Here is a 69885-nt window from a genome sequence, read left to right on the forward strand (position 1 = left end):
TCAATCTCTCTCTCTCTCTCTTTCTTTATTTATAGCTAACTAGAGATCCCCACGGATCACTAACGTTAACAAAAAGTATGTTAATCGACAATATGAGTGAATATACTCGTTCACCCTACGGGTGAACCTAAGAATTGTCCCCTCATTAAATAGTGTGAACAAATTGATCGAGCTGCGTGTGTCTCTTTGCTTCAGCCTTCAGCTAGTAAAGACGAGTGAGACGAACCTCCAACAATTGAATCACAATATAGCGTTAGTACACCTCATATGAAATCGATTTTTCTCTTCCATTGAGCTTGTGGCGATAGAACACATTGTATAGCTCTCAAATATCAACAATATTTTTGTTTTTGTGTGTGTATCAACCTAGCAATACATTTACTTGAAACACCTTGTAAAAACTATGTTAGCTAGTTACACCTTTTTTTTTTTTTTTTTTTGAATTATACTCCATGCATAAAAAATTGTATGGAGTTAGTTTAAGATGTACAAAGACTCTGAGGATTAATAGAAGGACGTTTGGTGTTTCAGATTGTTCATTTGAAAACAGTTTCTTTTTCAAGTTTATATAACACTTCGAAGCCTAAGTTTTTTTTTCACAAACTTTTCCCTGAGTATCTGCACTTTGAAATTAATTTCCATCCGAAGCTTTTCGAGTTCAGAATGGTCATATCTATCATTTAAGACCAGTGACTTTCAAATTTTGAAAATATACCTCTTAATTATTTAGTAGTACTCTCAGTAAGTTTGGATTAAGAAATCTAGAGATTTCAAAATGTAGACCCGATCGAATTGAGAAAAACATCACCTTGCTGAAGGGTTGAGCGGATAGGAGATCGATGATATTTTGGAAAGCAACATACGTGGTGAAAGAGAAGAGGGAGCCTCTTTTTCATTAGTACAATGAGAACAACAAAAATCAATCCCATGATTATTATCATAATTAACCAGCGAATAACTTCATTAATGTAAATTATATATCCACTCTCGATCGATCTCTATCTCTCTAGCTGATCCCTTATTTTTAGAGTTCATAACTCATGCAAGGCTGAAAATGATAACCAAAACAAAAACCATTCAAATTCAGTTACTGCTTTGTTCTTACGAATTTTATATGATTGTGTTGCTTATCTTTAATTTCAATTGTTGTCCTACACTCCTGCTAAGAGGTTCAAGATGCAAAGGAACCTTGATGGAGCTCCTCGCTCTGTGGCTTGGTCGACCATCATTTTCCACTGGACGCAACAACTTAATCAATTCACCGAATTTTATACGTTGTAGTCGAGGTTATATATTTTATCGGTTCTAGAAAAACAAGATATCAGTTTGGGACGACGAATGGGTATTTACAACACATCAAATAGTTGCTTTCTCTTCTTCTTTGTATGGAGAAGAAAATGGAGGATTGATGGTGACACTAGGTATCATGAGTACCCATTTGCCATCTCTAGATGAAATGTGTAAGAAGAGTTGCTTGCTAAAGGTGGATTGGTAAGAAAATTTCTACAAGTGAAAGTGATCAGTATTTAGAAGTCGAGCACTAGTCAAGTATCACATTTTTGCCCTTTTGGGGTCAAATTTGTGGCTTTTTGGTCATGTTATTTTTTTTTTCAATTTTATTAATCTTTCATCGATTCGATTGGTTTTCCTAACGTAAAATAACATTGTTTACTAGGGTTCCTTCCCGCCACCCCCTTCAACTTGGAGGATTTCGATCTATAAATTAAGCTCACTTCATTTTGATCGAGCAATCACAGAGTCTTCTAATTAATTACTCGAATGATTTTAGTATCCAGACGTCTTGACACTAAAGTTCTACGGTTTTAGTCTTCGTGTTTTGAAGAAGTGAGCTTCAATGCTTTTTCAGATGAACATAATCTGCAAATATTCTATCTAAACCGCAATAGGCACAATTTTTAATTAGGGTGGTCACTGAATGAAAGTCTAACCTCAAACCTCTCAACATTGACATCAAATTGACCAGTGTACATAATTAAGCCAAGTCCAAGCTCATCGATAACGTTACGCTGTCTCTCAATTGCCCTATTTTTTTTTTGGTAGAAAATGGGGATCAATTAAGCTGGCCCACAGCTAGCCCAATGGGCTGAAAATAGAACATACAATTAATCTGTTGGACAGGCCCAAATAGACATAAAGTAAAACGGATAATTAACTTCCCTCTGGGCTTCGAAAGAGCCAGTATCAGGAAATTATTCCTTAAAACAATAATATCTAAAACATAGGCCCAATAAGTGGCCCAACCCACTACTGAAACCCTAACTACTGCCGTCCAAACCGCTCCGCTGCCAGCCACGAACCTTCGCCGAAGTAACGCCGTAAACTGAACAACCAGAAAATCGGTAATGGTGAACCGATGCCATCCACCTCCCAATACACAAATCAAAAAACAAACAACAACCAAAGGGATGAAATCCCTCACAACAACATCAATTCCTCCACCATCAAAACGAAGAAGAAGCCATGCCTGCCGCACAAGATCAGAGATCCAAAGCATAGATCCAGAACAGGAACAGTAACAATGGCAATGGAGAATGGGGGGTAAAATACCCATGCGTGAGCACCCATACTCGCCAAGGAAAGTGACTTGCACTTTGAAATTGCAGCCATAGGAAACCTCCGAGAGTTTGAGGATGGAGAAAGGAGATTTGTTGTGGGGTTGATTGAGTTTGAAATCTCAGATCGGGTTTCTCTCTCTAGGTTTTAGAGTGAGGAAAGATGCTTTTTCTCTCAATTGCCCTATACATTCTATCTCTTAGCAGAAAGCAGACCCCTTTAGCATTGCAGTACTTGAAAGTTAACACACCATGTGCACTACTATTGCGACCTGTGACCAAATTTGCCATAATAATGGGTTATTGGCACAATGTCACTGTTGCTCGTCCTGTCGAATCACTATATATATTATCCTTCTTAATCAGCTGGCCTTTAATAGCTGGGCTGTTAGCGACAAATCTCTATCTATAATTCTATCCTATCCCACTCTGCCTAGCTAGCTCTAGCAAGTATATAATATACAAAGCAAATTAAGCGATGAGAATCAGTTTAGAGCAAGTGCACCCGTAGTCAAGAAATGTCAAAGTCGAGAAGTCAAGAAGAGAATCAGTTTAGAGCAAGTGCACCCGTAGTCAAGAAATGTCAAAGTCGAGAAGTCAAGAATTCGACCAGTCAAGCTACTATTCACTGCCACTGGACATGGGTTTGCACCCGTTGTTTTTCTTGCCCGGTCAACACTGTTCACTCCTTCACTGTTCACACTACTGTTCAACACTGTTACAAATATATATATATATATATATATATATATATATATATATATATATATATATATATATATATATATATACATTGCTTGTTGGCAGCCGTAGGATTGAAAGTTTGATTGAAATGAAGGGCAGGGATTGCTTGACCGTTAGGCCCATAATTCAAAATCCACCAACGGGTTAGTGCCAAGTGGCATGCCGTCCCCACCTCTGGCGCGCTGAGCTTTCTGTCCATGCCTGCGCCACGCGTCGATCACCCGTGCTCCACTCCCCGTGTAGGCGCGTCGAAGGCTTCTGATAACCTCATGATGTCAGCCACGTTCACTTGCTTTTCTTGTCTCTATATGGGCTTTGATCGGTCATGAAATAAGTCATGGAAATGACTTATTTCTTGGCTGTAGTCAAGAAGGAGTGCCTTTTGCCCAGTCAAAAAAACTCCGGTGGAAGCATGAATATCCATCTCAAGGTCATGTAGTCAGGTTTTTCTTGACTATGACTATGACTATGACCTCCGGTGGACTTGCTCTTATAGCAGGATGTAAGTAACCCTAAAATGAATCTATCTTAGTGACTTAGTTGGAGCTCAATCGGGTTAACCGTGAGAAATAAAGCTCATGCATAAGAATAACAGAATGCTAAAGAGCATATATACCAATGATCGAGAAGGGATTCTTCTTTTTCGACGTTCTTGGCTCCTTACGAGACTCATAACCTATCGGTCGTGAATTTATCACGGTAACAACCGATTGATGGTTGTAAGAGTTTTGGTGATTTTATGTACATGATACAATTTGTTTTTAAACCCACGTGGTATTCAAACTTTAGACCTCTCAAAAGCCAGCTAGATCATCGACCAGAATCTGTATCGATCCTTAGCTTGATTTGGCAGATATTAGCAGGTACGATTCGTTGACCTAAAGAACAGTAACAGTTAACACTGTTCTTTAATCTAATTAGTCATTTTGTATAAGAACCTGAAACTGCCAAAAAAAAAAAAAAACAATCACCTAGCTGGTACTCTGGTAGCACGTACGTCACCGCATGGCGTGAATAAATCGTACTTGCTTGCTTTGCAAAGTGCCATGCATATTTCGAAGAAGAAGTGTGATATGCATGCGTACTATATATGTATGGGAGAAGTCTCAAAAAATACTTTCTTAAAAGGGAAATTAAGAGGTGAAGGGTCTTCGCTGCTCCTAGCTTGATAGAAAAACTATGAAATTATCGAGGTATTTCATTATAGACATTGCCTCAAGGCAGTAATATTTGATGCAGCACGCAGCTAATTTCGGTCTCCATTATGAGTTACATATATACATAAGTAATTGTTGAAAATTGTTATACCGCCGTTTATTATCAATTACTTTGCCTAAAGTTATGAAACCCTTGGAAAAAGAGGATGAATCGAAATATAGCTGCTACATCAAAACTGGGTGCGAAAAACCAACCAGACTGACCTAAGTTGCAAATTTTATTGAATTTATTAAATATTCAAGTAGAAGATCGAAATGATACAGTCTATCCTGGAAAGTTTGTACGTTTTGTATTGCAATTTAAACTTGGTTCCCTTTTTTTTTTTTATGTGAAATTGCTATGTTTGTTTGCATACATGGCTTCCAACTCAAACGATCTCAGAGTCTCATTTACTTCACGAATGAGAGACTAATTAAATTGAAAGAAATATTTATTCCCCATCTTCAAGGTTAGGAACCTTCTAAAGAAGATCCGGTGATAAGCAATGGTACGTAATATGCTCACCTAATCAGCACTAATGGACTACCACACAACATTTGATCTTCTTTGCCCATCTGTCATGACTGAGGACACTAGTTTTGATAATTATCATATGTTAGATGCAGTAAGGAAAAAAAAAAAACTGCCCTTAATTTTGTGTATATAATTAAATAATTAGTAGTTGCTAATTGTTAATTCCAGCTAATTTGTAGGCCTCGCAATTTTACATCATGCATGATGCATGCACATATTTGGCAATAGCTACATATATATTGAGCTAGCTAGCAAAACAATAATAATTATATTCCTCCCTCTTTTAGTACGTAAGTTCTTTTTTCTTCTGACAAAAAAAAAAGTTCTTTTTTCTTGGACTGGCTGGCTCTTCTTTCTTTTATGCATTAGCTGGCCCTGACCTTAATCGGGGAAGTAAAATTCATTTTCAATTGTAGCATTAAGCATATAAGGCTAATTATAAACCATACCTACTTGCTTTAATATATTCATACCTGGAAATTAAGTGTAAAACTAACACCTATATATCAGATTCGAATAATTTTCCAGATCTTTTAAAAACATTACAGTAATTAAAGGGCTAGTTGACTCGATGTTTAAACTCATAGCAAAACAAGGAAAAGTCTTCAGTACATTAACATCATCGATAGACTAAATTATTGTGTGGTAGACAAGCGTGTGTTTTGGCCGGTAGACCAATTCTCTTTAATCTACCACTAAATTAAGTTGGTTTGTTATTATTTTAAGTAGTCTAATACTGATATATCGATGCATTAATATACCAAAATAGATACTACCAAAACAAATTAATTTATAAGGTTTTCACATGATCCTTTTAACTACATAAGACTAATACGGGTACGATTATTGGATATATGTTACAATGTTGTACCTAATCTTCACGCGGTTGTCATTTAAGGACTCTTTGAATCCATAAATGTTTCATCGAATGATTTTCACATGCTGTACAAATTAATTATTTTAAGACTTATCTCTAACCTATGAATCTCGGGTTCCAAGTTGCATGGATCTATGGATAATCTCATTATTATAATTTCTTCTGTACTTAAATGTGTATTATTATGTGGCTAGATAAAGGATTCACATGCCACATGTGAGCAGATTTTGGAGTTGGGAAAAAACAGAGGATAGATTGCATTTGGCAACTATAGCGCATTACACTCTAAACCCTCGATATCATTACGCTCTAATTACAATCATCACCCGTGAGAATATCAAATGTGCAAATCGTTATTAGGTTAGTTCAAGTATACAGAGAGAGTAAAAAATTATGTAGAATTAAGTTATATAAAATTTTGATCCTCTTTAACATATCAAAAAAGAATGCAAAGAAAGAGATTTTTAAAAAGTTCCAAATTTTTATGATTAATTTACTATTTTTTCAAGTGTTGCTTTCAAATTCTCTTTCATTAATTAGCCAAAGTCTGACGGTTGATATTGAGTTTGCGTTTACCTCTTTAAATCTTTGTGGTAGAAGCTTTGCGATTTATAATTTGGCTGATAATTTCTATAAGTAATCTAGTTATAAAGTACTAAATTTTAAATGGTGAATTGTTGAGATATGATTAAAAAGTGAGTCACATAATTAATCTCTTTAAATGGCCAAAAAAAAAAACGCTCACTTACTAGAAAAGCCCTATACATATGCATGGTGATTAATAATAAAAGTCCAGATTGTCGAAAGGGATGCAAAATTTATCAAGCTTCATCTTGATTCTTTCTCATTTTGCCGTACAAACACATACCATCCTTCTCAGTTCTCATATATATATATATATAAGTAAATTAAGATGCATTTTGTCCGAGTATGAGAAGAGTTCAATAGGTGTGAATAAGGTATGGTGTAACCAAAGTACAAAACATTTTTATTTTTTAAGGTTTGTGATGACGACTCTAGCTACTCCGAGTGAGTGGAAAACGACATCGCAGACTGGCAGTCAGACGTAATGGTTACAAGTACCATTCAATCCTTTCTGGTGATGCTTAACGACATCAACATTATATTCCAGAATCCAGATGGTACAGGCCAAAGGTCATAGCTGGCATTACAGACAGTAGTTCTTGTCCCAACTGCAAATGCTTAAAAGATAAAAGACAAGAAACAGAAAAGAGAAGCACCCTGAGATCTTTCCTGGTGAAGGTGATGTCCGTTTTCCTTTCACTTTTTGAAATACGTGTTCAATATGTGTTCCGTGAAGATATAATAAAACCCTAAAAAGCCCAGTTACCCACTACCCCCTCCCCCTCCAAAGAGGAAAGAGAAAAAAAGAAAGAAAGAAAAAAAGAAAGAAAGAAAGTTACGGGTCCTACATTTTGATTTCCTTTTATGAGACCAAGAAAGTCACATCTACAGTTGAAGGCACTGAGAAGGAAAGACAGAATCTTGGGTTCCCATTGGGAGTTGCAAGTATAAATCAGCAGTGGCTCACTCTCCCCTGTTTCAGTTTTGAAGGAGATCCATGCTAAATGTGGTAAAGGGGTTGTCTTTCATGGGGCTCTGATCTTGAAAACTGAGCAACAATGGTATGGGTCAAAAGGATTTTGAGGAAAAAGCTCTGCTTTTGGTCTCAAGGTTAGACAATACTTTCTGGGTTTTCTTTTGTGGGTGGAAAGTAGAAGAGTGAAGACAGCTTTTGGTGGCACTGAGAAGAACCCAGTTCAATTCTTCTCAGGCTGGGGCTCCAAGGAAGATCATTGAAGCAGAGAGGGTATTGTATTTGATTTCTAATTTTGGAAAATTTAAAGGGTTCTTGACAGACCCTTTTAGAGCTATAGTTTATAATCCACAGTTGTGATTTGCTGTCATTGAATTTGAGTTCAAATATTAGAAATGCAGAGTACCCATCTTATTTATTTTGATTGTGAGTATCTTGATGTGGTTGGATATTAGAAGATTAGGATTTTCTGTGCATATTATGTAGGATTTGGTTGGAGTGGATTTGGTGTGCTGTTGTATCCTGGTTCTGTTAAACAATCAAGGGGCAAGAGTTTCGACTCTTCCCTGGTTGGAGTCTTTTTACTGGCCTTAGACAAAGATACTTCGGCGTGCATTTGAAATTAAGATTTACAGTATCAGAGTAGTTCAGAATGGCCAAAGATGCACAAGAAATGCGATCTTTGGCCTTGACACCAACATGGTCTGTTGCTACTGTGTTGACAATTTTTGTGGCTGTTTCTCTGCTTGTGGAGCGCAGCATTCATCGGTTAAGCCATGTAAGTGATTCTCCTAGCAATCTTTCTTGAGCTTCTCCACATCACTGGTTCTTTTAACCTCTTATGGGATATTTAGGCGGATTTAGGGAGACTAGGTTGTGTCATTTAAGGATCAGATTAGAGTTAACAACTTAAAAGATTGGACCATTGTCTAATCTTCAGTATCAGCAGCATTTACAGCGGCATTTTGCTGTGTGGTTATGTTATATTCTTTTGTTTTTTCAGTGGTTGCGGAAAACTAATCGTAAGCCCTTGCTTGAAGCTGTGGAGAAAATGAAGGAAGGTATGTGGCCTGAATTCTTACAACCTTGTATATGCAAAAAACCCTTTTTGATGTGTTGCTGGAAAGTGACTTGAAAACATAATTTCATACTATATATCTCGTTTCTGAGCTTTCATTTCATGGTCTGTTGCCTTCAGAGTTGATGCTGCTTGGATTTATCTCTCTTCTTTTGACGGCTACCTCAAGCACGATAGCCAATATTTGCATTCCATCAAAATTCTATGATAGCAAGTTTTCTCCATGTACAAGAAAAGAGATTGATGAAGAAAATGAAACTAAGACGTCTGAGGAACGCAAACTATTGATGTTTACTGTTCTGCCTCATACGTTTAGGAGAATGTTAAATGGCTTGAATGCTAATACCTGCAAAAAGGTACCATGACTTATTTATTTGTACATTTAAAATTCTGTTAATTAGCTTTTACCTTTTCTTCTCTTTAAATCTTCTTTCATTTACTATATTGACTTGGTTCTTGGAATACAAACTGAAATGAAGTAGAACTATTGAAAATGGTTTAGATGTGGAAGGAAATTATTTTAGATTTCTTCTTCTCTTTCCCTCATACTTTCCATGAACTAAGTGGTGCCTTATGGAATGGTTTTGGCTAAAATAGAATTCGTTCGGTTTTGAACAGGGTTATGAGCCATTCGTTTCATATCAAGGTCTTGAGCAGTTGCACCGCTTCATCTTTGTCATGGCAATAACACATGTATCCTACAGCTGCTTAACGATGTTGCTGGCAATAGTGAAGGTCTGAATATCGTAGTCTCTGCATTTACTTCCTATTAAGAAAGCTTGGTTTTAGTTTATTCTCATCTGGCTGATTCTATAAGGAAATAGTGGTTTGAAAATCCAGGTCTTGCGATAACCAAATTGGTATTTCCTGGATACTGCAAATATGAACTACTTACTAATAGCCTAATTTTGGATGCCTTTTGGTGGCCAGTTTATGAAATTAAGTTTACGAAGTAAAAGTTTACTAGTGTCCTTGAGTGAGAAGTGAGAACATATATCATTTCACTATGATAACTCTGAAACAAAGGGCTTGCATATTTCACGATAAAAGCAGTAAAGGAAACATCAACCAATCAATAAGAAATACAGTGAAGTATAGGTCTATCTCTTTCCTTTATTGGTCTTTCTGTATTAGTTCCAAAGTTGAGATTTTATGACTACTTTCACCTAAAAATAGCCTGTTCCCGTTGTTCTATGTGCTTGGTCCTTTACACAATTAACGTCACTTGCCTCAACCTTAGACATGAACACGGTGCTGTATCTCCACCTAGTATTTAGAAGTATGGTATAGTATGGGTGGGTTTGTATGTATGTGGATATATTATCACTTCCCAGTACTGTACTGCTACGTTATATACTGAAATATGAGAGTAGAATATCCAATATTGCTTCCATTTTGGCTAAATGTTTGACGTTATATATAACTATATATATTATGAACAGATTCATGGTTGGAGAGCATGGGAGGATGCCGCTCACATGGACAGGCATGATTCATTGACTGGTAAGCTCTGAAATGGCATTAGGTTCTTGATCTAGCATCTTTCCCTTTGTGCAGGATCTGTGTATAGAATTTTAACAAGGTGAAACCTTAACAAAACCTTCTGTTGAAGGGCCTTATATCGATGAAACTAAGGACCTCTGTATAAGTGGTTCTGTGACTTTACGTACTAGGTATAAATGAATCAAATGTCACCAAACTGATACGATCTCGTTCATGAGCCTCAACAAGCTGAGGTTCAAGGTACTCATTTACCACTTGGCTCACTTGCAGCCAAAAATATCATCCACCTTATAATTCATACTCCAGGGAAAATTCTACGCCTTTTTTACTTTGTACTTATTATGAGTGTCAAAACTTTGATCTGATCCTCAAATTTACTTGCAAGAGATTGATTTTCTAAATCTAACCATACCTTCTTTTGTTTTTAGCCTTGTATCTGGAAAGCCCTCTTTGTATATACTTTGAAATGTAAACCGTGAGATAAATGTATCTACATCCAGCCAAGGAAATCTTTATACTTAAGCTGTGCTTATGACGACTAGATTTGTATATCATGTATTATTATCTGTATGTTTTACATAACTGTGAGGTGACTGTAGATATACTCTGTAACAGAAATCACACGGCAGATGACAATGCGAAGGCAGTCTACCTTTGTAAATACATCAAATCCACTGGCCAGGAATAGTTTTTTAATCTGGGTGGTAAGTAACTCCCTTTTTTTACTTGAATTACGCCAATACCTCCATTCTTTTTTAAGCTAGGATACATTTTTATACAAAACTAATTCCATCTCTTGTCTGCCCCCACCCTCCTAAACCCTAAATTTGATGAGACTTACACAAAAGTAATTAGGTCCCAGAAATTTCTATCTCTTGTCTGCCCCCACCCTCCTAAAATACAAAAGTAATTAAAAAAAATACAGCCGTCTTTCTCCATTTATTTTATTGATGATGCTCTGTGCACCATATAGAGGAAATATGGTAGGGGCATAACTGATGCATGAAAAAATTGACAGAAAACACAAGCTTGAAGGGCATAGATTTTCTAAAATATGGTTTGATTTGTCTGTGGAGCCTTGTTTAGGTTCTCCATAGGCTACATTAGTTATTACTCAACTTTCTTTATGTATCTTAGTATTTTCAATGAGCTGCATTCATTCAAAGCTTTAGTTGAATGTTTTGTCTTTCAGATATGCTTCTTCAGGCAATTCGGGCATTCAGTGGTTCGTGCTGACTACTTAACACTCCGCAAGGGTTTCATCATGGTATGCAATTCATCAGAACAAGTAGAATGGGTCTTTGCATATGGTTTTCTTTTCTTGATTCTTTCTTCAGCATAAACTTGCACTTCGGATTTACTGTTGTGTCCACATACCATCTATAGTACCACTGTAGCTTCCGGTAATTGGGAGCTGTTTTTCTTTATAAGAGGAAACAACATTAGACAAACTTGAATTTCATTATTAACTGAGAATTAAAGAGTTTTCTTACAATCTTTGGCTGCTGTTACTTTTGTATACTTCTTTATGATTGGGAAGCGATTTTCGCACTCCCCTTTTCTCCACTTGCGGTCCTCCATCTTTAAATGATCTCCATATCTTTTTATGATTTATTTTTCATTATCTTACCTTTAACATAATCTTATAATAGCTTTAAACACATAAAGATCATTAAAAAAAAAAGAAAAAAGAAAGAAAGAAAGAGGTGTAAAAAAATCAGTACCCTATAACTGATGACTTGCGTCTAAAAGATTGTCCAAAAGACTATCATTAGTATATGCAACACATTATAATTGGTCTATTGTTCTGCTTCCACTTATATTATGTATGCTTAGGTAGTATTACAATTTAAGTATCTTGCTCCTGATATGTGAGGAATGCCATTTTCCCCTACATGTTCAATGGATGTTTACTCACTCGGCTCTTATTCATGGCAGAATCACAACCTTCCACCAAAGTATGATTTTCACAGCTATATGATTCGATCTATGGAAGAGGAATTCCAAAGAATAGTTGGTGTGAGGTAAGCAATTAACATTATGAATGAAAAAAAAGAAAAAAAGAATGAAAAAAAGAAAAAAAGAAAAAAGAATAGTGTATTACTTTCCATTCCCATGATAACATCTGTTTGTTAGTATCTTCAAAAATGGTGGACTGTGACTTTTAATACTTGGCAATTGCGGAATTTTTAATGCAAACAAGAAAACTGTATTTGTCAGCCATGAATGTTTTCTGAATTTAGTGGTTACTGAAATGGGAGATGAAACTTCATTACTTTGTTGTTACAGCTAGTTATTCTACGAGCCCAAAACTCTTGTAGTAAGTTGCAATATTATAAGGCAAGTTCTCCATGCCTTCTCATTAAAGGCAGAGAGTGTTGAATAAATCACTTAGATCATTCAACATTCTTTTACAACTTAAATATGTGCTACCTTTTTTTTTTTCTAATTTTTTTTTGAAGTAAAAAAGACCATACTTGTTGATGAAGTCGATGTGAGAAAGAGAAAGCTTTGTTAAGAAGGAAACATTTTTCAATGTTGCAGTACAAATGAAAAAAAAAAACCATCATTTTCCATGTCAGCTCTTGATAATTCGTAGACATCCATAACTCTCGTTATGGTTGCAATGTGTTGGGAATCATCTTGTGTTTGGATGGCTATATATGTCTGTTAAGTGCACAATAGAAAATATTATGGTTGTTAGCAACTACAGTAACAGTAAGCGTCCAAGTTCAGTTTGGACCTAATTCAAGTTCTCCTCCTATTGGATGTTATTTCTGGTTTTGTAGTTGAAGTCCACTGTGAATGAATAACTAAAATGTCTCTTCTTGAATCTCCTGCAGCGCTCCACTCTGGGGATTTGTCGTTGCTTTCATGCTGTTTAATGTACAAGGTTAGCAGATGATTTTTTGCTGCAAGTGTTGACAGTTACAGTGTGAATATGCTGTAAATGATTTTATCTGTTTCAGTATTTGGTCTCAAGTGGATCTAGCTACAGGACATGTTCATCGCCGTTGTAACAGATATGGGTCTCATGTTTTGTTATGCATTCATTTAGTGCATGTGCTTGTACCTATGGATGATGACGTTTTTATTAATCTTGTAAACTCTAAACTGTGATTCTATGTCTGTAAACCATGGCAGGGTCTAATCTTTATTTCTGGATTGCAATCATTCCAATTACTGTAAGTTCAGATTTTACTTTTCTTGTTTTTACAATTAGTTTTCCACAGGTTTACTAAAATTGAATGATTTGTAAGATGCTAGCAAAATGTTGATTGGGAAACAGAAACTTCAATTGCATCTATTCTTTTTCGATCACTTACGAATTTGAGGGAGGGGATTTGAACTTGGGACCTCCTCTTTAGATAAAGCCTACCTACTGGGCTATTCCCCGACTACAAACATGTCACACTTTTATATTTAATATCCAGAGGGTCGAGCAACAATAGTGATGAATTTTTTATAAGCAAAATTCCGTCTCAAGTTTCTTAAATGATCATAAATTTCTCATGTTGATTGTATGTTTGTGCGCAGCTAGTCCTTCTTGTGGGAATGAAGTTGCAGCATGTTATTGCAACCCTTGCTTTGGAGAATGCTGGTATATCTGGATCCTATCCAGGAGCAAAGCTGAGGCCTCGAGACGATCTTTTCTGGTTCAAGAAGCCAGAACTTCTGTTGTCCTTGATACATTTTTGTTTGTTCCAGGTTTGCAATGGTGTTATTATGATGCCAGACATTTCTATTGGTGTACTGTGACTTTATGTCCTCTAATGTACTCACAATTATGATACGCATGTTCTTCATTTCTTAAATCTTCTTATGTTACTTTGCAGAATGCGTTTGAGTTGGCTTCATTCTTTTGGTTTTGGGTAATTCCTTATCTGTGGAATAGATTGTTATATATTCTACAGTATCTTCAATCTGTTATTTCAGTTCCTATCAATTAAGATCATAAACCACAAACAATTGAGATGGCAAAAAGGAACCCTTTTGATTCCAAATTTACTTGTTGAAAGTGTATATGATCTTTAAGGATTAACTAATTTCCTGATTAATTTGATTACAGTGGCAGTTTGGGTATAGTTCTTGCTTCATTCGGAATCATACACTTGTGTATTTGAGGCTGATTTTAGGGTATGCAAACAATTTGACCGGTTATGACAATCTACACTGTAGAGTGCATTGTCAATCATGCGTCTTATATTAGTGTAAACTGTCTTCCAGGTTTGCTGGGCAATTCCTGTGCAGCTACAGCACCTTGCCACTGTATGCCTTGGTTACTCAGGTACAAAAATATCTATATATATAATTGATACAGTTATATGTGTTTACATTTCTATATTCAAATGTGAGTGAGATAACATTGGGCCAGTGCTGGAAGGAAGAAACTGTTTGTGGGGCACTAGGCATATGAATTCTGCTGCAAGTTATGTCCATTTTGATGGGGGTTCTGCATGATGGGAGTTCTTTTGTCAATCAGTCTTTCCATTTTTTTATGTTGATAATTGTCAATTTAAATGTTTCCAAACTAGCTTCTGGTTGTCTTCAGTAAAACAGGAAGTCTAGATCTGGTTGTCCTTTGCTATTTCGCTCGGAATAATTTTCAACGCCATCTATTTATGGTGTTGATAATGTTGCTTAAAAATTGTTTGCTGTACAACCTGTCATGAATTTATTACTATTGTTTGTTTTCTGCCTTATGATCTATGTCCTTGACTGAAATTCTAACTTATCTGTTTGTATTTTTACACTGAATTTTCAGATGGGAACAAATTATAAGGCCGCACTAATCCCACAAAGGATAAGAGAAACCATACATGGGTGGAAAAAAGCAGCTAGGAGGAAAAGAAGGCTAGGCACATACAATGACGATTCAACCATACACACATGCACAGACACAAGCACAGTAGTGTCGGTTGAGGAAGATGATCGTGATTTTTTCGATGGCCCAGCAACTGATGCCAATACACATAATGGAGTTGAGTTGCAACCAGTTTCTAGTGTGATGACCAGTCCTTGCCCAGTTGCTAACGAAACATCAAGTAGGGCAGGTACACCCCTTCTTCGTCCATCGGCGTCTGTTTCTGCATCAGTAGTATTGAATTTTCAACCAGAAACTGTTCCAAGATCTGCATCAATGAAGTAGCAATGGAATGATGATGATGATGAAGAATAGTAGAATACTAGGAAGAGAAATGTGTAGATTTTACTCCCCGCTGTATGCAATTTGAAAAATAGTGATGAGGGTTAAAGACCATAGAATACCTACTGGATGGTAACGTGTTACACGATATTGCTGAACATAGAGTAGAAACATGTGATGTAATAGTTGACTAAATGTCAGAACACAAATACTACTGATCGATGTTGTGAATTAGTTTAATTACAGAGTATTAGAGCAGTGTGATTTAAAAAAAGAAGAAAAAGTTGGAAGAATTACCAAGCTAGTAGGTGGTTTTTTTTTTTTAATGATCAATCTCCCTTCTTTCCAACTCCATCAGATGATAAATGTTGAAAAAGAGGTTAGCAGGTGGTTTATGTTCAAATGTATTGGAGATGAGGTATTTTATTGATGTTACCATTAAGCTGACGAGTTTATAAAGCAAAATCAAATGGGTGGGTGGTCTTATACATGCTAGGGCTGGGCACGGGCCGGGACGGGCCGGTTATTGACTGATACCGAGCCCGGTATCGGAAATTTTATTCGGGACGGGACGGGACGGGACATCGGTTTTTCAAAGTTAGTACCGAGGGTACTGAAACCGATCGGGATTGGGTCGGGCCCGGGCCCGGGCCCAATTCGGGATACCCGATTCCTTCTTTTTTTTTTCACACTTAAGTTCTTTAACAGCTATCCAAAATTTTCAGATTTCAATCATTCTAAGATGCAGCTGTCCTCTTAGCACTGCAACTTATAAATCTACACAATCAACTTTGCCTTAAACCAAATCAAACAATGTAAAATACTAAAATGAATTGAAGAATTCTTGAAAAGAAGAAATGAACTAGTGAAGATATACAATATGTGCAAAACTGCAAATTGCAGATTGCAGATTATGAATTCAAAGTGCAAATTGCAGTAATGGCTGTAATGCAGATTGCAGATTGCAGATTGCAGTAATGGCTGTAATGCAGTAATGCAAATTGCAGATTATGACAGGAAACAAATGCAATGTGCAACACAGCAAATAACCAATTCAATAGACCAACAATAAGTTCAATAAATGAATAAACACAGAAACCAATTCATGAATTCAACAAAAAGTCTAGTAGGTCTTAAACAAGAAATTAAAGTCTGAAATAAGAAATTTAAAAGTCTACAAACCAGTACATGATAAAAACTAGTTAACTACAAGTCTTGAAGTATTAAACACATTTGAAAAAACCTTCATCAGTTCATCACACTCAGTCTCACAACCTCATAAACTCATTAGTCAACATTTACCACTGCAGCCTTTCCCTTCCCCTTTGCTTTCGGGATTGTTGAACGTGTATTTCTGCTGGAGGCAGTGCTCTCATGATCTAAGTAAGCATTTAAAGTCAGTAATAGAGAAACTACATGTAAGAAAACAGAAAACAAAAATTAAAATTGAACATTTGAAACTGATCAAGGTACCTTTCTCAACCTGCTCATAGAACTCTGTGTTCTCAATTGTAGGCTCCTCTACCTCTTGAGCAACAATATCATTTCCCAACAACCAATTCTGCATGCAGATTAAAGCCTCCACTGTTTTAGGAGTCAATGAACTCCTAAAAGCATCAATAACTCTCCCTCCAGTGCTAAATGCAGACTCCGATGCAACTGTGGATGTTTGAACAGCAAGTACATCTCTTGCTATTGCTGCCACCACGGGAAACTTGGGTCCGTTTATCTTCCACCAACACAAAATATCGAATCCATCTTCCTCCTCCTCAACAAACTCTAGGGGAGCATTTAGATATTGATCAACTTCATGTGCCATTACAACCTCTTCACTCTCTTGGACCACCTTTCTCCAAGAGTTTAGCAACTGACCCCGCACACCAACTCTCGTATTGCTGCTTCTACTCATGATTGTGCTGCCTGAACTTGTAGGGCTTTGATGTCTATGCATATGTCTCGCACCATCTACGATCGGTGCATACTATAAAAGCAAGAACATGCATAAACACATAAAATTAGTATTAATACTCATAAGATCAGAAAATCTAATATTCAAAAAACTGAAATAAAAAGAGTTGTACCTCATCATATAGCGCCATTAACAAAGATCTAATCTCATTGGTTCTACTTTGCACATCGACATCATCCATACCCTCTTCCTTAAAAAAATGTGTATAATTCCTAAGCTTGAATCTTGCATCTAGCACAAGTCCAACAATAACCAAGTGGTTCAGGTCTGTAAAGCCACCATAGTACTTCAAGAATTTGCTTCTCATATTTGCAGCCATATCAGTTAATACATTTTCAGTGTCGGAACCAGTTGCCATCTCGGGTGCAATGAAGAGGTTTTCTATGTTTCTCTCCATGGTAACAACATCATGGAATGTTGTATGCACAGTTGGATGCAAGCTTGCACTAACTCTAAGTGTCACATCATAAAATACTCGAAGCAAATCAACAAAAATCTCAGCCTTGTCCCAATCTGGTTCCTCCGGAGGCCCAACTCTGTTTATTTTGTTCTTACTAGGAACGACATTGCCTTCCTCATCATATTCCTCCTCTGGTTCCTTGAAATAACCTAGATAAAGCTCATCATCATCTTCCTCCATCCTTGCAAAAGCCTTCTTAAACTTCAAGGCTGCCTCCAACATTAGATAAGTTGAATTCCACCTAGTTGAGACATCTAAACAAACCAGCCCTGTAAGAGGAAGCTTTTCTTTCTCGACAGCTTTCCTAAAGCTGTCTAGTCTATTAGGTGAAGACCTAACATACTTGACAGCATTCCTAATGGCTAAAACACTCTTTTGCAGACTCTTCAAGCCATGTCCCACTATCAAATTGGTTATGTGAGCTGTGCACCTCACATGCATGTATTTACCACCTAAAACTGTTTTGTAAGATGAACACTTATTCATCTTTGATCTAAGCCACTCTAAAGCCGACTTATTTGCAGATGCATTATCAACAGTTATGGTCAACACCTTCTCAATCTCCCACTGCAGCAAACAAGACTCTATAAGTCTACCTATGGTTGCCCCTTGATGGTTTTAAATAACACAAAAATTTATAACCCTCTTGTGCATCTTCCAATCAACATCAATAAAATGGGCAGTCAGCACCGTATAATTGATGTTTTGGACACTAGTCCAAGTATCCGTTGTGAGACACACTCTATACTCCTTCATAATTTTGGATAGTTCTTTTTTTTGTGCATCATATATGCTTAGGAACCTTCTAACTAGTTTCCTACGAGAGAGTACTTTAAACAAAGGGCACACTCTACCACAAAACCGGTTAAAACCTTTTTTCTCAACAAAGCTAAAAGGCAACTCATCCATGACAATCATTTCGACTGTCGCATCTACATAGTCATCTTGATCATAAGCTACTGCAGTAAGTTTGTTTCCTAGAGATTTATCTCCCACAAGAACCCTCTGACTCTTACTAACATTTGGGGGATAATACCTGCATAATTGATTAATATGCCTAATCATCCCCGAAGTCCCATTTGTAGAACTATCCGCTGCAAAATCGCCTATTTTTCTTCTAGGACAGTGAATACAAATTGACGGAGTGATAAGAAGAAGTGACTGCAGATTTTAATGGAGAAACAGAGGAACAAGGTCATTGTCCAACAGCTGATCGGGCACTAAATGCCTCACCTGAACCAAAGCTTTAACATAGTCACAAAACATAGCTGACCAAAATGAAATGAATCGAATTGAGAAAGTGAAGTATGACGAACCATGAAACCGCTCATCAGCTTGTATAGGAGTAGACAATCTTTCATAAGAACCACAGGAATAAGGTAATTGTCGAACAAGTGACCTGTCAGTAAATGCGTCACCTGCACCAAAGTTTTAACATTATCAAAAAACACAGTTAACCAAACAATTCCTTTCAAATTCAGCAAAAGAACATATAAACTACCTTTCAAATTCGGGAAATTGGAAAGAAATTCGGGATCGGGAACAGATGAAGATCTGGAGAGTGGAGAAGAGAGCTTAGAACTAGGGTTAGTGAATTGGGGATCGGGGATTTAGATGAGGAACATAAGAAGATCTGGAGAGTGGAGAAGACTCGAAGAGAGCTTAGAACTAGGGTTAGTGAATTGGGGATCGACTAATAGAGGGGGGATCGGGGATTTAGATGAAGAACAGAAGAAGATCTGGAGAGTGGAGAAGACTCGAAGAGAGCTTAGAACTAGGGTTAGTGAATTGGGGATCGACTAATAGAGGGGGGATCGGGGATTTTGATGAAGAACAGAAGAAGATCTGGAGAGTGGAGAAGACTCGAAGAGAGCTTAGAACTAGGGTTAGTGAATTGGGGATCGACTGATCGAGGGGGATTGGGATTTAGATGAAGAACAGAAGAACATAAGCAGATCTGGAGAGTGGAGGGAGAAGAGAGCTTAGAAGTTAGAATTGGGGATGGACTGTCGAGTGTCGAGGTCTTCGTTAGTTCGTTGCGGCTTAGGGAGTTAGGGACTTAGGCCGTTTAGTTTAGGTCAAAATGCCTCGATCAGGTGTGGTCAATCTCTGTGTTCTCACATATACTACCCAATCAAAATCAACCAAGTAATATAAATAATTAATATTTAATTTAATTAATTTAAACGGGACGGGACGGGATCAACCGGGATCGACTGGGCTAGTACTGGTACCGGGCCCGTTTCTACGGGACGGGCCCAAATAGTAAATTTCAGATTTTGATCCCGGCCCGTACCGGTGGATTTCGGGATGGTTTCGAAACGGTACCGGGATTTCAGTTTTGGATGCCCAGCCCTAATACATGCCACTGTAGTTGTATGTTGCTTCAATTAGAAACAACTATATTTGATTGCCTCTTCATGTGCTTCTGTTGAGATAGGAGCAGGTATTTTTAGGTATTTGATTGCTGAGAACACTCGTGATCACAAGGATAGTTCCAGTAATGCCTGTAATCAAAGTCTAAATTATAAATAATATCTTCAATATTTTCTCGACACTTCCATTTTTAACAGGTTCCGATTGTTTTAGTTCATTCTTGACTTTGGATCCTCGCTGCTTATAGACTTTCCGATTGTAAATAATTTTTACAATTGCTCTTGAATTTTTTTTTCCCCCTCTTTTTAATAAAAGATGATCTTTTTAATAAAAGAGGATCAAATGATTTCACTCATACCCCCATGGTGACTCAAACCCATGACTAACCACTGAGCTAGGTAGTGGGTGCTCTAACCACTGAGCTAACCACAATTGCTCTTGAACTTGAACTAGTGTTTTTTCGATTTCCGGTATATGAATGAGAGAGTAGAAAGGTAAAATGGTCATTAATTTCTTGTAAGATGGCCATATTGGGGTATGATTGTTAAATGTCTACCTTACGTTATATGTTCTGTCTAGCACACCCCATTTTGTCAAGTAGCACTTGAGATTCTCTTTCATGGCCATACACCATGCACTACTCCAGCCCTTGATTTGGTTTTGCCAATAGGTTATATGTTTCTTCTAGGTTGAGATTCCTGATGATATATGGCTGGTGGCTTGATTGTACTGTGTGAAATTTTTTTGGATCAATTTGTTTTTTGAAGATAACTATTAGCCAAGTCATTTATTTGTGCATGATAATGCATAGCGGATATTAGGAGCATACATTGTAACTATTTCTTGATGCCCGGGATCATACATGATGACATCAATCTGCGGCTAGCTTAATTATCTATGCATATGTTTTATCCACAATTCAATTTTCCTCTTGTGAAGAAATATATTGATACATTTGCAATACATAATTCTTCAATTCATCTGGTCAGCACTGAATTTTTTTTATTTTTTTTTTCTCTATTGCATTTTGTCACAGATCGCGAACTTATGGAATAAACCAATATTAATGGGGAGCACTGCCGGAGCCAGACCTGGTTTCAGGGAATGTTTGATTTATTGCAAGTATGATGACAGCAAGCACTGGACTGAGGACTACCCCGTGTTGGCGGCTAATGGCGATCGCAAATTTTGTAGGAATTGTTGGTCGCTGGGTGCATCACTTGACCGATGCTTGCTGCAAGTTATTTGTTCAGACAGTTATATTTTGTTCGTGCTGTGAGACCAGGGGTGACCACTTGACTGAAGATTGCCCTAGGGAAGCTAATGATGGTCGCAAGTACTGTGCAATTTGTGATTGGCTGGGTGACCACTTGACTGAACATTGCCCGTTGGCAGAATCGGAAGCTACTGCTAGTCGCAGTTTCACTCCGTCGAAAATGTGATGGCAACTCTGATCATGGGAGCTTGAGTTTGAACTTTTCTGGCCTTAATTGGCTGACTAATGGAGTTGGTTCAAAACCATTTCTGCTGGATTAGAACTATAGAAGTTACTGTTATATGTTGTTGCTGGCTGGATATGTGGAGTCTACTTTTGAGCAGTTCTGTTCTTGTTAATGTTTGGTGTGCTGTGTTTGTTTCAAAAGCTATTAGTGTCGCAGACTAATTACCAATGGTAACACATGATTTTCATGAGCATTATCCACTAACCTTTTTACTAGCTTGTTGCATTCTTTTCTTTTATTGTACCAAAATGTTGACAATTAGGAGGTAATGACCGAAACAACGTGCTTCAGAACATGGATAATGCTTCAGAATCTCCATATGGAGGCCTCTAATCCAGCTTTTGAGCCGAGGTTTAGATTCACTGATCGGTCTTATAGTGAAATGAAAAATAGTTGTTTGTTGCTGTAGTTTCTTCTGTTGGATCTGAGTTTAGAGGTTACGTATGTACAACAACAATGTGGCATTGAAACATAACATCACCATGTTGGAGGCCTTAAAACATTACAGCACTATGGAGAATGTATATTCTTACTCCCATTAGGTTTTCACCGTTTTCTTAATTTGGAAAGGACCAATCGTCTTCTCACCAAAAATCTCCAGTCCTATTATTTTTTTTTTGGATTCATAGTGCAAGGTCGATATCTTCACCCAACAGATCGAAATCATCGAATCATGGCTGCAAGATGGCGAAGATCTTTCTATGTTTATGCTTCCATTATGCAACGCAATGAAAATGTGTAAAAACTAGTAACTATGAATTATAATGAGGAAGTAGAGTTTAACAAAAATGAAGCGATTAAGAGCCTTGCTAAATTCCAGTATTGAGGCTGAGCAAGTATATGGAAAAGATCGAATAAGAGTCTTACTATGTTCTGGTGTTTAAGTTGGCACGTAAAATATGACATTCTTAGAGAGCATTTGCCATTACAGCTATATATATATAGATGCCCGTCAAATAGTCAGACCCCTGAGATTAATTTTCTAAAAGAAAAACGAAAGAAAAGTTTAGATTGTGCGTAATAAGTATCTGTAGCTAGTCCTTATTGTAGGAATAAAGCTGCAGCACGTTATTGCAACCTGGGGAATGCTGATAAAACTGGATCTCCTATCCTATCCAGGAGCAAAGCTGAGGCCTAGGGGTGATCTTTCGTTCTTTCTGGTTCAAGAAGCCGGAACTTCCTTTAGTTTGTTCCAGGTTTGGAATCGAGTTGTTACCATTTCTTGTTCAAGCTCAAACAACAGTAATGACCCTTCTTACAGACAACGGTTATGCAAACTGCAAACCAACAATAACAATGAAAATTTGGCAACAAAGCGAAGAAGTGTTTTTGCAATTCAAGCAAAATATAACATCACATGAGAAAGACTCATAATTGAACATGTACTCCCCTGCAGAGATCAATCTCTACAGCCTCTTATACATTCTTATCCTCATCAGTTATTGAATTCTGGTCAACGGGGAACCCCCTGATCTCGATTCTGAAAACAAAACTTTTTACATAATCCATACAATGGTCAAAATGTTAAAAAGGAGAGCTTGGGAAATCTGAAAGTTCTAAAATAGTTAATGCCTATAATATCAACAATCAAGCATCTGCAGCATTGTGTGATTCTTCCTCCATGGCCTTTAAACTTTCAGCTAACATCCGTTCCCTGTTCTGTGCTTGCCTTTCAGCAGCAACAAAATACAGGCCTAAGAACAAAATCAGTACAACCATTAGCAAGATAAGACGGCACCAAGCAATTGAAACAAGGAAAACTCTATGAAACAGTAACTAGATGAAGCCCGGTGCTAGACTAATGAAATTCAGACTCATGTGACAAGCAACGGTCCTGAAAGAATTACTAACGAAATACCACATCTAGAAGCCCATTTACTCCGCAATTTAGACAAAAATGGAATTGTGAGGCTGGGATCCTGGGTAAAGACGGGTGATATTCTTAATTTGGATTGAAAATCTATTAATTAATATATCTGTATATATTTCGAAATAAAAAATTATAAAAAATTTCGGATTAGAACTATTCCTTCAGATAAAGTCTATTGGAGAACCGGGCACTCAATTAACATTAAGAACTTTTCATACCGGTGGAGTATTCACAGGGGGCAAACTTTTACCATGTCTAGACTGGTATTCTTGTGTTGGAAACTCATCAGTTAAAAGATATTTTATCCAATCCAGTTACATTTGGTTTTTAAAGGGTTTAGGATCGGCGTTGGGTGAATCGGACTAAACTTGTCAGTTCAGATTGAACACTTCAATCATAGTAAATTTATATAGCAACACAGCATGCTTGGCAATCTACAGAGGTGAAATGGGATTGTTATGACTGCAACAAATACAATCTAGTGTCCGGTTCTTAAACCAAAAGCATTGTAAAGACTAGACCAAGCATTTTCCAGATAAAACATCAACTTGAAAATCAAAATCCTATATGAGGCATGAACATATATAAATGGACAGGTCAAGAAGTCATACTTATAGCACTTCCAATTGCACAGGCCCAGAGAACCCTCATGGACCATTTATCAGTGATAACTCCTCTGGCTCCCATACCTTGCTTGCTGCCAAAACCAGTTAAGACTGCTTCAGAATACAACATTCTAGACTCTTAAACTTCATTTCATTGCTCATCACATAATCTAGTGCAAGAATTTCAAAATGCAAAACTGAAAGATTGGCATCACAAATAATAATCATTGATGATAAATAGTAAGTTCTATCTATCGATTCACAAGTCATTCTCAATCACCAAGTGGAATCCTAGTATCAAACCCATCAGGCACAACATGTTTAAAATCAAAAACCCATTTACAAGATTGATCAAACGGCACGACCCAATTTGAAAAGGAAGAGCATAGAGACGGAAAGTTTACTGCTTTGAAGGAGAGAGACCCCTGCGTTCGGTGACGGTAGCAAAGAGAGAGAGTGAGAAATGAGAGTGGAACGACCTTAATGTTGCCACACGCGCCTCGCTGGGTTTTGGGTTTGGATCATCCAAGACCCAAAAGAGAGGGTCTCGATCGTCGATCTTAATGAGATAACAACGTAAACCCAAAATGGTGTTATTGACAGTAAGCCCATGTGAATCTGCAGCCCAAGATTCCCGAACAAGTTCCTATATAGTATATATGGCAATGGCAAAACGTTTTTGTTTTTTTGGGCAAATTACTAAGAGTTTTTGGTAAAGTTGCTAGACTTGAAACGATATGAGAAATCAATAGAAATGTGACCGAGAACTCTTGTCCTACTTTAGTGTTTCATAGAAGTGCATTGTGTATTTCGAATTTGGAAGTCGGACTCATAAACGAGGTAAGACCTATGATAGGTCAAAAGTTTGGTTTTCTCTAATTTACAAGAAAGATGATAGCTGAAATATCATTTATATGGTTAAGAAATATAGTAAGAATTATATAATGTCGTTACCAATCACTGTCCAAAGAGATGATTTTTCCAAATAAAATCCTATTATTTTAAATGAGAGATGTGTGGAACAAGATGGTGCATCACGCAAGACAATTGTGTAAGCTTTAGTCTCTATAGTGGTGCTTGGGATTGACTAGGCCTTAGGACACCCCCTAGTTTCTAGTTTTATCGCATATGACCCCGGCGGATCCCTCATTGATTGATTTCCTAATATCACTCATCATATTTTTGAATGCGGTTTAAATTATTTTTCTATTTTTGCCTCTCCGGTTATAAATACATAAATAGCCACACCCTTTGTCACCCTACCATATGCTCAATTCACCACACATCCAAATTTTGTCACCCAAACTTCCAATGCTACCCTCAGTTACAAAAAACTAAAACTAAAATTTGACAAAAAAAAAAAAAAAAAAGAAGAAGAAGAAGAAGAAGAAGTAGAAGATGCAAACGCTGTAAAGAATCAATCACCAATCACCAATCACCATGCAACACCATTCTATTGGCAATCTCATCGAATATGCCGCCACTAATTGAATCCCTTGTGTCTTTCAACGGTTGGTCTAGAGATTAAAGTTATGAGTTTTTATGTATTGCTCTCATGGGTTGTAGGGATTCTCTCATATTAAGAGAATTCATGTTCTCTTACAACCCGGCGATTAATGGAAGAGAATGATGGCATTTGAGTTGGGTGCCGATGGAGGTGGCAATAGATGAGGCAAAGATTGCCGAGGGATGTGCAAATTTGATCTTCAATATTGTTTTTTGTTCGTTTATTTTATTTTATTTCATTTTGGTTGAGGGTTGTACATGAATATTTGACTAATTTTTTTCATGTAGGGTGAACAGAGTGTATGATTGGGTGACAATACTCACAATAGTCACATCCAAAATACATGCAATTTCATCGGATATCTTTCATGTACGAGTCGGACTTCCAAATTCAAAATATTTTTCATGCCTGTTTAAAATTACGCTACATTTATTAATTCATTTGGTTTAATCTTAAATCTATCTTGCGTGAGTGGAATGTCTAAATTTGGTTTGTCTAATAAGGAAAAAAAAAATGAAACAGATGTATCTTTCATTTGCTACATTGTAATGACCAAATCAGCCATGAAATTTGAAAAGAAATTCAAACAATGGGCCAACGTCTAAACAAGAAGAAGACGCAGTTTCTTGACATATCGCGTGGACACTAATCTCTCTCAAACTATGCCTTCCTTGGGAAGGTAAGCGCCTTCTTCATCTTATATGCCTTCCTTGAGAAGCTAAGCGCCTTCTTCATCTTCACAGAGAAAGACTGAAAGAGAAAGTGAAGCTCTCAAGGCCTCAGTCATCTTCTCTTCTCCAGGTAAAAAATCAAACCTCTCTTTCAGTCTTTCTATTCATTTCGAATCGGTTTTCTTTCAGTCACTATTATCTCTGCTACCTCTCTTTACTCAATGTGGGTTGGTTTGTAGGTCTCTGTTTGTAACATGTGTATGAATATATACGTAAAGTTTTGATCTTTAACTCTCTCTCATGAGGTTTACATTCATGTTCACGACCCATTGCTGAGCATTGCTTATCTTATGACTGTCATAATATGTATAATGCACAAAATGTTTAGAATTGAGAGCTTAATGAGACTTTTGGTGGATATATTATATTTAACTTGATGATCTGAAAGTGCCAACCAGCTGTTAATGAAGTCCATATATTGAAATTTAGGTAGAAGCTCTTACCTGAACTTGAAAACATGTGTATCCCCTCTTTTTGTTCTCTATTTTCATGTCATTTTTTTTTCCTCAGATTATGTACTTTTTGAGATATAGGTAACTTCCTGCCAAGAAGAAAATAGAAATGAAATTGTTTTTGTAATATCATCTGAAAAGCTAGTTTTTTGAAAAATATATATGGAAACTGGAAAGATTGTGATGCCTAATGGAGGCACGCAGAACACGTTTTTTGTGTTTATGTGGAAACGTAGCAGCACAAAAAGTAAAACTTTCTAATTGTGCATCGAAGTTCCAAGTTTTGTCTTCTTTTTTTTCTTCAAAGTTTCGATATTTCCAATGCCCTTTTTTAAGGAAGCTCCATAGACACATTTTGGTAGACACTGTTGCTCACTGCAGTTTATATCAGTGAAAAAGGTGATGGTATCTCTGTTCTGTTGCATTTTGAGCTTTCAATCCTGTCAAGGCGATCAAGCTCTTACTGTGATCATAAGAGCTTATACATTCTCTTATTATTCTGATTAATGGCAATGTGATGGTTCAATATTTCCTAGGCTACTTGCATTCCTCTCTCATGCTGAACATTTGATCTTATTTCCTTTGGTATTGTTTTGTTCTTAAGTATGGAAGACTCCAGGTGTTCTGTTTGCTGTCTTTTGTTTCTTTTCTGATCATGTATAAGTTTTACAGTCTGCGAGAAGTCAAAAGTAAAGGGAAATACAGAAGGATTGTAATGTATAAAGAATGTATATATTTTCTTTCTGCTGTTTCTGATGTTGAAGCATCTCAAAGTGAGTTTTACAATTTTTTTTTTGGTTGTTGATAGATCAAGTAGAAGGACCTAATTAAATAGCACTTTGATAATCTTCTTCTCTTTCTTAATAAATGAATTTAGGAAAATAAATTTTGGTTTTCTTCTAATGCAGAACACATAAAAATGCAAGCATCTACCTTACCTGATGCAGGCCATGATAAAGAGCAAAAGGACTTGACATATTTGCTTGATGTGTTTAGCTCTAGTTGTTCTCTTGAGGACATTGCCTCTGCTTATGTCAAGGCTAGGCACAATGTAGAAATGGCTGGTGAAATTCTTTGCGCATCACATTTATGTTCCTCAGATGGTGCTAGTTCATCAAAGCCTATATTTGAGGGTGCAAGTGAGACATTTTCAGATGGCCTGTCACCTCAAGTGCAGTGTACAAGCGAAGTTCCTGCAGCACAGTCATCTGACAGCATTCTTCAAAAGACCTCTAATGGAGTTGGCAATAACAGAGCATCAAAGTCAAAAAGACCTCCTCTATCAGTGGGTACCGTTTCTGGTGTGATAGGAAAAGACTACAGTAGGCAGAAGACATCAACAAATGAATCTGCTGAAATGCAGAAACCATTAAAATTAGAATCGGAAGAAATGCCTTTCTCTGATTTATCAAGTGAAGAAGTCCAATCAAGCATGACAGCTAACAACAGTAAGATGCACGCCGATATTGAAGAATTTCTGTTTGAAATGCTTGGAGATGGCTTTAAACTTAATATGAATGTGATCAAAGAAGTTCTCAGTAAGTCTTTCATCTCCAGAAATTCCATTTCTTCAATAGCGTACGTACTAGTTAGTAAGGGTTGATTTTGTATGATTTTCTTGGTCCAAAAAGAAAAAAATCTCCTGTCAAACGGAGTCTTAGTTCGTTATGCATTTACTTTACTCAAATATAATATTGTAATCTTTTACTTTGCATAACGTGTCAAGTGCAAGTATCACATTTAATCCAAATCAACAGTTCCTCAAGTATTTTGTAGACATTCAACTATTTTGATTTGAAAAGAGAAAGAGGTGGCAGTGCTATCACTGAATTTAGACAATCGGAACCAAAATTATATGCCTTCATGATGTTCCTCCAGATTTAGGTTTGTTGATTCTTCTGTTATGCATTACCTTTCAGGATAGTTGTAGAAGCCTGAGATTCCTTTTTTATAAGCAACCAGCACAATTGATTGCCTAAGCTAAGGTTCATTAAACCTCTTATCCCTAGGGTCTCATTGTACTTGGAGTCATCATGAGACTTTTCATTGTTGTATAATCTTTAAAGTAATAGCCATTGCCAGATGTAAGGCTGAAAATAATTTCTGCTTAACGATTCATCTAAGTGATGTGGGGTCTTAAAATTGTATTTAACATTTCCCCAATATGAATGTGGAATGTGAAGAAAACATGTGGTGAAGTGGTTCTGCTTTTAAAAGATGAGATAAACCATTGGCTATGGTAACTGATACCTGGTATTATTTCCTATATCCATGCATTGCTGCAAATTTGCATTGGCACGCCAAAGGAGTCACTTATTTTCATACTTGTGCACTTTGGTATCATGTGATTGTTATATATAACATGTACGATAAACACAGTTCTACCAGTTGATACTTAGTTATATATGTTATAGATACTACTCTCCTGGTTGATGTCGAAGTATATAAATTTTTTCTGATGTATTTTTACAATTGAGCGAGAATGGTGGTTAGTCTGGATTCTCTAGCTGCTAGTTCTGTGTCTGACTTGTGTTGCATTTAAAATGTGAAAGAAGTTAGATGTCCTATGGTTGAAGGTGATATATATATGCCTTCTTATTATAGAATTTTTGTTCTTTCCTGATGAGATTCTTGAGGTTTATAACCTGTTTAACTGGAAAATTTCCTTGGATGCAGGCTTTTGTGGATATGATAGGGAAAAGGTATAGTGCATTCTTAAGTTGCTTCATTTTCTCATTTGATGTAAATATGTTGTACTCTAATATGCTAAAAGAAATTATGCATTAAATATCAGTGCTATGGTTTTTCTGTCAACTTTTCCAAACATATGGCTTTTTCCATAGTTGAGTGCACTAATTCCAATTGCTTGCTCTTAAATTAAGTGAAAACTTGGCTGTTATTTTCTATGGATGGAAACAGATACAAAATGTGATAAAGACATGCAACCAATGCATAATGATGCTCCGTTTACAGTTAGAAAACAGTAAAAAAACAAAATGCATATAAACATTCAACTAACTGATCTTTCTAGATATAAAGTGCTCATCCTTTAAGAAACATAAGCCCAGAGCAGATGGAGAAGAAAAGGTTGGTGATTTGGAGATTCAATTTTTGATGAGTAATGTTGGGGGAGTTTTTTGTTGAGATATAAATCTGAGATTGCCTTTTAAAAATGTTTCATTTTCTTCCATCTACTCTGTAGCATTTCAATCTATGTTATCACCTTTTAAGAACTTATATTTTGATTATGCAGAGCATGGAGAAACTTCTTTTTATGTCAGCATCAACCTTGGAAAATTCTGATGATCTTGTTAGTTTAGAAAGTTCAAAGGTAAGATTTTGCTTTGATGCATTCCCTTACCATTTACAAAAGTATAGTTAACAAAGGAGTGGGGTAGTCAAGATATAGTTACTTGAAAATACGAAGAGAATTTCTGAATTGGAGAAGTGAGCAACAAAAACAGAAGTGTGAGAAATGCAAGTGGGAAGTTTTAGGTCAAAATCACTTAGAAACTTTGACCTTACTTAGTGGCATTGTGTTAAATCCGGCTTTATGAGAACGAGCCATAATGAGAAGAGGAGAAAAGCCATCAAGTTGTAGGCATTACCTTGGTAACATGTAGGCAATCTAAAGCAGGAGAAAAGGCCAGGATAATGAGAACAAGAGCCATGGAGCATGATTGAAAAGAAGCAATAGGCCGCATGGAGAAAGGACTTGTCAAGATAATGACTGATACTTGTGATTAGCTTATGAATGTTGTAGATCCTGTTTTTTTAATGATAAAATATGTTCACCATTGTACTGTGTTTCACAAAGTTAGAAATCTAGTTACAACATGATATAACCATAAATTTTTAAGTTCTTCCATTCATTTTTTTTTTCTGTAACAGTCTACAGAGAAGTGTTCAGATCAACATTCTGCTCATAGGTATGCTCATCTAGTTCACTTTAGTGGAGTTCTGCTATTTCTTGGACTTTAAATGAACTAATCATTTTAGTCATAGCTTTCACTATGCTCAGGATTTAAAATTTAATTGTTTTTTGTTTACCATTCCTGCAGTAATGGATCTAGAAATGCAAGAAATCCAATAGAAGGTGGGTCTACTGACTCTGCTCTTGAGAAAGAGTTATTTGAAGCATTGATTTGTGTTCCTGAAAGATCGGAAGAAGCACCTAAAGTAAATCTCCCATCAAGGGGACTGAAGAGAAATGGATATAGGGGATTTCATGGTAATTTGGTGATTGAACCTTTTAGAGACACAATTATAGAAAACAAAATTGCGACATTGGTACGACGAGAAGTCACCAGGGCAGGTACAAACTTGAATTGTTTGCATTACCATGAAAACATAAGTCAGCAATTATTTTTTATTTTTCCTATTGCTTTCTGTATAAAGTTTTCTAAATCTTTCACTTTGTGGTACTCTGGCTTCTTCAAACAGAATCTGAGGATGTTGAGAATAGCTATGAGGTTCTACGTAATTCTGTGAAGGAATATTGGATTACAATGAAGGAGTATTACAAAACTGTAAGATCCCCATTATGTAAACATATTGAAATTTACATGCAGAATTCTGTTTGGGAAAATTATCATATAGCCCTCTACAAGAATGTTGGTATCTTTCTCTTGATAACAGGGAGATATGATAGCCATATTATTACTTTCTCTTTAAGCTTCTGCTTCTATATCCTTTATGATTACATGTTATTTTGAGGTTGCAATTTTGTCTCCAGCTAAATACATCAGTATTGTTGTTTTTCATATGTAAGTAGTAACCCTCCTACTTGCTCTGCAGGCTTTAGATGCATTTTCTGAGGGTGATCAAGTACGTGCAGATAAATTTTTTGAGAAGGTAGTGTCCTTATTTTACTCTAGTGAATGAATCATTGAAGATGAAAAGAACAGCTTTCAGTTTCCTAATAATCTAAACTTTAATTGGAATTTCTGTTCAACCTTGATGTTCTTTCTGTTAGAATATCTTTTCATACTGGTATTCCTTCACTGTGGATGAAGCCATGAACACTAAGTTTGATAACTATGAAAATCTTGACTTTCGCATGTCACATGGCTTTTCTTGTGACTGCTATTCCCAACTGTTTTGCATGCTTGTTCCTTATGGTTCTTTAACGTAATTGATGTTTGATGATACACTTATTAGCATACACAATAGGTCAAATTCATGGACTGATTGGATTGTGGTTTTGGGGGGTGAACGCTGTGTTCTTCCTTGTCAGTGGCCTATAGAGATTAAAATAATAAAAAAAAAAATTAAAATTAAAATTAAAAAAGATGACAAGTACACAGATGATAGTTTGAAAAAGAAAAAAAAAGGTTCCAGTAGATTTTGAAAATTATTGTGCCTACTCTCTATTTAGTGGCTATTAGTATTTAACTATTTATTGTTTTCTCTTTGGAATGTATAGGGCCATTTCTTTTGCAGAAAGGCACGGGAAGCAGATGACAAATCCACTGAAAAACTTCTTCAGACTAGGTGGGAAATGCAAACCATTCTTGAGCCATCATTTATGTGTACTACCTCATAAGATGACATCGTTGTAAATTTGATTGCAGAGATGATGGTGATTCTGTGTCTCTTGACTTGCATGATCATGAACCCAAGGAAGCTATACGTACTCTAAGGTTTCAATTAACCTATCTCTCTGGCATGCCAGGTTGGTCACCATGATCCTCAATTTTCTTGAAATCAAATCCACAAGATGATTTTAATTTTGGGTGGTGACTTATCTATTAAGAAAGAATTAAGGACACGGATTTGCATCATGCTTTTTTTCAGCTTTCAAGTACCTTAGGATCATAGTGGGAAGCAATGATGAAGACACCACTCGAGGAGCGCGGAGAAGACTGGTATGATATATCATCATGCTAGTTCTCTTCAAATTTTCTTTCCGATTAGACTTTCTTTTTATTTGTTTTTGGGTCTTTTGCCTACAACAGTTTCATTTTCATTTGAGCTTCTGCTTGTGGATTACAACTCTGCTAAGCTATAATTTATCCTACTAGTGATTCTTAGCCTCATTCTGTGTAAATATAACATGGTCTACCTACTGATCATATTTTTCTTTTCTTTTTCAAAGTCGTTCATTTATTGCTGTTTAGTTTACATGGAATATCTCCATGGTTTCAACTTTTGAGTATAATTCTTTAAGGAAATATATAAAAAAACAAAATATATAAGAGTAGATGAAGACTTTAATCTTACACAGAGATGACAGGGGACAAAAGAATTCGCTTGCTAGAGCTTTTCTTAATGCATTATTATGACCCCATATGCGTTTATATCCCTCTTAAACTTCATGATTTCAAACCATGTTTTGAAAGGGTATTGTACTTGCAGATTATAAAGCAACTGGAGAAGGAATCGATCAAATGGACTGAGGAGGAGAATGGGCAGATAATATTGATCCGACTCGATGTGATTGACCCGAGACGCTTGAGCTTCTCAAAAAAATCGAATGAAAGAATCCAGAGCTCACCTTCATTTGGGCTGTGAAAGGAACTTTCTCTTTGTGGGAAGTTGATATAGAATCCTTGGCAGGTGAAAAAGAAATCCTAGCTTTTGCAGGGCTGGAAACGGCTTATGTTTGCACTAGTATGAGTTGTCAGCTTGAACATACTAGAGCTACTTTGGTACTACTAAGAGAGAGATTTCAGAACAGTGAATTTTCTAGTTGTGTTGAATTGCTGATATTTACAGTGTGACATATTCTTTCAGATCCCATGAGCTCAAGTTAAACTTTATATTACTCTTCTTTGATCTCATTTAGATTAAAGCATAGTGGCGGGCAACGTTGCATGTGTTAAGAAATCCATGAGTGAACGTAGACACAAATGAAGAACAAGATGGTAAGGTGTAGAATTTTAGGGGTTTAGCTTAGACCCAAGAGTCACAAAATTCACACGACACTTCTTGTTGATACTTGATATAGTTTATGTCAGATTCTAGTAATACGATCACTGATACAACGAAATGCATTCCACAATTGATTGAGGATAACCAATCAAATTCCTACCCAATTTGATTGAGGATCCATTCTATTTCAATTCGCAATTCTTATTTCCATTACACCAACAGAACATCACCTTGCAAATTGCAGCCATGTATAAAAATGCCTTACCACTCAAATGACCATTTGTAATTACTTTACGCAGAAGCAAGCTCAAGACTCCATGCCGAAATTCTAAATCAATTCCATTCCATTAAAGAGCATTTTCATATCGATGAACATTCAAATCTTTCTATAGAGGCAACCTTTTCCCTAGCCTAACACTTGAACATATACAGGTAAAAACAAAATTTCAAGGATAGGGCAAGTAAAGTACTGGGAGGCAGGATTACAGAACCTTACAAAAAGGCTTCTAAATTTTCCATTTAAGCTATAATATGACCGGAAGGAAAATGCACATCTAAGGTATATCATTGGATCCTTGGGTAAGTCTCTGCATCTCATTTTCGTCATTTAGAGTTTCGATGAGAAGTGGAGGGGCATACTGCGCAGTCCCTTGGTGCTCTTCGGAATCCTGGCAGAATGAAAGAATGATCGTATCGATTGACATCTCCACCACAGCAAAGAAAAGTGTAGCAACCACATAACCAAGGGCCCAGCAAACCTGCATGAACATAAACAGCAGATTTAATTAAGCAAACCCTCATCAGAAATGCTTTCATCACAATACATCAACATCATTACTAGAATTAAATTCTTTAAATCCTAAACATACCAACACTGGAAACAGTGGAGAAGAGATCTTGTTATGCGCAGATTTGTATCTGTGGGTATCCAACATAAGAAAAGCAAAAAGGGCAGTTGATAGGCTGACACACAATTTGCCAAGGAATAGTATCACATCTCCAATCACGTTCACCCTCCCTATCCGAAGGATGTTACTGATGATCAGATCTGTAGCAACTGCAGAAGACTTGCAGAAGCTTTTGCCTGTTATAGCAATCTGAAAGAGTAACAAACATGTTTTCAATAACCCAGATTCTGGCTTTATTTTATAAAGACCGAAAGGTTTTCAACTCCTGATACATTCCTGCACCATCCCCAGCCCAAAATAAATAAAATTCTACAGTACATACATAGAGGAAAAGAAGGGATCACTGTAGTGTTTTGCAGTCATGCAGCATTGTAGGTCATAACAAAAACAAGTAAACTTGCAAGATTTGTGCCCACCCCCTTTCTATTCTTTGAAGCTTTCAAGCTTTTCAGAGATCTTACTTCATTCTAGTGCTCTCACTACAGGTCACCAAGTCCCAAAGTTAACCCACATGAGTTTCAAGAAAGCATACAACTCATGCCATAATCAAAGTATTGCATACTCAAAACAATAAGGTTTAAATTTTGGATGGTACTGTTTTCAGGTGTGGATTTTCTTAGTAATGTAGGAATCACTTTTAGCATGGTGGTCAAAGAGGAAATTGGTCATACCAACAAATAAGTTCTCCTATGTGCAGTCATCATACAAAGAAATGAAATTGAACAAAAACAGACAAACATTTGCAAATTTGATCAATACTAGTTATGTTGGAATTACCATAATGTAGGCATTGCGATTAACCGACTTGATTGTCCACTCAATACAGCTCAGGCAAAACCTAGCAGTAGAGAATGCAGCCTTTCCGAACCAGTTATTAGGCGTGGTACCAGAAACTTTTAATCGGCGACGAATTGACTCGAGCATAAACCTTATTGATTCCACAAATGACACAATCAGGGAGCCAAGAGCCACAGACCCAAGGCTATAGCGCATCAGCCGTTTCATAGAGGAAAAGACCGGAAGAAATGGTATTTCACCCTGCATTACAAAAAATAATGAGTAAGATAAAAATGGCACATAACCAAATAAAACTTGTTCCTCGAAAAGAAAATCTCGGGTCACTTGGTTTGAAGTTACTAAAGATAACGAGCCCAAAATTCTTTTTTTCAGAATCCAGCAGATATTGCCCATGTATGGGGGAGAGCTCCCCCACCTAAATTCAGTTTACAACAAATGTGCCAGCAGACACTGACATGCATTTAGCACATGCAAATGCTGGAATGCATGTCCACACATCTAGACACTGATATGCATGTGAACACGTATCTACTCTTAGTCTAAGATGGATATTGCATATGTTCAATATTACTATGCAACGAAATATGCCCAACAGTCGACTGTAAAAATGCCATAACAGACCACTATTATCTGTGGCTAAAACAGTAAGAATCACATTTCAGACTGAGAGAAACAGGTTTATTACCTCTAGAGGAACTATAAATGAAAAGTAAGTTGAAACAGTTCTAGACATAATACCATGCCATGCCGAAATTAAAATATTTAATGCTATGCCAATTTCAAGATATGCCAGCCTAAGCACTGAACACCGTCATGTTAACGACAGTATACATACATATATAGATTATTTTGGCATTCTTGTAACAAAGATAAAAGCCGGACCTATGAAATAAACCTACAAGCCAACTTTGTTGTAAACATCTAAGCATACAAGCTTAGTAACTTACTGATGTTTCACCACGAGCCCAATAGTAAGAGGCCACAGAACCAGCAATAACAGTTGAAGAGGCTGCTTTGAAAAACTGTGTAGCCCAATAACACCCAAATAGGTGGAAAAGGATAGCAATTCCAATATGAGGAGTGTAATGAATGCTATAACCGCAACAATGATCACAGTTAACTTGTTTTGATGCAAGATCATAGGCACAGCAGTTCGAGTTGCAGCTATTCTGGACTACTTGACCAGAACTGAACAGGTGAAAAGCAGCTGAAAACCAGATCATGTAAAAAACTCCAAGGATGGTATATGGAATTATTGGAAATATTATGAGCGCTTGAGCTTCTCCTATGACCTTGGCAGCAACCTGCATATGAATCAATGAGATTATTCCTTGCATAGTTGTATGCACTACAGAAATTGAGGATTCACTTCGGTCAAAGTTTAATAATCTCAGTATAAATGGTAGTACTGAACAAGACAGTTCCTAGGTTTGGCCATGATCATGTGCCACACCTTTAAGAGCTACGGATTTCTTCATGACTTTTTTTTTTTTTTTGAAACATGATGAAACAACAGTATTTTTATATTTTCCCTAGCTTTACTACTGTTGACCTTCTTTTCTTATCATATCTTTTTATTTCTGTCTTTGAACTTCCGGTTTTAGTATCTTTGTGCAATTCCAGATGTGGACTCAAAAGAGAAATCCATAAGAAAATTTTATTATGTCTAAACACTTTCTGATTACATTCTAACCAAGTCTATTCTTCATGTTTCTTATATCTTTCTCTACTATCCTGCATGTTTCTTCTCAGCCATAATACTGAAATCTTAAGAGGAAAACAGAAATTAAGTTGAGGGTTAATTTCTAATAAATCCTACATCATCATTCTACTTTTCGAGAAATATTTGCGGAAAGTCTTGTTTTATTTTTATTTTCATGATTATCATTATTCAAGGGGGAGCACTTAGGATGCTTCCAACAAATGGAAGAGAAATACCACTAGATTACAAGCTAGTTGATAGCTCTAGCTTTCAAACATTTATATATCTACAACTTTGGCAACTCAAACTAATTGGAGTATTTACTTCTTTAGATGGAGAAAGTGGGAGAAATCAAGAGGTCTCTATATCTTTATGCATCATCAAAATTCCCATTATATGTTTTTACAATTTCAAAGAATTAATGAGATATCATACTTGCCTTAAGGACAGATGTTGCCATAAGGATGCGGCGAACTATAGCAATTGATGTAAGAACAGAAACAACCATAATAAAGGTCATGAGAACTGCAACAGCACGGAGATGATGTAACTCCTGAAAGATTGGAACTGTTTAGTTAGTAAAAGATACAAACTAACTAAAACAAAGGCACAGTGCTATCAACTAGCTTTGAAGTTTGGAGAATTTTGTTAATGAAGGTACACACCCTTCCAATTATGCGAATGTACGGATCGTGCTCACCAATGATTGGGGAGATGGCATCATTTCCTATCCATCCAGCTATAACCAAGCAAGAAAAAAAAATCAGAACTGCATGTTGTTGAATATTGTTAACATACACAAGTAGACGACTGGAATGTGCGAAGCATCACACTTGAGTCTCAAACACTCCCCCCCCTCTTCCTGCTGTCTCTCTTCCCTTTGGGGGACAAGTAATATAGGATCTACTGTCAGAAGATGATCAAATATGTATGAAGTAGAAGTGAAGGGCTAATGGCCTCAGATAAAACAACTTTAGATGCCTAAACAAGCTTTATCAGTAATATTAACAAACTACCAATTGAATCATGGATATGGTGAATACAAAAAAAGCTCCTGACCTTTCAAGTAGTAAAACATTGTGACTGATATTATGAGAATATTAAAGAGGGCCACTGTTATCCAAGGCATTGCAGCAACAAAATGACGAATCAGAAGCAGCCAAATCAATGACAAAGCCAGTGGCACGATTCCTCCACAAACAAGCAGCACTCGCCATGACTTTCCAATATCGGCCATGTATCTCTGCAAATACGATGTAAGCAATGAAAATTAGAACTCTAGGAAATGCAACAAGCATAGGTACTATATCCATAAAGCAGTAAAAAGAAGGGGCAAACACATCCATATAGGGTCATAGTTCTGGCAGCATGTGAAGACTAATGCAGAGATCTATTTGTCAAATAACTGCCCGCAGTTTCAGCAAGCATCCACTTACAAATTCGGCCTTTGTAGAAAATGAAGACTGGCGAAGAACTCTTGTTGCCCGGTTGATTCAATTGGCTGGGAACTAGGTTCTCTGAATGAGGAAATATTACTAAATAGTTTTGAGATTGGATATTCACTAATAGCCAGACAAACTTAATAACTTAATAGGAAAATGATAGGCTCTATTGAGTTTTTAAAGCAGGCTTAGACTAAGGCGACTCATCTCGTCTCTATGAGTGATGACACTCTATAGTAATCAAAAATTATTCTGGCCCATAAATTATGTTTTTCTCTGAAATGAGTAGCTCATTGTTAAGAAAATCAAATGCAAAAAGTGATGAAGACAAGAAAAAGTTACAATTTTCACAAATTCCACAAGCATACTTGCTGTAAAGAAGTAAAAACTAGAAAGAAAACACTACTCAACCTTTAAGACAGCTGACCGAGAATTGATGGAACTGTGAATAGATTTGTCTATAATAATGTCCTCATTAATATTCACTCCACCCATTTGCTGCCAATGCTTCAACGAACTGTTTGATGGACGAGCAATAAATTGGCAGCTCCAATAGACTGCAAAAAGGAACAGGTTCAGTAATGTTATGAGGTAAAATAGAAGAAATATTTGATAATGAAACCATACAGGGACTACATTTAAACCTCAGCCATCTTCCAGTGACAGACATATATATACACACAACAAACATCACCTGTGTAAATAGAACATATTTGTACTCGAATGCAATTAGGAACAGAAATATGATACAATTCAATAACCTTTAGCAAAACTGAGTTTACTCACCGTTTACACTAGGAAATATGACAGGGTAACAAGGACCCCGAAGTTGAAGAGAGGCATTTCGCATTTCAGGAGTAAGGAACTCAAAATAATCATAATTCCTGTCAATCCAATCATTCATTGTGAGACGGATCTCTCCTTCTGGGTAATCACACACCCAATTCAGTGTATCTTCAGAAGGGGCAGGGCAATCCAATAGGCATATACTCCGGGCATCGGCCAACTCGAACTGATTGTCTTTTAGACCACTCAGGTAAACCTGGTTTGGATTTAACCAATATTTGAGTTCGAGTTCCCGAAGACCAGGTTTTGCATGCTTGTCGCCACAAACATTTCCTTTGTAGTCCAGTCCATAAGTGAGCCTGATGAAACCAGCAGTTTTAATTACAATGATGAACAAAGTTATCACACAGAAGAACTAAACGGAAACCACACCGAACGCAGTAACCGTTACCGTAATTGCTAACAAAATATACAAAAAGGAAAACAGAAGCGAATGACCATGTAACAATAAGCTTTTCTATAAACAAATCACAAAGGACATAAACCTAATATATCAATTTCAGGTCTTTACGAAATTTCTCAGGCAACCATAAAAGAACACAAAACCCCATTGAAAAAAAAGGCCCTTTTGTTCTGAATATATTTCAACAGAAGAGTATCAATAGTGCTGTATATGGAACTAAACCCAAAAATAATAAAAAGAATATAGATTGTTAATACCAAACACAAATGAGCTAAAAAGGTAAACCCATTTGAGAGACAGCGATTCTTACCTTAAAAACTAAAAAGAACCAAAATTGACCCAAAAGAATAGGTATGGCGAAGATTGTGTTACCTTAATGGGTTTCCTTGATTGAATCCAAAGCTTGAGTTGACAATCATAGCAACCCAGAAGGCTATAAAGATGACCAGGAACACAAGGTCCTTGCATTTCCTGTTGTGCCTGATGATTGAGCTCATTTGGTCACTCCCATCACTTGATGGGTACCTCCCTATCACTGCCCCCAAAGGACCCCTCATTTCTCTACCAAACCACACACACCACCAGTTTCCTCTTCTTCTTCTTCTTCTTCTTCTTCTTCTTCAACAATGAGGGGCAGAGAGTGAGAGAGAGTAGCAGAGGTAGGAGAGTGTGAAAAGGGCGTTTAGATTTGGAATATTTTCTAGTGTAGCTCACTTCACTCTCTCTTTCCGCCTTTATTAAGACAAAGATATCACTAAACCCTGAGCAGCTGATTTAGTATTCTGGTCGGGCGGCTTGGCTCGGCGCATCGGCTTCCTCTTTTTTCCTTACCAAACAAACACGTGTGTGCGGATGAAAATAACAAAAGCTTTTTCTTATTTTCTTTTGAATTAGAAAATTTAACCTAAGCTTTATATCGAGCATTGTTTCTTAATTTAAGGAAGAGTAATCAAATCAAATGATTCAGATTAGGAAATGATTGACAAACTGAGAAAATTAAATAATTTGTTCTTACAACATCTAACAAGCTAAGAAAATTAAATTATATATTCTTACAACATCTAACAAGCTAGAACTAAATAAGAAACCACATAATAAAAATGTTATAGTAAAGTACATATAATTGAGTTCAAATCGTCTTCATTCAAAGTCTAATATTTCTTCTAATTTTTTTTTTTGGTACATATGGGGCCATCAGCCCAGAAAAAAACAAAGAAGAAACAACAAGCCAGCACAGCTGGCCATAAAACCTCTAGCTCTAGGAGCCTCAGCAATATCGTCCAACAAATATTCAGTAATCAAGGCAGGAGGGTTATACAAAATGCAGATTCCTCTGGCATGAAGGATACTGTTCTTAGCCAGAATGTTTGCAACCAGATTACACTCACGATGAATGTGCTTAATCTGATTGAATATTTCTTCTAATCTTGTTTCTAATTTATTCATCTAATGTTTGGAAATATGACGGGGTATCAAGATTTAGTTATTTACTAACCTTCCCATATAAAAACAAAGAAAACAAATCATAATTCTTACCAATGCGGCGATGCCGAGTGGAAACATGAAAAGCAAGTGTTTAGCTTAGCTAGCCGGCTCCATAAAAGAAGCCGGAAAAATAAGACAAGCAATTATGGGGGTAATAGAATTGATTAGAGTATTTAAACCCAGTAAAATTCGGTGCTTAGTTGATTAACAAAAGTAAGGCCAAAAGAAGAGGAAAAAGCTGGAGAATCAAGCGTCAAAATTGTCAGAGTGACAGGGATGACAGTGCCATACTGCCTTTGCTTATGTTACTTTCCCACTCTGCCAACCGTTCATTTTGTTGAAACTTAGTTCGGCCGTACATCTTAGCCGTCCAGAACTGTAGGCTGTTAACCTGCAGATCTAAATGAGCTCAAGAGGGAATTTTTCATGAACCCATCCAAAGAATGTGATGAACAGCAAAACAAAAACAATTCACTTCCCTCAGACCTACCATTTTAATGTGTGATTCTGGCTTCTTTCTTTAACTTTTGAGGATTAGGATTTTGGAATGTTAAATATTCGAATTTCGAAGCTGTCAAAGTGATCAGGCATTGTGCTGCAATGCACATTTGGAGCATTTCACATGCGCCGAATGAGTTTATCTTGAGCCTAAGAAGCCTTTGAAAATGAGTTTATCTTGAGCCTAGGAAGTCTTTGGGTTCCACTTGACAAAGTCAAAAAAATAATTAAGGATTGTCTTGAACTAATTTTAGCTTCTCATTTATCCAAATGTATACATCATTAGAAAGCATAAGAAACCAAACTAATATTGGTGTTATGCTATTTATTACCCACAACAAATGCCTTATTGAGCTCCGAGTCAAGAATTATGTACTAAAATCAGTTAAAATATAAATAAATCAATCTTTTTTATTATTTTAAAAAAAAAATCATATTCATTAATGAAATTCACCATATAATACAAATTAATCCACTCCCCCAGTGACACCGTCAGAAAAAGTTGTCACTTACAGTTACCCACATTTTTTTTATTTTATTAAGCCTACATTACAAATAAATACCTCAAAACCCCAAACCAAAATAAAATTTATACCGAACTCCCGATATCTTTCATGACAAGATAAACCATAGCATCCTTGATCATCACTCCCAACAAGTTTTTCTTTTCTAAGGCCAGTTTTGTGAACTTTTCACGCCGCTCAATATTTTAATGATTCGTAGATTATGAGTAACATTCGCACCGTCTACGAGATTATTACTGCGTATAGCCATAAAAGTAAAACATTGAATACCCCAGGGTGGTAAATTTTATAAAAATATTAACCTGGAATTAACCTTGACCGTCCCACCTTTGACGCACACGATCAACACGTCACACTGACTCATATCTCGCCCTCCTTTCAAAAAAGCAGCGATTCCCATTCGGACCCCACACACACTGCGACAGTGACAGCGTGATCATCCATGGCGCTAGAGTTCAGGTCCCACAACGACGACGCCTGGTACGACGCCCGCCTATTCACGGAGGACACCGGCGCCGGTCTCCGCCTCAGAATCACCTTCGCCAACTTCTCCGACGCCCACGACGAGTTCGTCCCCGCCAACGACCTCGCCGCCCTCCCAGACCTCGACGCATTGCGCTCCCGCGTCCGCCGCCTCTCCCTCCAGCTCCAGGACTCCGAGTGCTCCTCCGTCGACAGAGGCCTCCTCGTCTGCGCCGCCCGCTCCGTCCACCCCGACGACCGCCGCTTCTTCGACGCCTTCGTCGACGGGGTCAGTTCAGTCATTTCCACTCTCTCTCTCTCTCTCTCTCTCTGCACGCTTTGTGTTTGTGAAAATGCCTCTGTGGGATTTCTGACTGTGGATGATGATTAGGTTGTGCATAAGGAGCATGGGCAGGAGGAGTGCACATGCAGCTTTGTTCTGGAGTGGATTCACGGCCCGCAAGTTGGGACTCTCAGTGTGGTGGCGCTTGAGAATATTTGCAGAGTCCGGCTGCCGGCGGTGGACGAAGAGATTGACCCGGCGTTGACCTCTTTTGTTAACGCGGTCAAGGAGAAGATGATTGAGAATTCTGGGGAGAAAGGTGGTGGTGGTGATTGTGACAATGAGTCTAGTAGTAGGCACAGGAAGAGGCACAAGGGAAGCTCTTCTCAGCTGAACAAGGCAAGTTTTAATATTTTGGAAATTTAAATTGATTTTTTTTTTTTTTTTGAATATCTGTGTTGGTCTGTGAATGAACACTGCATTATATAACTGCTTGGTGGAATTGAATTTAGACTATGTCTCGAGTTTTATTTGGGCACAAGCTCAGTTTCGTTTTTTCGGTTTTTCTTATAGTGTGTAGCATTGAAACAGGAGAGTTTGGATTCTCTAATAGTCTTTCTAATAGCAGGTTTGCCGCCTTTTGGATTATAAATTGATTTGTTTGAATTATAGTCCCTTGCCTACTCCTTATTGTTTTTTTTTTTTTTTTTTGGGGAGAATATTTTATTTGGGTTCAGTTCTGTTTCTTATTCTGGGTTTATTTCCTAGATTGAATAGCATTGATACAGGAAAGTTTGTCTTTCTCTGATCAAGTTTTATGATGTGCTCAAAGAGTGTGCATGATTGTAAAATAAAAAATAAAAACAATTTTTATAGAGTGAATTAAAGACAATTGAGAGTTTAGAGTTTGAGTATGTTGGACTCATTGTGAGGCTGACATAGACAGTTAGAAGTAGTTGACCACAGTAATATCCACTGAATATTGAGTGTTTTGTCTGTTTCTCTGTCCTTTACTTGCTCTTTTAAGAACTTCCGTTCTGTGTTCTTTTCTTTTTTCAGTATAGTAGTAATGCTTGCTTGTTTGTTTGTTTGTAGGATACAAGCCGTGTCAGGCAATCCTTAACTCCAAGCTCGTCTTCCAAAGGTTTGTACAGATTTTCATGGAGTTTTGTAGAAATGCATTAGTTTTGTTCTCTGAATCTTTTACTATTTTCTAAAGCAGAGATAATGGACAATATTTCTGCAAGGGATGGACATGACATGGATATTGGAGGGCTTCCCCATATGATCTTTGTTGAGAATCTTGAGAAGGGGATCTCATCATTTACAATTATGGAATTCATATACCAGCGACTTTCAATATCATGTCAAGCATTTGTTTCTCCAAGTAAGCAATCAGAGGTTTATACAAGAGGAACCATCATGTTGAACAGCAAAAAGAACCTCGACAAGTTATCTGAATTTTTGGGAAGTCCAGATCGCATCATCATCTCGTCAACAGGAAGGTATGTCTTGTGTCAAATGTTTTGTTTATTCTGTTAATGTGAACTCAAATGGGTCAGTATAGAATCGGTTTTATCACTTCTGTGATCTGACATCTCCCTATAGTTAAAAAAAAAAAAGAGGGAAAAAAAAAAAAAAGAAGAAGAGGAAACTAATGTAGTTTTAGGATTCTGAACCTTTACCTTTATTATTGATTTCTAATGTTCATCAGTTTTAATTCTATGTAGGCCTTGGGTTCTGACTGAGAAAATTCCCATGGATGGCACAATAAGGGCATCGATTGAAACCTTTAAGCGTACATCTCAGGTTCGTTTCCTATAATTGTTCCTGTCAGTGTGACTGTAAGGGTCAATCACCATGCTCTGTCTTTGAGCTGTCCTGTGATTTGTAGTTATGTAAGATACTGTTTGAGCATGATTATTGCTTGTTTCTGCATTGGCCACCGATTGTGCCATGACAAATAGTTAGTGTTTTTCAACACCTCTCTTTGCCCTCCCTGCGAAAGAGAGGCAGAAGCCAAGTTAAAATATTTTAGAATGAAAAATAACTATTATAAAGCATCAATTGGCCATTAAAAAGTACAATCCTTATTGATTTACAGGCAACATTAGAGTGTAAAACTCTAAGTAGGAATGAGGTGAAGGTTGTAATGTCTGGGACTCCAGAATACACTAAAGCAAAGCAGCTGAAGGATTTGTTCGAGGAGTTTACTAATCATCAGTGTGGACTTCATCAGAGGTTACTCCAGGAAGAGGGAAAAATCATATGCGGCTAGCTATGTAATGGATTGTGGAGGTGGATGGCTAAAGTTTTGAGTTACTTGTGCATAGGTCTGAGTCAAGATAGATTGTGTTGGTTGTCAAACAATTGGTGTCTGAATTTTGATGTATCTTGATAGCAGATTTTGTAATGTGCTGGTGTTGTATCAGTTCTTGCATATATGCTTGAGAATCAGAGTGAAGATGTCATGTTAATAGTATCATGTTGGTATTAGTATCCTTCTTTTTGTGACAAGGCCACTATTTGCATTCTATGTCTTCCTTTTCCATATCTTAAAGTCAGTCGTATCTACTTCAATGCATCAATAAAAATATATGAAAGCAAATCATAATGGAGATGCAGGAAGGTGGCGTTTTATTTTAGAAAATGGCCCCTAGCAGAGGCATTTTGATCCCAATATTACATTGGTTGGGGAAGTTTATGGGACGCATAGTAAAATCAGCTATGTATTGTTGCTTGTCGATTCTTTGATGCAAAAGCAACAGATTCTCAGTATTGCTCCTGTGGGAGATTATTCAATAAGATTGAGCCCTGGGATTTCATGCAGCATGGATAATTGGAAGCACTAGTAGTCATGGTACTGTGGGGTATATTACTATATTTAACACGGGATTGAGCTTGAGCGTAGAAGTTCAACAAGATTGAGCTTGAGATTTTGCGTGTAATGACGCATGCAAAAAGAGGTTTTCGGTGGTTCTAAAGGAACGCGCCTCACGCGCCTAGGAAAAAAAAAAGGAAAAACCCGGCGGATTGTGTTCCTCTCCCGGCCGAACACGGCAGGCGTTCTCGCCTCTGCGTTCCGGTCCGGGAGAGGATTGAGGGTTCAGAGGTGTAGTGAGCGTTCGAGGCAGCGGTGTGGTCCAGGGAGAGTGGAGGTCTCTCCGTTTTCGGGCAGCACGGATCGTTCTCGATCTGTTCTTCTCGGATCCGGGGCGGAGGCAGTGATGCAGCAGCGACGTTCTTTGGTTTTCCGGTGGTGGCTTCTGGCGGCACCGATCTTACATGGGTTGGGGCGGTGGCGATTCAGATCGGATCGAGGCTGTGGTGATCTCGAAATAGATCTGCCTCCGATTGGGTCTGGTTTCGTCTTGTGGGTGGCTGTCTGGTGTAGGGGCTGGCTATGGCGTGACATGGTTGTGCTGCGACGAATGGCTTCGGCGCGGCGGCTTGTTGCTGAGTGGCGGCGGTTTGGTGGCGATGGAACTTGCCGGAGGCGGGTGTGGCTGCTTGCAGCGCGTGGCTTTTGCGGGGGGTGGGGGGAATGGGCCTTGGACTGGGCTAATGTTCTTGGGCCTCGTTGCATTTTTGTAGTTTTCAATTTGGTTTGTTACTGTTTTTTTCTAGTGGTTGCTTGGTTAAAAATAAGTCCCCCCTCTGTTGGGCGGGGGTGTGGGTGTGTCCGGGTTGAGTCGATGCCATTGTTATGGTGTCATGGTCGTTTTGTAGTTCCATCTCTATGGCTTGGTCTGTTGACTATGCTGCCTGTTTTTCAACGTGACGAGGAATTACCCTTACACGTGGTCTGCTTATTTTGGGACACGGTGTCGGAAAAGGGTGATGCGATTCTTCGTCAGGTTGGTTGCAGGGTTGTATCTTTACACTAGAGTTTGGTTGCTGCTCTCTGTAGCCCGCTTGTATGGGCGTAAATGGTGGTCGGGGTTTGGACTTGTTTGGTTCATGAAGGTCATTTCATATGACCTCCTTGTCACCTATGGTGTTTCTGAGGTTGTGCGCGACTCATCAATCATTCGACCTGTGGATGAGGGTGGAGTTGCAGCTTGTCACATCCGTGCTTTGTAGTCTGTTTGCTTGGTGTTTGAATAAAGGACTATATTTTGTTTCTCAAAAAAAAAGATTGAGCTTGAGATTTCACACGGGATTTGATATGTCAGCTAAAATTTACAAAGGAGAAGATCGATGGGACAGTTTTTGGCCTGTTTGGCTCTGTTTGGTTTGTGGAAAGGAAAGGAATCATTTTCCTTTCCATTGGGAAAGTGGATCCTGGGGTGGGTTGGGGGAAATCATTTTCCACCTCTTTTTCCTTTCCATTGGGAAGCATTTTCCCTTCCATTGTCACTCCCAAACACAGGAAATGAATGACATTCCTTTCCTAATGCCCAAAATCTGTGAAACAAACATAGCCTTTCTGTTGGCAATAGATCTTACCAGGCTACCAGTAGCTGTACCCATACAGTAAACACTAATTCACTGAGGCTTCTCCAACCCACACCCATAAAAGGCTAAAGGGCTATATTTTAGCCCAAATCATGTCCAACCCACCAAACTAAGAGCTAAAGGGCCAAATGTTAAAGCTAAAGGGCAACCCAAATGGGTAAATATAGCCCCATGAATAGCCTTTTAGCCATTTTGAAAAAAAAAAAAAAAATCAGAAAGGGGAGGCCCACGTTTGGATGTGGGTTGTGACCTATGCATGACGTCAGCAACGGCTAATTGCTGACGTTATCTACCCGTTGGGTTATTTTTTTAGGGGTTTTGTCAATTTACCTCATTTCTAGGGATTTTTTTCCCCCTTACCCCATTAAGTTTTTTTAATTCCCTCTTACCCAATGCACTCTAAGGGAGTCTTCCCTAATACCCCATTAAGATTTTTTTTTGTTTTTAATTTTTTTTAATACCATTTTACCCGTCACCCTTTTGTTACTTAGAGAGAGAGAAAATGGAAGAGAGAGAAACCATAGGAGCCTGTCACCGGCCGCCGGAATCCGGTCACCGGATTCCGGCCAACTTTCGCCGGATTCTGCCCAACTTTCGCCGGAATCCGATCACCGATCGCTGGATGTCGCCCACCGGAATTTGCTGAAAATCTCACCGGAAAGTTTTGTTGCCCCCAATAGACGTCTATTGCCCCTCAATAGACGTCTATTGCCCCAATAGTCTATTGCCCCCTAATAGACGTCTATTGGCCCCCAATAGACGACTATCAGCCATGTATTGCCCCCCAGTAGACGTCTATTGCCCCCCAATAGACGTTTAGATTACCAAAATGGTAATTAATCTTCCTAAAACTACACAAATAAAACTTTGATTAAAGAAAAAAAACGAGGAGATTACATCAATTGAAAACGTCTATTGCCCTCCAATAGACGTATATTGCCCCTCAATAAACGTTTCAGTTACCGAAATGAAAACTAATCTTCCTAAAATTACACAAATAGAACTTTGATTAAAGAAAAAAAATCAGAGATTGTATCAATTTAAAGCGTCTATTGCCTCCCAATAGACATGTATTGTCCTCCAATAGACTTTTATCAGACGTCTATTGGGGGGCAATACACGTCTATTGCCCACCAATAAAACTTTTTTTTTCTTTTTTCTTTCCTTCTGGGCCTTCTGCCATCATGAAACTGGCCTCCATCTCATCAACTCTCTTCCCAAGGACCCCTTGTGCAGCTATTTCCACTGCCACCTCTTCAGACGCTTCATCCATCTTCATATCTTCCAACTACGCCAAGATGCACAACCAATAATCAATGTAATCCAAAATTCTAATAACTAATTCATCATTCACAATTATGCTTATCCACTTGCTTCATTAATCAATTATTCAAATTGCAAACCGAAGATTTAAGAAAAAGAACAACTCCTGAACACAATCCAGCAACAAAAACCAGTTGATTCGGTCTATATCTAATTTCAATTTCGTTTTCCTTTGCTTCAATTTCACGGCAAATAAACAAAAGGTAAGCAAATTCCAGAAAGTGATAAACCGGAAAAAGGAAATTGACCTTGGAATTTGACGGTGAGGTGGCCTGGATCTGGAATCGCCTGCAAAATCAGCCAAGATTGATGAACCAGATCATGTATAGATCATATTTATATATAGGTGAAATTGAAAACTTACAGCAGGAACAGATCCCGAGAGAGAGCAAGCCGGCAATCTACACGGAGAGAAAATCACAGCAAGCAAAACCGAGGCGGAGACGAGGAGAGAGAGCAACGCCGGCAATCTGCACGGAGAGAAAATCACAGCGAGCAAAAACACAGGCGGTGACCAGGAGAGAGAGTCCGACGTCGGCGATTGCACCGAGGAGGGAGAGAGAGAGAGTCTGCGTCGTGTGTGGAGAGAGAGAGAGTGTGTGTGTGTGTGTGTGTCTGCGTGAGAAAGAGATAGAGATGAGAGAAGGACATGTGGTTGTAATTCATTAATTAGACTAAGGGTAAAATTGTTATTTCAATTCAAATTGGGTTAGTGGGAATAAAAATCTGTTGCTGGGGTAAGTGGGATAACTTTGGCTCATTTTGGGGCTTTTGGTCAAGGACCCATTTTTTTATTTATTACATATAGTCGTTGGTTTTGAAATTTTTTTTTTACAAAGAAAAGAATTTTTACACTGTAAACACTTAACCTTCTTTTTCACATATTCCTTCTACTTCCTCATATATACTTTCTATTCTAAATCTTTCACAAACGAATCACACGAAACACGTGGTCTTGAAGTCATATCCGAGAATTTAAAAATATTTCATCAAGATAACATATGCCACATATATAAAATTGTATAAGAAATCTACAACATTGCTTGTGAAGCAACACATAGAATTTGAAAAGTACAACTGGAAAAATATTTTTTTATCATAAAAATGATTTCAGAGAGGACGTCCGCAAATGTTGAAAAGTGCGGACCTCAAAATCCTAACCGTTGGATGGGTATAATAGATCTTCAACGGCACACTGAAAAGCAAATACGCGGGTTGGCGACGTGTGTCCACTCTCACCGCTTCAAATCTTCCAACTTCTCAATTCTCAACGCATCACTATTCACTTATGCAATATTAAAAAGAAAAAGCCCAGATTTGAGATTCAAGATGAGAGTATATATATCAAGATTGGATTTTGCATATGCTCGTAAACAATTCTTAGATCCAAAATACTTCAATTTCTTTGGCTTTGCTTGTTATCTTCCACATAGATTGGCTTTTCCTTGGTCAGAATCCGATTTGGGATAGCTCTTTGTTATCTCCTTTTCTTTTCTTTGCTCCAAATTGAAAAGAAAATGTTGAACCCACCTGTCCATCTTTAATAATTATCTGCTAAATTGAAATTCAATAGGCACTTGTTATTTGCTTCTGGGATCTAGCCGTACTATTCTTGAAGGATGAGAGAGCTGATAAGCCTTGTCGGTGGTGCAATTCACACTCACAGGTCACAATTGCAGGCCTTCCACAAACTTCAATTTCAATCAAAGGAAAACAAACAAAACACATACAGAGCCTATCCCAAAGTTGTATACTAGGTCCATTTCAGTGCCTCCTCTCTAAAGAAAACCAAAGAGAGAAAGCTTTAACTTGGAGCCCGCTTAACTCAGTGAGTCACAGCTACCGATTCGCAATGGAAGGTCAACCAGAGACTCAGCAATCTCATCTCCAGCTAGCTAACAAGCTCTTCTTTCTCTCGCACCCAGAAGTTCAAAACATCGAGAAGGTCCGGCTCAGGAAGGAGGTTTTCGCCACTGTCAAAGTAGAGAGTAAATCAAATTGATGAATTTCACCGATTGTTACTGGTTTTTGCTTTTACTTTGGCTTTGTGTCATTGAGAGCTGAGACTGAGGAGATTGGATTTTGGGAGTGGAGACCGGTTAAGAGTGGATAGGAGACTACTTTTGGTTGCTTTCATTTTGAACCGTTGGTCATCAATTAAAACAATGAAGGGTTGTGATTGCTTCGTCCACATTTTCTTAGTTTCACGGACGTCCTCTTCAGATCTTGGCTGTATATATATATATATATATATATATATATATATATATATATATATATAGAGAGAGAGAGAGAGAGAGAGAGAGAGAGAGAGAGAGAGAGAGAGAGAGAGAGAGAGAGAGAGAAATAAAAAGTGAGGGGTATAATAGTCATTTTAGGACATGTTGTGTGAGAATTAGAAAGAATAAGGACTAAACTGTTTAATTTTAAAATTTTGGACTAAACTGTTTTTCATGTAAAAGTATGAGGAGTAACGAGTATTTTATATACAACTTTTTGATTATATTTCGGCATCTCAACCGTTCATTTTTTAGGTCCTAATGTGTAGATCACTTCTGCAAATTTTCAGCCAAATCGGTGATCGTTAAGGCATCGAAAACTGCAATTTATACGAACGAACCGAATCTGTCGAACCGGAACCGTTAGTATTTATAATGGTAAATTGCAGTTTTCGATGCCTTAACGATCACCGATTTGGCTAAAAATTTTCAGAAGTGATCTACACATTAGGACCTAAAAAATGAACGGTTGAGATGCCGAAATATAATCAAAAAGTTTGTCTAATGCCTATCACTATAAAAGACCAAAAAAAGGGATCCCTTATTGGAAGGGCCCTATATATATGTGTGTGTGTGTGTGTAGAGAGAGAGAGGCAGAAAAAATAAAAAATAAAAAGAGAGAAAAAAAAAAAAAAAAGTGAGGGGTATAATAGTCATTTTAGGACATGTTGTGTGAGAATTAGAAAGAATAAGGACTAAATTGTTTAATTTTAAAATTTTAGACTAAACTGTTTTTCATGCAAATGTATGAGGAGTAACGAGTATTTAGTCCTAAAAATTTTCTTTTTAGAAATTTAAGGAAATAATATGGAAATTAGGATTAGGCCACTAATCAATTCCCACAATTACTATAAATGTACAAGTATACAAATTATAATTTTAGGGCACCAAAATCCATACTTAGCGCGCACCAATTAGGGCTACCAAGCTAAATTTCCTTACGTGTATTCATATATCCTGTTTGGGTAAATAAGAACTCCCTAATTCATTGGTCCCTGTTAGGGGTACTAACCCACAAAGGCATAACCATTTAGAAATTAGGAACTTCAAGCATGCAAGGATTGGAATGTGCCAAAGTATCCTTCGAACCCACGGGCTTCCCACGCATCCTAGCTGAGGACATGGCCTATAACGCTAGAGTGTCACTCTCTTTGGCGTTGGCGCCATGCCTACCTCCTTGTAGGGTGGCGCTACGTCCTCTCGTAGGGACGTCCTTCCTTACATGCATATTTGAAGCAAATGTGTGTGATCTCGTCACTTTAATAGGGATCGAGATGAGATATAGTGGGGACAAGCCACTACAATTCCTGTCATTCCTGCTGAACATTTGTGTTCTTATCTCCCCCTAATGACGGTGTACTTACATAGGCATTTGCAAGCATAATTAGCTATAATGAGCCACGCTTATGCTACCGCCAGCGGTACCAACTCCCACCAAAGGTGTGACCTACGGAAACACAGCCAGGCGGGCTACCGCCTGAGCCCCGGCTCACCCCCAGATCACCGCTGACGACAACGGTAGAAGCTCCAGAAGCTGGGGACTGAAGCACATCAGTCCCACATCGAAAACATGGAGAAGCTCAGCTCTTTCCTCACCTATAAAAGGTTATCTCTTCTCTCCTCATTAATTACGCATTTAATACTTACCTACTGTTACTTTGTCAACATAAATACATTGACTAACTTAGGCATCGGAGAAGTGAAAACCGCCCAACGCGGTCTCCCTATGACGCCCTCTATATTTCACTTGACAGGTAGCGGAAGCTCTGAGAACATCGTAAACAATGGTCCGCCCATCGGACCAGCGTTAACAAAGGTTTAGCTATCGCTGAACTTTAGACATTAACATTGGCGCCGTCTGTGGGAACCTTGAACAAAAGGCCATCCCACCACATCCACCATGACTAACGGTAGCGGGGGAAATGCGGAGGAACAAGCGGATCAATCTGTCAACCCCCACCCTACCAACCCGGCGACTAACGTTAACCCAGCGGTTAATGTTAATCGTGCACTGTTCAGCACACCGGCCAACCCCGACATGGAACCCTAGATCACTCCTCATATCCCACCAAGCCAAACTACAGCGGAGGCTCAGCTGAGCGACAGCCGCCCACCTGTGCAGGACCTCGCCGCTATGTATGAGCTGGCACTGGCGGATCTTTACAAAGCAAATAGAGAGCGCGAGCAGGAGAGCAGAGAAAAGGCCGAGGCCCAAAAGCAGGTGGCCACGCTGATGTCAAGATTTGACGAGCTGAAGAAGGCGCTGGAGGTAAACACCAACCCGGTGCAAAGCGAGCAATAGCGGAGCAGCAGACGCAGTCAACCCAACACCGGCGGACTGGTACCCAGACCAATCATACAGATGCAGGTACCGCTGAACCCGCCAGAGCTACTGGGAATGGGACCACCTCCACCGCCCCAGCTAATGTTGGAGCAGGAGGCGGAGTCACAACCATTCACCAGCCGCTCGGCAGTCAGGGCTAGAACGGAAGGTAATCCACCCACTCCCAGGCGGGAGCTGGTTCCGCTGAACCTCCAGGAGGGGCCCGCTGGTGACGCAACCGCCCTAATCCTGGAGCGGATGCAACAACTTGAGCAAAGGCTAATCCGGGAGGAGGCAGGCGCCAATTCCAAATCCACTCTTTGCGTCCAGGCCGGGACCATTCACCGCCAGGATCTTCCATGCCATCCGCCCAGCACACGCAAAGACCCCAAAGATGTCACATTACGGCTGCATGACTGACCCCTTTGTCCATATGGACACCTTCAAAAAGGTCACCAATAACAAGGGATTCGATGACGCCACCCTCTGCCACTTATTCAGCGAAACGCTGGATAGCGAGGCAATGAGTTGACTCTTTGAGTGCCCACCCAGTTTTATCGACTCATTCTACGCACTGTCAAATGCTTTCCTCTCTCAGTTCATCTTGCTGGCCGCCGGACATCACAACACAGCTTAGCTATTCAACCTCAAGCAGGGAGCGGAGGAAACATTGAAGGCGTTTGTCACCAAGTGGCGGGCGGCAACTTCCCAGTGCCGCGATCTTGACAAGACAATGGCGCTGGCAGCTTTCAAGCAGGGACTCCTGAAGGGGCCATTTCTCTATCACCTCAATTACAACCACTTAAATGCCGCATATGACCATGTCATGAGCGAGGCTGTGATTCATGCACAGGCAAAATTCATTACATACGGAGAGACCCCACCACCTCCGCCAACACCGGTAAAGGCCACTCAGCCTTCATCCAGCCATCAGGAAACCGCTAGCAAAGCCCCTGCCGCGCCACCAAATGATAAGAAGAGGGAATGGTAGCAGGGCAACTACCAGAGCAAGCGGCAGAAGGACCAACATTACAATAAGGGCAACCGCTCATCTCATGGGGATAACCGTAATAAACCGACGGAATCCTCCCAGCGGTATGCAGTTTTTACAGTCCTCACTGCCTCGTATGAAGAAATATACGACCAATGCAAGGACCAGATTCCGCCACCACCCCCAAGAAAGTACCCAAGGGTGGGCAAACCGCGAAATACTGGCAAGTGGTGCAAGTATCATGAAGACAGCGGTCACAACACTAACAACTGCAATGCGCTCAAAACAACTATTGAGACTTTGTACCGAGATGGTAAGATGGAACAATTCAAGGTGCACCAACCACCACCCGTGATCGCCAACGTGGAGACCATGGGCTGCATCAACACCATTGACGGTGGTGCTCCTATAACCAACATGTCTCACAGGGCAAAAAAGTGATACGCACGGGCTAACCACCCCAAGGAAGTTTGCAATATCCGCTACGAGAGGTCCGCCAAACTCCCAAAATCTGGCTGGGAACCCATTACCTTCTCAGAGGAGGAGGAGCACGGAGTACATCTGCCCCATGACGATCCTTTCTTGATCGACGCCATACTCGGCAGAAGGTCAGTGGGAAGGGTCCTTGTTGACAGCGGATCCGCTGTAAATGTCATCTTTAACGGTTGCTACGACAAACTTCAGCGGAATAGAAAACTACTACAGGATCATGAGCCATTGCTTAGCTTTTCCGGCGACGTCACGCAACCATTGGGTTCTGACTACATGCGACTAGCTATCGGCGCTAGTCCATGCACTGCGGAAATCCATACAGAGTTCATCATTGTGGACTGCTTCAGTTTATATAATGCCATCATTGGTCGACAAGCACTTAACAAGCTCAAGTGCATCATCGCCGGATATATGCTCCTCATGAAGTTCCCTACTCCCAACGGGACGGGCTGTGTGAAGGGAGGTCAACACCTTGCACGCGAGTGTTACTCAACAACTGTGTCGCGGTCGACACGCCGCCACAAGATCCTCAAAGTGGGAAACCATGCACGGGCACTAGATATCCTTGAGGACCCTAGGGATGATGAGAAGAAATATGTCAAAAAGGAGCCCGTCAACCCAGAAACATCCTTGAGGGTTATCAGCATCTCCGACGAACACCCCGAGCGTACGGTCCGCATCGGCGCTCAGCTAGACCCGGAGGTAGCGGCTGAACTCACCCAATTTCTACGTGATAACGCTGCAGTCTTTGCATGGTCCTACGCTGACATGCCGGGCATCTCCCCTGAGATCATCACACACAAGTTAAGTATCAAGCCATCCGCCTACCCTATCAAGCAGCGGTGAAGGGCCTTCGATGAGGAGAGATACCGTGCAATAGAGGAGGAGGTTGCCAAGCTCCGGCGCATCGGATTCATCCGCCAAGTCAATTACCCTCAGTGGATTTCCAACTTGGTCATGGTCAAAAAACCCAGCGGAAAGTGGCGAATGTGTGTCGACTTCAAGGGCCTCAACAAGGCATGCCCCAAGGACAGCTTCCCCCTACCTCCCATTGACCAACTGGTCGATGCAACCGCTGGACACGAGCTTCTCAGCATGATGGACGCCTTCTCTGGCTACAATTAGATCAAGATGCACCCTGGTGACCAGGAGTGCACCTCCTTCACCACTGACAATGGCCTATAGTACTGCTACAATGTCATGCCTTTTGGTTTGAAGAACGCCGGTGCAACTTACCAGCAGCTGATGAATGCTATGTTCGCGGAACACCTGGGCAAAATCATCGAGGTCTATGTGGATGATATGTTGGTAAAAAGCATAAAGGCCAGCGAACATGTGGCAAACCTCAGAATCATATTCGCCATTCTCTTGGCCTACGGTATGCGCCTCAACCCAGAAAAATGCTTCTTCGGCATCACCGCCAGCAAATTTCTAGGTTATATAGTCAGTGAGCGGGGCATAGAGGCCAACCCTGACAAGGTCCAAGCCATCCTCAACATGAAGGCCCCAGAGTGGAAGAAGCACGTTTAGAGCCTCCAAGGCAAACTAACCGCTCTCTCTTGGTTTATCTCTAGACTCACTGACAGATGTCTCCCATTTTTCAAAGTCTTGAAGACAACCCACAAAAAGGTCATCGACTAGAACCCAGACTATGAGGTGGCGTTCCAGAGACTGAAAGAGTACTTGGCAGCAGTTCCGCTCCTCTTTATTCTTGTGCAGGGGGAGACGTTATATATATACCTAGCGGTATCACAGTTAGCGGTGCCATTGTCCGGCGGGATGGCCAGGACGAGCTACCCGTATTCTATGCCGGCAGAGGCATGAACGGGGCTGAAACAAGATATCCCCCCTGGAGCAGCTCGCTTTCGCACTCATCGTTGCCGCTAGACGCCTCCGCTAGTACTTTCAGGCCCACACGATTCATGTATTAACAAATCAACTGCTGAGGCAGGTAATGCAGAACCCTGAACACTCTGGGCACCTCAGCAAGTGGGCCATCGAGCTCAGCGAGTTCGACGTTGACAACAAACCAAGAACCGCCATGAAAGGCCAGGCGGTGGTAGAATTCATTGCAGAGCTCACCGAGCGTCAGGTTGAACCCAACGCAGAAGCAACCGCCAGTACGGAAATGGTAACCGCTGAAGAACCAGCTCCCCAGCAGTCGGACTGGAACCTACACGTGGACGGCTCCGCTTGTGTAAAGGCCAGCGGCGCCGGAGTCATCTTGACAGGCCCATGGGGACTGAACGTGGAATACGCGTTAAAGTTCAATTTCAAAGCCTTAAACAATATGGCAGAGTATGAGGCGCTCATCGCCGGCTTACGCCTCGCCATCGACTTAGGCGCTGACAGTGTCAACATCTTCAGCGACTCCCAGCTTGTCGTTAACCAGGTCAATGATAGTTTCCAGGCCAAGGACCAACAGTTAGCGGCATACTTGGGGTACGTCAAGACACTCCTTAAGAAATTCAAATTTCATACAATCACTCAGATCCCCAGGGAAAAGAACGCCAAGGCTGATTCATTAGCGAGGCTAGCAACCGCTCAGCCACACCAAAGTCCAGCGAACACATGGGTGGAATGTCTTGACAAGCCAAGCATCACAAAAACCCTAGCGGAGATCTTCAACATTGAGATCAATCCCAGTTGGATGGACAAGATCATCGACTATAAGCGCAATGGCACACTACCAGAGGACAAAGTCGAAGCACGACAGCTCAAGCGGAGAGCAACCCGCTACAACATCCAGAATGACAAGCTTTACCGCCAGGGGTTCTCTCACCCCAACCTCCGGTGCCTAAGCCCAGAGGAGGGAAAGGTCGTCCTCGCAATGATACACGGCGGGGAATGTGGAAACCACTCAGGCGCTAGATCCTTGGTCAATCGCACAATGTGACAAGGCTACTTTTGGCCCATGCTCGGTGACGACGCCAGGAGGGTTTCAAAATCTTGCCACAAATGTCAACAATATGCGGATCTCCCACACGCCCCGGCAGAACCACTATCGATCATCATTGGTCCATGGATTCACTCCACGTGGAGCCTGGACTTGACGGGAAAATTCCAAACCGCCAAAGGCCAGTTCAAGTACATCATTGTGGCCATCGACTACAATAGCAAGTGGATAGAGGTGGAGCCACTGACGGCAATAACTACCGCCAAGGTAACTCACTTCCTCTGGAAGAACATCTATTGCCACTATGGTGTCCCTCACACAATCATCACAGACAACGGCACACAGTTCAACAACAAGGAACTCATATCTTTCACCGCCAACCTGGGCGCCAAGATGAGTTTCGCATCTGTCGCTCACCCCCAAACCAACGGCTAAGTCGAAGCAGCAAACAAGATAATCAAGAAGTTGCTAAAAAAGAAGCTCGACGACGCTAAGGGTCTATGGGCGGAGAAGCTGCCGGAAGTTCTATGAGCCATCAGGACTACCCTAACTTCCGCCACTGGCGAAACACCATTTTTCATGATGTTCGGAACTGAAGCCGTCCTACCTATTGAGGTAACTCAACCCACCGCTAGAGTCGAAGGCTACTGCCCCAAGACCAACGGCGAAGGCGTCAATCTCGACAGGGACCTCTTAGAGGAGAAACGACACAAGGCCCATCTGCACAATTTGCAAAACAAACAACGGGTACCACGTTTCTACAACGCAAGGGTCAAAGCCCGGAACCTCTAACTGGGGGACTGGGTAGTGAAACAGGTCATTCTACCGTCAACAACACTCCGACCAACTTGGGAAGGTCCTTACAAAATTGTAGAGGTCGCCAGCCCCGGCACCTTCTACCTGATGGACAAGGATGGCGTCACAACGACCCACCCTTGGAATACCGAACACCTTCGGTATTACTACAAATAGTTATTCCGCTACCTTAGCTAAATTTTTGAATCAATATTTAGCTAAGGGAAGCTACCCAACAGGTACAACCCCGCTTTTTGTAAACGCTGATACATCAGCTATCAATGAAACAAGGAATTATTCAAACCATTGTCTCCAAGTCCAAGCACAAGAATCAACTGGCAACGCCAACAATATTCGGCAGACCACGTCCGCTACATCGTGCACTTGGAACAATTTTAATCCCTTTAATGTTTCATTGAGTCACAAAACAGCAGTCAAAACGCTAGCGGTTCAACAGTATTTAAACAATACAATCGGTAAACACAATCATATCGAAAAACCATCTGTATATTACGGGTCGGGACTCCCCGCCCAAATATAGTCAAAATAAAAAAAGGGCCTTAGCGGCGCACAAAAAAAAAAAATAATAAGACAAAAGGCCTCAGCGGCACTACATCAGCCTACGAAGCTATTTTCACTGGTGTGGAGGAGCAACAGCGGCAGGCTCGTCCTCCGGTGGCGGTTTTTGCTCTGACTGACGGCTCATCTGGTCAGACCCACGAGCGGTAGGGCTCGGCGTTATGATAGTACCATCCGCTCGGGTATGGGCGGCCAGAAAGTCAGCACGGGAGATTTCGGACTGAGTCGGAGGAGGGGTCCGTTGAGAGTCGTCCGTCGGACAGACACCACTCTCTCCGCTGCCTGAGCGGGAACAACACCCTTCGCGGGCGGTGCGTTCTGGCCTGATTGTCCAGCGGGCTGGGACGCCTTGACCCAGTCGATGGCGCCCTTTTGGTTCAGCAGCTCCACGTTGGCGCTGACACCAGCTTTCGCCGCCTCAGTTAGCGCTTTCTTGTATTCCGCCGACTGCTTAAACTTAGCCACAGCGGCGGCCGCCGCACGGTTCCCCTTAGCCTCCAGCCGAGCAAGCTCGTCCTCCAGCCTCTTCACCTCAAAGGATTTGGAAGGCAGAATCCCGCTGAAGGATCTCAACTTTCTTATCCTTGGCCACCACGCCATCCTTCAGCAGGGCTATATCTTGCTCTAACTTGGAGACGTGGTCATTCCGCTCCAGGTCCCGCTCAACGGCGATAGCTAGCTTGCCGCGAGCATCCGCAGCATCACAGTATGCCTTGGTCAGGCCCCGCTCCACATCCGCCAACCTATCCTTGGCCTCCCCCAGCTCCCTCTGGAGACCCTTGACCTCCTCCCTAAGCTGCCGCTCAACCTGAGGCTGTTTCGACGCCGCCAGAAACATCTCGTGCAGCTCGACGGAGAGATGCCCAAAGGCCGAGCTGTAGGGCGATTCGTCAACAGCGGTCGAGTGCCCAATCCCCTCTAGGCCGCCAAACCCGAGCCGCTCGCAGAGGTGAAAGAGAAATTCCCGCTCGTTATCGGTCAAGAACTCCGCGTACATGGAAAACGAGTCCAGGTCGCTCGCTGGCACCTCCTTATCAGTCACGGCGGCCACCTTGGATGGAGCCTGTTTTGCCCTCTTCAGCTGACAGGCCCCGATGGTCACCGTGTCATCTTCTTCCTCCTCCTCATCGGCGTCGTTTTGGCGACGCCTCCTCTGCAGCACCCCCCGCGGGGATGCGGCTGTGGGCCTCAGTCCCCTCTGCGGCTCCGGCCCCGCAAGAGTGACTATTCCAGTCGGCGGCACCACATTCTCTTTCTGAGGCTCACGCCGGTTGGCGGGCACTCTCTCTTTTTGCTGCACAGTTGCAGCAAGGACCTTACTCCCGCCGGCAGCCCCACGGTCCACACCAGCTCCCGCCTGAACAACGAGTGACCCATCGGCACCAAGGTGCGAGTGATGCGGCATCAGCAGCACCACCAGAGTCTCGGACTGACTCAGCGTCAATGTCTCGGGATCAATGCCAGTCTTTTGGGCCACCAGCCCATAGGCGTACATGCTCTCCAGAAAGTTGTTGATCTTAGCGCGATCCATGGCTTTCTCAAACGCCTCACGACTCGCTCTGTTGCCCGATGGAGAATCTAAACAAAACAAAATGAGTTAGCCTGACGAAAAACCGAGCAAAATGGCACATCAGCGGAGGATACTTACCAAGGGCTCGTGTCAGCTGTTGATCAACCAACAACTCCCACCCGGTGAGTAGGCGAAGATCTAGCAGGTTGCGGTTCTGCCAACAGCCTCGAATTCTGGCCACGCGACACTCTTCCACATGCGACAAGTTATACCGCAGGCCCGCCACACAAAAACAAACAGAACGATCATTACAACAGAAGGAATTATTATACAACAAAGATCAACCATGAGTAGCGGGGGCCAACGACAACCTCGGATAGGTTGAAATTCCGATTTAATCCTAAATGTCGGCTCCCCCTCATTCGACCCTGCCTGATACTCCCATTCGGCGGTAGCAAACACAGAAGGTTCCCCGCTAGGGTGACATGGAATCCTTCAGGTTCTCGATTAGCTTTGGCGCCCCCTGGCGGCGGCTCAGGTTCACTTGCCCGATGCATCCTTGGCGCTTCACGTACACCAACTCGTAGAAGTGCAACACCTCCGCCACGGTTGGACCCTCACAACCGGACAAGCGCCAAAGAGAGTTGAGCGCCATCAGTAACCGCCACATGTTAGGGCAAATTTGCCCAAAGGCGACGCCAAATTCGGAAACCAAAATCTAGAGATTTGGCACTAGTGGGAATGTCACTCCCTGGCGGAAGATCGCCTCATGCACGGCGGCGTGCCCCGCTAACAGGAACGACGCTCTCTCATCCTTCAGCGGCGGTCGCAACTTCACTATACCTGGCAGGCGGAACACCCGCTTCACACGGTCAACGGCGATGACCGTCATTGGCCCTCTCGCCTCGTCAACCGCTGTGCTGTCACCAAGAACCCAGGCTGACTCAACCTCTTCCCCGCCAGCCTCCCTCACCCGTCAGCAGAGCCGCTAGCGGCGCTATTACTCGCCAGCCTCTCGTCCCGCCTTTTGCGAGTAGCGGCATCTTCTCTTGCCCTAGAACTCTCAAGACGACCAGCACGACCCATGGCGACTTCCCAAGGTATGGTCTGTAGTGGCACAATGTCTAACGGTTCGGACGGTGAGGTTCCTACAGGGGCAGACGGACGCAACGAGTCAATAAACACCCTATCCGCCACGTTGAGCGACTCGTCAGACCCGGAATCCTCACCGCTCGAGATATCTACGACGCTAGCCATCCCAAAAACCCTAAAACCTAAAACCACTTAGTTCCAACAGGATCTAAACTCACACTTATCTCTGTTTGCACCCAAGAACACCAAGAACACCCATGCCCATAAAACCCAGAAAATGCCAAAACAAGAACAACGTAAATCCACATTCAAACCTAGATTCGACCATCTAGCAAACCCCAAAGCCCCAACTCTCTATCAAACACCCAACCCCACCCCCAAAACTCGCTTTACACCCTCAGAGCACGCCGGAGGAAGAACAGAACACCCCAAATCAAAAAACCCAGAAACTGACAAGCAAACACACGAAAAACCAATAAAACAGGAGTGAGATTCAAGATACCAACCTCAAGGATGAAAGCTTTATGCGATCGAGGGCGCTTATCGTCACTGTAAGAGATATTCGTGCTTCAAAGATCGATAACTTCACGGAATCGCCACAATCTTCTGCTCGGATCTCAGAGCAAGGCTTGAAGACAACGATAATGCGCAAAGGTACAAAGTGTTAAACCTCCAGGTTTCCTTATCTTTTATGTCAACATCAGGTCAATCTCGGCCGTCCGCTACAAAAAGACATCGCCTGATAACCGTACACGTGCCCCACGCTCACACTTACTCTCCGGATTAACCGAGACGACGCCCCGGTTACAAAAATCAATAATTACTCGCATTAATGGCAAAGAGACGGGCGTGTTGCGGGGACATTACTCCACATGCTAACCCAATACATGTTAGCCACGTGTCGGGCACCTTCAGACGAAGCGTCTGTACGAAGCAATATTCCACAAGGCAGGAATATTAACTGCCAAAGCGGAACTTCTCCCTTTCCATCTTGCAAGCGAGATAGTCTCCGCTAAGCGCAACACCGCTAGCGGAACTTCTCCCTTTCCATCTTGCAAGCGAGATAGTCTCCGCTAAGTGCAACACCGCTAGTGGAACTTCTCCATTTCCATCTTGCAAGCGAGATAGTCTCCGCTAAGCGTAACACCGCTAGCGGAACTTCTCCATTTCCATCTTGCAAGACGAGATAGTCTCCACTAAGCGAAACACCGCTAGCGAAACTTCTCCCTTTCCATCTTGCAAGCAAGATAGTCTCCGCTAAGCGAAACACCGCTAGCGGAATTTCCAGTTTGCAAACCTCGCAAACGAGGCCGTCACCGCCAGGTTCCCGCCACACTGCAGACCACTTACTAACAGCGGAGGGACTTCCGCCAACGGCGATTCCCGAGGCAACGCCTCACTTTGACAACGACCGCCACACAGCGTTGCAGTCAAACCATGGTCCTCCGGGACAAAGGGGGGACACATCAACAGTCTTCGACGCCCTGATCAGGCAAGTTTGACCCTCGCCACTTGGGTAGCAAAGATTGGGTTCGCTACCCAACACCCTCTGCTCAGCGCAGCTCCTCTTAACAAACAATACACCGGCCAAACGGAGGTCTATCTTAGCCGGGGAGTGGGGGACTCCCTGGGGGGCCTAGCAGGGGCCCACCCGGAAGGGTATAAAGCGTTTGTTCAGTAAGTCCATGGTTGGCAACGTACTGACACTAATTATGCTTTTGCAAGACTGGCGGAAGCAACGCTTCGGACCGCTAGGCAACTCCCCAACCAAGATTGCCCTCTTTGACTGGGGACTTGGGGGACTTGTACTTACATAGGCATTTGCAAGCATAATTAGCTATAATGAGCCACGCTTATGCTACCGCCAGCGGTACCAACTCCCACCAAAGGTGTGACCTACGGAAACACACACTAGGCCAAAAAACGAAACAGACAACAGACATTTTTCGTTGTGGGATATGGACAATGTCCGTTGTGTATCGGCGCGTTGTGTGATGAAAAATGGCACAACGGTTCTGCACCGTTGTATGACTTACAAACACTCAACATTTGTTTGTTATCAGCGTTGTGCATTCTTTCGGCAGATGCCAGGCACAACTGCCGTGCAGCCATGCTGCGCATGGCAGGTGCATCCTTCATACAACAGAACTTGTTTACAAACTGTTGTTGGAAAGCTTAGTCAGACAACATTTTTTGGAATTTCACTGTCGTCTGATTTCTACTCACACTTCAGTTGTAGAGTATGGTCATTGTGTGACTTAGTTTTGGACAACGTAGTTTAATTTTTACAGTTGTGTGATTGTAAATGAGAAGACATAATTTTTGTAAAACCATTGTGAGATATATAAAAATGCGTTCTGTAGATACCCAAATTGTGTGTATTGAGACAACGTTGGATTGCCATTTATTAAAATCGGTTGTATGATCATTTTCATTTCCTGAATTTTGTGCATTATTAGTGCTCAGTTTTACCTAATGAACATTGATCAATTGGAAACAAAACTGATTGCAAACATCAAATGATTAATCGAACTCATACTATAAACTTCAAATGTAAAAAAGGAGCATTTCCCAATCATCCAAACCAACATTAAAAGAACAAAAACATTCTAACCAAAGGGGTCTTCACAATTGATTTTACATTCAACTTTTTGAGGTGTGTGTAGCACTGCTCTCACCCAACAAACATGACCGGAGCTCCAAATATGTAAACCATGGAAAACGCAGCTCCAACCTACACAATACATTGATTCAGTTATTCATCATTTCAATTATATATAATCCAAGCAATGAAAGAAGGCATAAACATGACTGTAGTTGCTGTTCTGCTTTAAACCTGCACAAGAGAGTTCAGTCAGCCCCAGCTTTTGGTACTTTGTATGGTTACGTTCACAAACAAATCAAAAGCATTTTGTGAACTAAATGTTTCCGGGGGAGTTGACAGAGTACCAATTCAAAAAAAGACAAAAGAAAAGAAAAGCACAACCAATGCAAAGAAACTAAAAGAAATAAACAGGGGACTCACCCTCGATTTAAAACTCAGAACTATGGCATTTTCTGACATTGCAGCTGCTGTCCTTGTTTGGAGCCTGCAAAGCAAACAAGTTTGTCAAGATTAAATACAACTGGGTAGCAGCCAACTCCAAGATAAAGAGACGGTCTAAAAGAATGACAAGTAAATTTCTTGGGTGCAATGTGTCATGATGCAAATGAAATGCAGAACCAAAAAAGAAGAAGTTGAAAGTCACACCATCTTGAAACTTTAATCAAGTGCATAAAGAAATTTGACACACCATCTGACAAAGGGTGTGTTGAAGTGCAGCATCATCCAAGGCATATATTGAAAAGCCAATTAAAATTTATTCCAAGAGGATGCAACAAGTTTTGAACCAATTTTGTTGCAAGAAATTTTGAAGAGTTGCCGACATAAGAAAGCAAAAGAAGTAAGATTTTGGTACGTGGTCTTCCAAGTATGAATGTTTAATTAATCAGAGTTAATCAGCCCACAAGCTTGCAACAACCTGGGAAGATGTCTCTAGAGTTCATTACAATCTTCGAGATATTAATCATTCATATCTAATCTACCAACTGACATGCAAATCTTCCATGATATTTCCTCAACTTAGAACACATCTGTACATATAAAATGAACACATGTACATATAAAATATGCACATTTCTATAGAAAGGAGAAAAAGTAATAGTTCAACATACCACAAGAAATTGCTTCAGATTTCCTCCACAAGCAACATCCTGAATAAGCTCCAGCCCTCTATTAATTTCACCAATTGAGATGGCAACGTTGACGAATAAGTCTCAAACTGAACATTTGGAATCGCCTCCAAATGAATCCCCAAAAATTTGACCAGAGAAATTGAGCAAGCATACCTAGAACCAAAGCAAAACCCACAAGAGTCAAGAAATGATAATTGAGCCATTCAAAGAGCACCCAAACAAAAGTTGCAGCAGTTAAAACACTAGCTGATATCTTTTTGTTCCTCCACAACAACACGTCAACATTTCAATATCAAAAGAGACTTTCCAAAAGAACAAAAAGTATAAAATTAGTGTCCCACACAAAGTCTCTTTTCCTTAAACAAAATGGAGCCCAAGCAACCTCCAGATTAATCACATATGTAGATCCAAAGCATACCTTGATTAGCTTCACTTATCTTCTCTCTTTGAATAGCATAAAAACAAATGCATAGATCAGAGAGTAGTTTAATAGTTTATCTCCAGACGAAAAAGAATGCAGCAACAAACACACAACTTCCAGAGACTGCAACAGAAAGAATTTGTCTTCATATAATATTCATCATTATAGAACCCAAATATTACAACAGAGGTGAGGTTATATTAACATATAGTGGCCACATTTAATTGCGACTCAGAATACAAGCCCTTCGATCCACTATTTAAAACAGAGAATGTTCCTAGGGATGAAACCAGGTAAAAGAAAAAAAAAAAAAAGGTTTTTAGTACCCATGTCTCATATTTTTCAATATGGAGAATGTAAAGCCCTTAAGCTCAAATGATGATGGACGGTGCACAAAGTGGATTAGGATAATGAAGGGTTTCATCCCATCCAGTGTAACAAAAAATATATATCAGAGAAAGAAAAGGAAATTGTTTTGATAACTGGGAAAAGATAACTAGAAATTAAAAGTTAAAAACTTTGATATTGTGAATGCAGGTAATTGGTCTTCCAAAAAAAACACAAAAAACAGTCAAAAAGGACATGGAAAGGTCCCTGTTTGTTCAAGCCATCAAAACTCTGACACTAACAAAACAAGAAATGATATCCATTCCTTCTGTTGCACCTTGTTATGGAGAGAGTTTATGTCCGAAGCGTATTGGTCTGCTGTGACTCTTGTTCCAACTCCACTACCACATAGTTCATTACCTGAGCATCAAGATCAAATTTCTTAACAGCTTTCCAAGAATATATGGCTTTCAACATATCTACCAAAAAGTATGGTATAGAAGAGTTACCTAGCTCCCAACCATGAATTGTGTATCTTTTGTTGACTGTATATCTTATAAAAGATTCAGCATTATTCGCATTCCAATCACCCACAGAAGCACCATGGGAATCTATGGTCCTGCCTTGCAGTGCATTTAGTCCAAATATAACAACAGCCCTGTTTTAAAAATAACAACTTCACATTCAGAAAATTTTATCTAGTTAATGAGAAAATCGAAGATCGGATAGGAATAAATTGATTCGAATAAGATGCACAATTCACTGTCAAACTATTTTAAGGTATTTAAGTAGATACTTTACCCAGCATTCTTGAACAAAATGTTCAGTTCATCCCATCTAGGCATTCTTTCTAGACTATAATGACACAACTTTTTATCCAACAAAGGTGGGTCCATAACTGTAACCTCGGCTGATGAATGAATATAGCTAACAACTTGCACAGCCTTGTTGAAAGTTCAAAATTTGAAAAAAAGAAAAGAAAAAAAGAACAAACAAACAAACAGAAAAAGGTGTTAATCAATGATTTAGCTAGAACTCTTCAATAGAGCCATAATTGAAATAGTGTAATAGACATGCGATGAATATGCCTCTTTCATTTCCATTTGCACTCTAGATTATAGTCTTGCAGCTATAGATAATGAATCCTGCTCCTGCTTAAGTTAGAAGTTACACAAACTCACCAGACGAGGGGGTTCTGAAAAGCTGTAACTTAAACAAGTGGCAGCCAGTTCATGTAAACTCCTTTTGATTCCAATACCACCCTGTACAAACACCATATATTTCAACACCAGAATCAAATAAAGCTACCAAGAAACCAAAAGTACAACAAATTCATCAATTAAGTATCAGTAGCTACCTGAACAGGCAATCCAGGGGGTTTATTGAAGACGACAATAGCTGGATCCTGAAATAAAAATAACATGTGTAAGCAAGATAACTAGCTTAACATGCACATAAGCGATAGAGACCACAATTATGAACCTTATACAGCACAAGGCTATGAATAAACTTGACTTCTTCTTCACTACAATGTCCCTCTTCTTGTTTATCATCAGGGAACTGTTTCACAGAAATAGGAAGACATATTCGATCTTCTAAGTTCATCAAGTCTTTAGCCCCCACCTTCACGAAAATCAAAATCAGAAACAAACCCCATATAATTACAACAAAAGCTCTGAGCTCTACCCATTAGTCCATTACAGAACAAAACAAAAGTTAACACAAATTTCAGATACCCTTTTAAGTGCTTGAACACATTGATCCATGTCAGATGCTTCGATCTCTTCGAACCTGTGATAAATAATCAAAGCAAACCACTTTCCAATCACCATTCAAAAACCATTTATAAAATGTAATGAAACTTCAAAAGACTTCAACCTGTCTTAAGCGAAAGAGCTTCTGAACAAGGCTTCTGGGAATGTCGGGGCAGCACCTGGTGACCCATTTAAGTGTCGTTGTAGCTGCGGAGGTGGAGGGTTTAGTATACACATCTTTGAGAGCTCTCATCCCAAAGCGGCGCCGTTTACGGTGGCAGTGAACGGAGGTAGAGTGAACCACGTTTTGCGGCGCTTTTGTTTGTCTTCGTGAAATGTTTGGGTGGTGGCGTAAGATCGGGAGATCTATTCGGTGCCCCGGCCACTAACTCGTGAGATCTATTGGAGGTTCCGAAGACCCAGCCTTCACATTCCTTGATGAACTTCTTCTTCCCAATACCCTGAACTAGCAAATCGAAGAACCTCTTTTTTTTTTCAATATGAAGAACCCTAATCTCAAGTCGAGATACTGGAGAAAGGAGAATTACACACCTCTTAAAGTTTGAAAATCGGAAATCGAAGAAAAGAGAGGGTTAGGGGTTGCAACTCAGAGAATCGCAGAGAGGGAAGTGAAATGAGAGAGCGGTGAAGTGTGGAAGTTTTTTAGCTGAAAACTCTCTAAGGCCAAAGTGGGAGTGAGAGATGGAAGGCTAAGGATTTTGCTCGAAGTGAAGAAAGGCTCGGGGTTTTGCTCTTAGACTTGAAAAACGAAAGTCTCTGTAATGGTGCCCTCGAGTTGTATAAGGCACCTCGCATTAATTTTTTTATTTTTTTTAATTACTCAGACAACATATAGAGTTATATATGTTGTCTGAAGTGTAGCGAAGTTGAGAGAATAAAGATGGAAATTTCCCACCTGTGCAATCAAAATTTCAGTTTTGGCGCTGAGGTTAGACATTTCTCAATCACACAACAGAAATAGTTCATTGTATTGTAGGAACTTGCAAGCATCACAAACCATTGAAGCCAAATTTACTCGTTTTGGGGAGAGAATGAATGCCATTTTGGAGACTTCTCCAAATTTTGCCACTCATTTGCACAACGGCACATTAAAAACCATTGTATGATGATTTGCAAGTACACTCCTACAACACAAGTAACTAAACTGTTGTACAATTTAGTGGCATCTAGGGTACAATTTGGAGCCAAATTTGAGTCCATCTAGGAGGGAAATCCGCCGCATTTTTTTTTTATTCACACAACAGATTATTCTTGTAACCGTTGTGCAATGACCTTCTAAAAAAAAATTCAGAATTTTAACCACCTTATACAACGTAAGTTTAGTAAACACGTTGTGTGATTCACTTTCCCACATCACACAACGAATTTTTTTTTCGTTGTGTAAAAAGTGTTGTATATTAAGGTTATTGGCCTAGTGACAGCCAGGCGGGCTACCGCCTGAGCCCCGGCTCACCCCCAGATCACCGCTGACGCGCCGTGCCAAGACAACGACAGAAGCTCTAGAAGCTGGGGACTGAAGCACATCAGTCCCACATCGAAAACATGGAGAAGCTCAGCTCTTTGCTCACCTATAAAAGGTTCTCTCTTCTCTCCTCATTAATTACGCATTTAATACTTACCTACTATTACTTTGTCAACATAAATACATTGACTAACTTAGGCATCGGAGAAGTGAAGACCGCCTAACGCGGTCTCCCTCTGACGCCCTCTGTATTTCACTTGACAGGTAGCGAAAGCTCTGAGAACATCGTAAACAACGGTCCGCCCATCGGACTAGCGTTAACAAAGGTTTAGCTACCGCTAAACTTTAGACATTAACAGACGGAAAGACTGTCTCATCAAAGTGACATCCGCAAATCTAGCGGTAAAGAGATCGCCTAGCAAGGGCATTAAGTGACGGACGATTGTTGGTATCTCAAATCCAACGTGGTTGCCCATTCGTTTGTAAGGATCCATCATAAAGCGTTGTGGCGACGCAATTGG

General features: G+C 40.0%; 6 protein-coding genes and 1 long non-coding RNA gene across 9 annotated transcripts; 3 read left to right on the forward strand and 4 right to left on the reverse strand.

Annotated features, from left to right (window-relative positions):
* The first annotated feature begins 7267 nt into the window (after positions 1-7267).
* Positions 7268-15503, forward strand: LOC133727904 (MLO-like protein 11). The gene is made up of 16 exons (XM_062155317.1): positions 7268-7756; positions 7970-8261; positions 8487-8544; positions 8682-8917; positions 9180-9296; positions 10004-10064; positions 10680-10768; positions 11257-11331; positions 12003-12088; positions 12908-12957; positions 13209-13249; positions 13602-13772; positions 13901-13936; positions 14134-14201; positions 14292-14352; positions 14830-15503. Exons 2-16 carry the CDS (start codon positions 8136-8138, stop codon positions 15211-15213), a joined length of 1659 nt encoding a protein of 552 aa, XP_062011301.1. The 5' UTR covers positions 7268-7756; positions 7970-8135; the 3' UTR covers positions 15214-15503.
* Positions 15504-22860: 7357 nt separating this feature from the next.
* Positions 22861-24539, reverse strand: LOC133732769 (uncharacterized). Its single transcript, XM_062160351.1, has 3 exons — positions 24397-24539; positions 23999-24084; positions 22861-23211 (listed from the first exon to the last, which is right to left on the reverse strand). The coding sequence occupies exons 2-3, from the start codon at positions 24072-24074 to the stop codon at positions 23105-23107; spliced, it is 183 nt and encodes a 60-aa protein (XP_062016335.1). The 5' UTR covers positions 24075-24084; positions 24397-24539; the 3' UTR covers positions 22861-23104.
* A 1560-nt stretch (positions 24540-26099) lies between these two features.
* Positions 26100-33448, forward strand: LOC133732256 (putative nuclear RNA export factor SDE5). Of its 3 annotated transcripts, none has more exons than XM_062159754.1 (12): positions 26100-26300; positions 27591-28220; positions 29359-29384; positions 29936-30013; positions 30574-30611; positions 30744-30997; positions 31126-31211; positions 31480-31536; positions 32108-32175; positions 32256-32356; positions 32479-32549; positions 33040-33448. In XM_062159754.1, the coding sequence occupies exons 2-12, from the start codon at positions 27602-27604 to the stop codon at positions 33193-33195; spliced, it is 1554 nt and encodes a 517-aa protein (XP_062015738.1). In that variant the 5' UTR covers positions 26100-26300; positions 27591-27601; the 3' UTR covers positions 33196-33448. The 3 variants fall into 3 exon arrangements, with proteins under 3 accessions (XP_062015738.1, XP_062015739.1, XP_062015740.1); XM_062159755.1 differs by having other exon boundaries at positions 27630-28220; XM_062159756.1 differs by having other exon boundaries at positions 27679-28220.
* A 429-nt stretch (positions 33449-33877) lies between these two features.
* LOC133727915 (choline transporter protein 1) lies at positions 33878-40365 on the reverse strand. The gene is made up of 10 exons (XM_062155323.1): positions 40027-40365; positions 39192-39550; positions 38817-38962; positions 38023-38206; positions 37629-37702; positions 37403-37516; positions 36209-36565; positions 35241-35501; positions 34425-34652; positions 33878-34313 (listed from the first exon to the last, which is right to left on the reverse strand). Exons 1-10 carry the CDS (start codon positions 40209-40211, stop codon positions 34110-34112), a joined length of 2112 nt encoding a protein of 703 aa, XP_062011307.1. The 5' UTR covers positions 40212-40365; the 3' UTR covers positions 33878-34109.
* A 1753-nt stretch (positions 40366-42118) lies between these two features.
* LOC133732101 (uncharacterized) lies at positions 42119-45423 on the forward strand. Its single transcript, XM_062159570.1, has 6 exons — positions 42119-42912; positions 43015-43305; positions 44002-44050; positions 44129-44411; positions 44637-44715; positions 45011-45423. Exons 1-6 carry the CDS (start codon positions 42604-42606, stop codon positions 45182-45184), a joined length of 1185 nt encoding a protein of 394 aa, XP_062015554.1. The 5' UTR covers positions 42119-42603; the 3' UTR covers positions 45185-45423.
* An 18799-nt stretch (positions 45424-64222) lies between these two features.
* Positions 64223-65812, reverse strand: LOC133729502 (uncharacterized). Its single transcript, XR_009856392.1, has 3 exons — positions 65359-65812; positions 64670-64733; positions 64223-64378 (listed from the first exon to the last, which is right to left on the reverse strand). It is a non-coding gene; the product is annotated as an uncharacterized LOC133729502 (long non-coding RNA).
* A 1466-nt stretch (positions 65813-67278) lies between these two features.
* Positions 67279-67942, reverse strand: LOC133731603 (RNA pseudouridine synthase 4, mitochondrial-like). Its single transcript, XM_062158975.1, has 4 exons — positions 67864-67942; positions 67610-67750; positions 67485-67532; positions 67279-67389 (listed from the first exon to the last, which is right to left on the reverse strand). The coding sequence occupies exons 1-4, from the start codon at positions 67891-67893 to the stop codon at positions 67288-67290; spliced, it is 321 nt and encodes a 106-aa protein (XP_062014959.1). The 5' UTR covers positions 67894-67942; the 3' UTR covers positions 67279-67287.
* Between the last annotated feature and the right edge of the window lie 1943 nt (positions 67943-69885).

The sequence above is a fragment of the Rosa rugosa genome, chromosome 2, assembly GCF_958449725.1.
Source record: "Rosa rugosa chromosome 2, drRosRugo1.1, whole genome shotgun sequence".
Classification (NCBI taxonomy): Eukaryota; Viridiplantae; Streptophyta; class Magnoliopsida; order Rosales; family Rosaceae; genus Rosa; species Rosa rugosa.

What these genes read in the sequence shown, in the direction of transcription:
- LOC133731603 (XM_062158975.1), bottom strand. Translation starts at nt 67,893, where the DNA reads ATGGATCAATGTGTTCAAGCACTTAAAAGG. An exon ending in ATAGCCTTGTGCTGTATAAG is followed by an intron (nt 67,533 to 67,609) that starts GTTCATAATTGT and finishes TTTTTATTTCAG; the next exon opens with GATCCAGCTATTGTCGTCTT. An exon ending in CCCCTGGATTGCCTGTTCAG is followed by an intron (nt 67,390 to 67,484) that starts GTAGCTACTGAT and finishes GTGTTTGTACAG; the next exon opens with GGTGGTATTGGAATCAAAAG.
- LOC133732256 (XM_062159754.1), top strand. Translation starts at nt 27,602, where the DNA reads ATGCAAGCATCTACCTTACCTGATGCAGGCCATGATAAAGAGCAAAAG. An exon ending in ACGAGAAGTCACCAGGGCAG is followed by an intron (nt 30,998 to 31,125) that starts GTACAAACTTGA and finishes TTCTTCAAACAG; the next exon opens with AATCTGAGGATGTTGAGAAT. An exon ending in CTATCTCTCTGGCATGCCAG is followed by an intron (nt 32,357 to 32,478) that starts GTTGGTCACCAT and finishes GCTTTTTTTCAG; the next exon opens with CTTTCAAGTACCTTAGGATC.
- LOC133732769 (XM_062160351.1), bottom strand. Translation starts at nt 24,074, where the DNA reads ATGGGAGCCAGAGGAGTTATCACTGATAAATGGTCCATGAGGGTTCTC. An exon ending in TGCAATTGGAAGTGCTATAA is followed by an intron (nt 23,212 to 23,998) that starts GTATGACTTCTT and finishes TTTTGTTCTTAG; the next exon opens with GCCTGTATTTTGTTGCTGCT.
- LOC133732101 (XM_062159570.1), top strand. Translation starts at nt 42,604, where the DNA reads ATGGCGCTAGAGTTCAGGTCCCACAACGACGACGCCTGGTACGACGCC. An exon ending in GCTCTTCTCAGCTGAACAAG is followed by an intron (nt 43,306 to 44,001) that starts GCAAGTTTTAAT and finishes GTTTGTTTGTAG; the next exon opens with GATACAAGCCGTGTCAGGCA. An exon ending in CCTTTAAGCGTACATCTCAG is followed by an intron (nt 44,716 to 45,010) that starts GTTCGTTTCCTA and finishes ATTGATTTACAG; the next exon opens with GCAACATTAGAGTGTAAAAC.
- LOC133727915 (XM_062155323.1), bottom strand. Translation starts at nt 40,211, where the DNA reads ATGAGGGGTCCTTTGGGGGCAGTGATAGGGAGGTACCCATCAAGTGAT. An exon ending in CTCGGTCAGCTGTCTTAAAG is followed by an intron (nt 38,207 to 38,816) that starts GTTGAGTAGTGT and finishes TCGTATTTGCAG; the next exon opens with AGATACATGGCCGATATTGG. An exon ending in ATCGCAATGCCTACATTATG is followed by an intron (nt 34,653 to 35,240) that starts GTAATTCCAACA and finishes TTACTCTTTCAG; the next exon opens with ATTGCTATAACAGGCAAAAG.
- LOC133727904 (XM_062155317.1), top strand. Translation starts at nt 8,136, where the DNA reads ATGGCCAAAGATGCACAAGAAATGCGATCTTTGGCCTTGACACCAACA. An exon ending in TGTTGCTGGCAATAGTGAAG is followed by an intron (nt 9,297 to 10,003) that starts GTCTGAATATCG and finishes TATTATGAACAG; the next exon opens with ATTCATGGTTGGAGAGCATG. An exon ending in TATTTGAGGCTGATTTTAGG is followed by an intron (nt 14,202 to 14,291) that starts GTATGCAAACAA and finishes ACTGTCTTCCAG; the next exon opens with GTTTGCTGGGCAATTCCTGT.